Raw genomic sequence first — 71727 nt, forward strand, 5'->3', positions numbered from 1 at the left:
GCAGAAATCACAGCCCCCTGGCAGAGCTTCCCAGTCCAGGAAGCAAGAAACTGGTGAAATCCCATCTGTCTGAAGAGCTGTGGGAGCTGCATCTTTGGAGGTGCCAAACAGGAAAATCAAAGAATCTGTGGCCACCAGAACCCTTTTCCCTTACAAGAAGTGTCAGCATAACGCTCTGGCATCCAGAAATTATCAAAAACGGGCAAAACCTCCTTCAGTTCAATTCCCCCAGATGCAACAGGTCCCCGTCCTCCATGTGCTTTTCCTTTTTATCCCCAGAGAGAGGAGTGGGAGTGGCAAACTGAAAAAACCTAAATTTAAACCACTTCAAATGTATGAAGCAGAACTTTTTCCTGGTGACTGCCAGCACACATCAATCATTGCTTGTCACTCCAACCCAACAGCACAGCCACAGCCGCTTCTTGTTGCTGCACTCAATCCTTGTGGGTCCCTTCCAATTCCAGATATTCCATCATCCACCAAACTAAAGTCACCTCACAGCAACTTTCAGGAAATTTATGGCACTTCCCCCCGGTTTTCTATGGTAAGGGACGTAGCAAATTTAAATTATTTAACCCACATCTGTTTAATCAGAGATGGCTCCTGAAAGCTTCGTTAACTTGAAATGCCATTGCAGCTTTTGGCTGGTTTTTCCCACTCTCCCACTCACAGTATGCCAGGGAGAACAACATCCTCCCACTCTTGGAGGGACACGGCACAGGACCTGCCACACGCTCATTCCACACAGAGCGATGAGTCTGGCAGAGGGTTTGTGAGACAGCTTTGGGCTGGGGTTGTTTGCTGCAAACATGGACTGGAGAGCCCAGAAAATGGGCTGAGCACCCAGAGTGCGGCATCCACAGGCTTGGGATTTTACAGAACATCCCCAGATTTGGGGATGCTACTTTAAGATATGTGATGGATATGCAGGAAACAACTTTCTTCAGCTCTGTTATGGAATTGCTTGATTTTTACCCATGAAAGCACTTTCTCATTAGAACAACTTCTGTGTATTTAAAAATAGGAGACTGGAGAAATGTAGCTCCCTTCTAAAGAAGAGCCCCCATGGATTAGGAAAAACAGAGATGTTGGAGAGTTTCTCCACAGAAGAGGAAGCTGAAACCCTGGGACCCTCAGCCTGTACTGCCCATCCCTGCTTGGCAGATCTCTGATCTCCCCCCACAATTCCCCTCATTGTTGTTGTTGTTATTATCCCCTCATTGTTGTTGTTGTTATTATCCCAGAATGGTTTGGGCTGGAAGGGACCTTAAAGCCCACCCAGTTCCACCCCTGCCAGGGGCAGGGACACCTTCCACTGTCCCAGGCTGCTCCAAGCCCCAGTGTCCAGCCTGGCCTTGGGCACTGCCAGGGATGAGACACCCCCAGAACGTTAAATCCAGATTTCAGCATCAATAAAACATGAAAGCTTTTAATTTCCAGTGCATTCCACAAGTCAGTGTTCAGGCCACTGGGGGTTTTCCTCAGTCTCACTCCTTCATATTAACACTCCCAGGGAGGCAGTTACACCACCAAAATGTCATTTCTAACAAGTTTATGTTATATGGGAATCCTAAACGACCTTGATCAGGCGCCTGCCCGATCCCAACCTGCTAAAAAGCTCTTCTGGCACGAGCTGCAGGTTATTCATCTTTTATCCAGGTGCATGCACACAGCCCTGAGTCATGCACCACGAACAGATGGGAAGTATCTTATATTTATGACCTGCCATCTTTTTTTTCTTTTTTCCCCTAGAAATTAATTTTTCATTAAATCACTTCAAAAAATCTTTGAATTCACTGAATAACTTCATTCAAGGAGATAACCTAGGATGGGCAGGTTTTAACAAAACTGTTTGTGCTTAATCAATTAAGCAAATTGACCCCCTGGATTTTGGACAAAACACCCAGGGCAGGTGTGGCATTATCCCTTCTGGTTAAATCAGTGTTCCTTGTCTCTGGGAATTCCCAAGATATAATAACCATGAGTGTTAATTAAAAACAGGTAGAGGTGTCACAGGGAAGGTGTGACAGCAAAAAGGGGACAACCCCAGGAGTGGGACCTGGGCCTCTGCACCCCGAGAGATTTGCCAATTATAGATGATACACAGAGAACAACTTTGTAGTGGGTGTTTTGTCAAAAGATTTACAGGTTTGGAGTGGCTCAGGTGTTTAATTGCAAGGAAAGTGCACTTGATGGGAACTTCAGCTGCCTGGGAAGAGTTGGGAGCTGAGCAGGAGCCCCAAAGGCTCACAACAGAGTGCTGGGAGAAACCTCTTGTATTATATTATCATGTGTATAATAATGAATATAGAATATAAAAATATATAAATAAGTGCCACTGGATGTGAACTGGGAATAACTGGGAGCAGAGTCCCCAGCCGCTCACAACAGACTGCTGGAAGAAATCCCCCTGCATTACATTATCATCCTCATACTATTATATTTACTAATTAATATTGGATATATTCACATATAACTAATGTGTAACAATACAGGTAACATTTTCGCTTGGCTTATTGTTTCATCTAGTACATCAATAAAACAACTCTTAAAAGAACCAACCAAAACATCTATTTCTGAAACTCTTAGGAATTAGTGCAAAGGAGCTGGGTTTGGCCCAGTCCCAGCCTGGCACTTGTGGGAACAGAGAGGGGTGCCACCGTCAGGGTGGTGCCACTGTCAGGGACTGGTGCCACTGTCAGGGACTGGTGACACTGTTAGGGACTGGTGCCACTGTCAGGGACTGGTGACACTGTTAGGGACTGGTGCCACTGTCAGGGTGGTGCCACTGTCAGGGACTGGTGCCACTGTTAGGGACTGGTGCCACTGTCAGGGTGGTGCCACTGTTAGGGACTGGTTCCACTGTCAGGGTGGTGCCACTGTCAGGGTGGTGACACTGTCAGGGACTGGTGCCACTGTTAGGGTGGTGCCACTGTCAGGGTGGTGCCACTGTCAGGGACTGGTGCCACTGTTAGGGACTGGTCCCACTGTCAGGGACTGGTGCCACTGTTAGGGACTGGTGCCACTGTCAGGGACTGGTGCCACTGTTAGGGACTGGTGCCACTGTCAAGGTGGTGCCACTGTCAGGGTGGTGCCACTGTTAGGGTGGTGCCACTGTCAGGGACTGGTGCCACTGTCAGGGACTGGTGACACTCAGGGACTGGTGCCACTGTCAAGGTGGTGCCACTGCCAGGGACTGGTGCCACTGTCAAGGTGGTGCCACTGCCAGGGCTGGCCTGGATGCAGCAGCAGCCCCAGCCCCTGCTCCCACTCCCAACCCCCCAGGGGATGAGCCAAGCCCACTCCTGCTGTTCCAAATGCTAAACTGAGCTTTTCCAAGCCCTGTAAAAATAACCACCCACAGCCAAGGCGCTGCCGAAGCCCATTATTTCTACAGCAAAGCCAGGCAAGTGAAGGAACGGCCAGACTGAAATAGCTGCTTCCACTCGGGCTCAGCAAAGACATTTTAATTGCAGGGCCACACACGGCTCCTTCCCCCTCGTTAGTTCTCGTTCCGCGAGGGAGATGAAAGGGGGGAATTAGGGATGTGCAGGCAACCTGAATCCTGACATTTCGAGAGGCAGTGAACTTCTCAGGTCAGAACACGCTCCATGCACGCGTGGGGTGGATAAAACAGGCGCAGATGACACGTGAGGACAGGCCTGGGGACAGCGGACAGCACATCTGGATATCCCGGGTACAGGAAAACCCCAAACTGAGCCTGTGACAAAACATCTCGGATGTTTTAGCTCCACAGATATGCGCAGAAAGGGGCCGGAGGAAACAATGTAGCCCTAAATGTTTTCCCTGTTGGCTTCCCACCCTCGTGGGAGCCCTGTTATTTATATGCATGAATGATTTATTCCTCTATTACCAGTTACCTCCTTTGATTAAATATATTAGTGCCTTTTAAGTTATTTCAAGGCTACAATCATTTTAAAATTAAATGATCCTTTGAGTACCCTTTGGGAGCTGAATGCTAAACTGACAGTTCCATAATGCAAAAAAAATGGTGGTTGTGCTCATTTTATTTAATTAAACTCTACTCTTGATCAAGCAAACCAAATGGGACCATATTAACCCTGTTTTTTACTTCTAGAAAAGGAATAAAATAAAAACCAGAGATTCTGTTGTTGTGGTCAGATGTTGTCTTTATTCAGCTGACAGCTTAAACTGTCGTGTCAGGCAGCTGTAATTTCATTCAACTTCACCAAAGGTCCCCAAAAGAACATTTCTGGGTTTTACCCCGCTGCTGATCGATTACGTCCAAGTAGGAAACATTTGAAAAATTTTTCTCCCTTCAAGCTTTGCAAAAGATCTGAATTTAAATGGCACTTGTAAGGCTCTTTGGAGCCCAAGTACAACAGCAGCCCGGCTTTTGAAGAGCACACAAAAATACTTCTGGCCTGAAAGAAAGGAGTGAAGTGACAAAAAGAGGAAGATAAAAGCAATTCCAAGTCCCAAACCCACAGAATCCCCTCAGTCTTGGCCTATTCTTTAGAACTAAACCTCATTTTGCAAATCAAAGGACCAGCTGCTAAACTTGCCTTAAAAAAGAGGTAGGTCCTGAATGCAGGGCTGAGAGAGTCCAGGGGACGCCGGCGCTGCCATCAATCAGCCCCTCAGGTCCTCCTGCTCCCACCAGGAGTCTCCCCATCCCTGGACCCCCAGTCCCGGGGCTCCAATGCCCAGGGATGCTCTCCCATCACTGGATCAGTGCCTGGAAAACAAAGCTCCCGCGAGGAGGCTTCACCCTCGGGAGGTGGCTCGGTTCCAGTCAGGGCTGCACAAATGTTGTACCAAAAAAAGCCAAATGTCACCATTTAGAGACAGCAGTCGGTATCCTCACATACAGAATTAGATGTTCCCGGGAAAGGGACTAAACAAAGGAAAAAAAAAAATTCTCTTTAGACAAAACTTTTAAAAATCCCGAATTTCACCCAGAAGCCTTCGAAGTCGATTAAAAACAATCCTCAAAACATTCCCAGCTTTCACTAGTGCTTAACAACGTGTTTCCCTCTGTGAAAAGACACTTCAGATTGGATTTGCAGTTCTGCCTCGATGTTTTATTTCCCTTTGTGATCGAAGTGATCGCTGCTTTGTAAGATTTATCCTGGGCAATTAATATATCAAGCAGAGAATCGCACGAGGGATTTCCCCAAAGAGATTTTGGCAGCTCCGGGTTGCACTGGGAGCTCCTGCCCGTAGATCTCAGCCCTCTGGAAGTTATTAAACAGCACAAGGATGTCACAAAAGTAAAGTCACTCAGTTAAAAAGAACACGGCACTTTATGCACCCAAGTACGTTCCACCTGATAAAAATCTCGGCTCTCCAGCCCCAAACAACAGGTGTTGGGTGATAAAAGTCAAGACAAAAGTGCTAAAGCCTCTCACATACTTTCCCCAATTTCTACAGCAACAGAGCTGTGACAGAGGGCTCCTGACTGCTCAATTTGATGGCCAGGCAGACTTATAAAAGCTGAGTTTCCTAGGGGAAGACATAATGAAATCAATGCACTCATGAATATGGATGCCGGGCCGGGGCCATCTGTTCGCCACCAACATCTTTTCTTAAAACAAGTTTCAAATATTTCGCCAGAGAGTCTCGTATCTCTATTTCCATGGATAAAATTAGACCTTGGATTTTCAGCACCTCCGGTCATTAAGTGCTATTGTTATGGAAATGTGGGTTTTTTTCCTCCACTGATAATCAAAAGATTGAGTGATAAAACAGTCTGACAAAGTTCAGGTGGAGATTTCATCGGTCTGTGGAGGAGCTTCACAATATTGACAGTCAGGGCACGCCGTGTGTAATGTAAATATAACTTCTCTGTCCTCCCCCCGGGGAGCAAGAGCCTGGGATGTCCTGCCCTCATTTGTATCCTACACCCATCTGATTTCCTTTCGCTTTCAGGGAAAACATCAGAAGGCATTTTTATTCCGCATTCATGAGGCTGGTGCTGATTTCACGTGGGGAGCGGGCACGGGTGGAGGAGCTGCTGTTCCCGGGCTCTGCAGGGCGATGGGAGAGATCCAGGAGCTCCCGGGGTTTGCCAGGAAAGCCAGGTGGATCCTGAGCTGTGTCTGCATTCCCAAATCCTGCTCCCTCTCCCGGTGCCACGCTGTGGGGAAGCTGGGCCTGACCCAGGCAGGGCTGATCCAGCCCCAGGTGGGAATCAGAGAGCTCCTGAGTGGCAGAAGCCAAGATGTGGGAATAGAAAACCCAAACCACTGTGGGCATAGACACTCCAAACCCGGCAGAAGAGACAACTGACAGGTGATTTTATCACCACACAGATATTTTAAGGGCAGGTGCCAAGAGGAGGGGGCCAGACTCCCAGTGGTGCCCAGTGAAAAACACAAGTGGCAACGGGCACAGTGACACATGGGAAGTTCCAGCTGAATATGAAGAAAAATTCTCTGCTTTGTGGGTGGCAGAGCCCTGGAACAGGTGCCCAGATTGTGGAGTGTCCTTCCCTGGGGATACCCAAACCCACCTGGACTGATGCTGTGTGACCTGCCCTGGGTGAACCTGCTGGAGCAGGGATTGGACTCGGGGACCTCCCGAGATCCCTTCCAACCCCAGCCAGCCTGGGATTCTGGGAGTCACAAACTGTGTGGCAGCAGGAGCAGAGCTGAAGTCTCTCCTAGGAACGATCTGTCTAAAGCAGGTTGCTATCAATTACTGTGTTCAGTGTTAATTAATCAGCAGCTCTTGGTTACTCAGAGCAACCATGAAGCTGAGACAGCCCAGATGAACAGAATTCCAACTCCTCCCAAAGAAATGAGTCTAAGAATACACTCACAGGGAAGAGACTCAAAGAAATGAGTCTAAGAACACACAGGGAAGAGACTCAAAGAAATGAGTCTAAGAACACACTCACAGGGAAGAGAACTGGCTCAGAGTTCTGCTGCTGGGGTCCCACCAGCCTGGCCAAGGTCAGCACCTGCTCCAGCCCCACGGGCTCCAGCAGTCCCACATCTTGATGGCACACTTGGCTCCAAACCAGAGCAGACACATGAGGTGTCCCGTGGTGAACACTGGGGGAAAAAAAAAAAAAAACAAAACAAGAAGAAATAAATTAATTTACATTTTGAATGTTTCAATCTTACAATATTCCTCTCCATTTCAGCCTATTGATAGTATTTATGTGGCTGTTAAAAAAAAAAACAAACACCAAAACCCAAAAACTAAATGAAAAGATATGGGAGTAAAAGCACCAAAATTGAATATTATCCAGATAGGCAGGATTTTCTAAATAAACCTCAAAAGATCAATACTTGCCCAAACCTTTTGCTTTCATTGAAGTGAGGTTTTGGTCAAAAAAATGCCCCAAGTGCCTGCTGGGATCACCCAGGGACACTCAGCCCAGCCACGCTCCCACCTGGGGATGGAGAACAGCCTGGGCTCATGGCTGGGGCTCACTTCCCAAATTAATTCCTGCAGCTGATCCTAAGCATGGACAGCCTGGGCAGGTTATACCATAACAGCTTTTCCATTTGCATCCAAATTTGGGGCATTATGCTCAACCTGCTCATCCACTTCCACTCAAAGGTGCAGCTTGCTCAATTTGCATAATAACTATCTCCAGCTAATTATCCCCATTTGTTCATGGAAGCAGCCACTTTCTGTAGGGCTTAAAATTACCATAAACTGTGCACAAGATCAAGAAAACACCGATTTATCTTATTAACAGTGAAGGAGTTTGTGTGTTAATTAGCAGGGGATTACTCTGGAAATGCATTCAGATGTTCTAAGGATCAGCTCACCTGACATGAGCCCTGAGCACCTCTCAGGATCTGCAGCTCAGAGCTGATGCAGAGGAGATTTAGAAGCTCTAAGAGCAATGAGTGAGGCCAAAGAAGCACCCAGGGAGTCACCATCCTGGGAATTCCTGTTTGGAAAACAGCCACACAGTGTGGGCACTGCAAAAGTGCAGACACCTCTGGGAAGTTATTTAAATGGGAGAGCTGCAGAAAAGAGAGATAAAAGTGCTTACAGCAGTGTGTAGGTGAGCTCAGCAAGCTCCTGTGCACAAAAAAACAGGCAGTAAAATCTGTTTTCTGCATTTTTTGGATGAAATTTTGGGCCATTTTTTAATAAAGGCGCAAAACTGAGGTCCTGTCTCCTAGAGAGCTTCAGTGCCTCGCTGATATTCTCACTACTCTGCTTAGTAAGCAGCTGCTACAGCCTCCCCCTTGCAGCAGCTGTCAGAGCACTTCCCATAATATTCATGGATGCTCCATGTTTTCCAGCAGCAGGTGGTACCATTTCTGTATCTGCAAACGATCAGCATTCAAATCCAGATTTTTCTCCTTAATAGCTACTACACAGCTACAAAGTGTTATCTTTCCTACACATATTTTTAATACTCCCAGTAAAAGCTGAAGTGGGGACTTGTATTTAAGGAAAAGATGTTCCCATGAAACTTTAAGTGAGAATTTCACACTGGGAAAAGATTAGAATAATACAGACTCTCAAGTATAGAGCCATTTACTCTCAATTTTTCCTATGCCCCAGAAATAGCCTCCTTAATTTTCACTCTGGGGTTCCCAGAGGCACCCATGTGGATGCTGGGAATTGGACAAACTCCTCACACAGCTTGGAAACTTCCAGCCAAAGGAACTCAGAGGATATGAAGAACAAAAGGGAAGCAGATTGCACTGAACAGTTTTCCTTTTAAAGACCCCAAACCCTTTAAAAAGCACTGCAATGTGAAACCCAAACCAAAATAATTATTTGCTGCCTTTCCATCAAAGCCAATGTTAACATTTAATGGAAATGGGCAGTTTTCAAGCCAACACTCACGTGCTGCACTGAATTTCCACAGAAAACAGGTCCTCTATCCATCTCCTTAAAAATCCATGGAATTTGAACACAACCCCTTCCCTAGGAAAGCCATGAGACACAGAATGTGGTTCCCATAAACTGCATGGCCATAAATCTTTATTTCCTGGTGGCACAATGGATTTCATAAGACAATGGATTTAACAACTCCTTTTTTGCCAACCAGTTCCCTAATTTCTCACGAAACCCTTTCTGGGTTTAAGGCATGTCTTAAGGAACTAATTTTCCGTAGTGATCCTGAAAAGAGCTGGAGTGTAATTGCCAGGGAATTAATGGAGCCATTGTGCATATTTTTGTTCTTCATTTCCCCAAGAACAATGCAAACCTTCCAGAGAGATAATGAAGAATATCAAAGGCATCTTTTACATCAGGTGAGGCTCTCATCGCACACCAACCCCGTGCAGATAAAAATTAAATGGCAGAACCTTTATCAGCTGCTCTCCACAATTGTTTTCCACGTCAGTAAAGGAGCAAGTCAGAAATAAATAACAACACACAATGGCCAGAGGTGTTGCTGCTTTTCAGCAGTCTGCTGGAATTACTGGCCTGGCTGTATCTGAGGGCACAACACTGAGAATTATTCCTTCCCTGTCCATTGCAGGGGGTTGGAACCAGAATTCCAGAATCATTTAGGTTGGAAAACACCTTCAAGGCCATCGAGTCCCAGCTGTGCCCGATGCCCACTGTGTCCCCAGCCCAGAGCACTGAGTGCCACCTCCAGCCCTTCCTTGGGCACCTCCAGGGATGGGCACTCCAAACCTCCCTGGGCAGCCCCTTCCAGTGAAGAAATTCCTCATGTCCAACCTGAGCCTCCCCTGGCACAGCTTGAGGCCCTTTTCTCTTGTCCTGAGAGACCTGATGACTTTTGAGTCCCCTCCAGTGGGAACCATTCTGTGGTTCTGTTCACCTCCCACCTCCCTCTCCTTTCATCCCCAGCTTCCTGGAAATGGTGTCCGCTCATTCCATCCCTGCAGCACATCCTGCCCAGGCACAGACACTGCCACCATTATCATCAGTCATGATTTTCTGCTGAGGGCTCCCAAAACCACACCCCTGACAGCAACACACCCCTGCAGAGGCTCTGTTACCTTCACCACAGACCTGCTCAAACACCAGCGAGCCAAGTACAGCACCAGCTCTTTGCTTTTCATGCACAAAAGTGGCTTTTTGAAATGCAAACCAGGTCTCCATCCCATCCTCCTTGGGCAGAGTGTGTCACAGGGAGAGATGCTCACCCAGCCTGGTTTGGGGGTGACAGATGAGGTGATGCAGATTAGAAAATCCAACTATTTTCCACAAATGCACTTTCTGCAGAGAAGGCTTTCAGGCACAAGGTTGATTTTGATCTTAAAGACTAAAGAAACATCAAAGGGAAATACCTGTGGGTATACAGCAGTGCTCCTGGAACAAGCAGGGGCTCATGAATACCAACTGGTGAATATTCAGGATAAATATTGTACCCCTGTGTGCAGGTTACACTGAGAGCTCCCCTGAGCCCTGCCCTGCTGCCCCTGCAGCCCCAGGGACACCTGTGACCTCCTGTCCTTGGGTTTCAGCAGAGCTCAGGCTGCACCTGAGGTTCTGCAACCAGGTCTTGTCCCATCCCAGGGCTTCCCCCTGTGCCCACCTGGGATTTTACTGCTGAGTCCAGGATGCCCTGGGCTGCAGATGGGATTTTAGGTGGCGATGGTTTGTAAGGGCAGCACTGGGGATGTGGGACTGTGGGCAAAAGCAAGATACAGCAAAACTGATCATGAACCCAGGCTGAAACCAAAAGGACAATCATCAAAAATGGCAAATTTCCCTCACTTTCTCAGCAAAACTTGCAGAAAAAGCAAAGCTGAAAGCTGATTTTAAAGCACAGGGCTTTACACGGCTTCCCAGTAAGGATCTCCCACAGCAGACAAAATTCATTTTGATTTATCCTCTGCACTGTTGTTTTTAGCTGCAGCTAAAAACATGGGGTGTATGGTTTCTTCTAAAACTCTGCTGTTTCAGGCTAGCACTCAGCAGCTCTGAACAGCTCTTTGCAGTTGCCTTTACAGACCAGCATCATTTCTAATCTCACCCTGGGAAAACACTTGTAAATCTGCTCAATGACTCAAATTTGCAGCTTTCTCCCACTCAGTTTGCTGGATCACTGTCTCAAACAGTTTCTCTGCCCAGTCAGATTTTCAAAGCAAGTTTATAAAACGAGCATCTGTTGATAATCTAGTAAGTCTGGAAAGAAAATATTTCTATCTTCCACACAATGCTGGGAAAACCTTGAAACTTGTAAACAAGCAGGGGATGTGACAGCAGCAATTGGTCTCTGTTAACAGCAAAAATACAAAGGAAGGGAAATACAAGTGGAAAAAGTGTATCTGTGCATATTTAATATGGTTTTTGTAGCCAGGCACTTTCGTGACGTTTGACTCAGTGTTGTAATTAAAATGTTCTGTAACGGTGGTAATTACCCCATCAGGTAAGGCACAATGGATGGCAGCACAAACCTACAATAAAATTATCATTTCCAAGTTGCATTTCAATTTTTGTCCATCTTAAGCACCTCCCTCGTGCCTGGGAACAGGGATTTTTAACAGGGTCCAACATGTGACAGCGCAGCCCCAGCCTGGAATAGTGGGCTTTTTGTTATCTTTGCTTTTCCTTCTTGAAAAACTGCAGCCTTTTGAAGAAAACTAATTCTAATAGATCAAGTGATGAAATTTAATCAAATTAAACCCCACTGAGCACACCTTGATGGTGCAGAGAGTGGCCAGAGTGAGGTGAGAGGCAAAAGGTGCTCCCAGTCCTCCCACACCACAGAGCATCTCTGCCTTCAGGAGCACAAAAACTCTGGAAACTTCTGGAAACCGACCCAGAACGTCCCAAATGTCACAAAAATGACAAAGCCTCTTCCCTTTGCAAATGGTTTTGAGGCACACTGACCTTGGGGTGCTAAAATTTCCTTTTTGGGTGTTCAGACCTATATTAAACCAAAGTAACATACAGCATACGATTATTCCAGCAATTCTGAGAATTCTGGGGTTTGGAGCCTTTGCAAAGCATTCTGAGTGCTGCAGGAAGATGAATTATCTCCCATTTCTTGCATCAAACCCTGATGTCATGTCTGGAGAAACACTAAACCCTGTCAATTCTTTCCATCTTCCCAGGTTCCATCAGTCCTTTGCAAGCTCGTCCAGCAAGCAAATAACCCCTTTCACTTTGGAAAGGGGCAATAAAGATGATGGATGCTTTTTGGAGTTTATTCTTGCTGTGTCCATAAACATTCCCCTAATAGCTCATCACAGCTGACGAGGAGCTTGGCGGAGCCAACTGCTGTTGACTGAAAATATCTCTCAATTTTTTTCCCCAAGCTTGCTGTACAGAAGGAATTATTTATATTTGAATAGCACTCTCCTGTGATCAGGAAATATCTATATATTTGCCATAGTTAACGCAGGCCCCCACCACGCAGGCACTGTTAATGAGCTTTTATTAAGAAATCCTATTTTAGTCCCTTTCACTCCAGTCCCTCACTCCAGGGGGCCCAAGAGAGGCCCGAGATATTTATCTGGCAAACTTTGTTTTCCCCTACACAATAATAATTAAATCACTGAACCAAATTCAAGGCAAGAGCTGAGGAATCACTCCCGTGATTTTCTTTTTTACCCCCAGGATGCTCCCAAAGGCAGAAGAGAATCGCAGAGTGGTTTGGGTTGGAAAGGACTTTAAAGGTCATCCAGTTCCAGGCAGGGACACCTTCCACCATCCCAGGTTGCTCAGCTCTGAGTTCCTGCTCCCCTTGCTAAAGATCATTGGAATGACGCCCAATGGTTTTAACAAAGCTGCTTTTGAATAATTATTTTTTTGTTATTATTGTATTTTTTTAAATGTTAATTGTTATCTTTCTACCCTTAAAGAAAATCACACTGAAGAAAATGAGACACACCCAAATGTTGATGTTTGAGGGACACTCTGGAGGAAGAAATAAGTGCAGCCTTTTAAAATACCATAATTTATAGTGATACCTGCATTTCTGGGAGCGAAGCAAAGGTGAAAAACAGCAGCAGGACACTGAAAAACCTCTTTGAGCAACTTCCACCACAACCTGTACCTTCAGAGGGAACAGACAACAGCACAGCCTGATAAAAATGGGATCTCCCAGCTCTGCCCACTGGAATATGGAACAGGACACAGTCAGGGACCCGCCATCCCTCCTGCCCCACTCCCTCAGTGCTCCCTGGCCTTGATAGGGGACAAAATGTGCCTTTCTTGGCCATAAGTAATAATAATGTATTTAATACCTGGCACTCCCAATTTTCTCCAGCCTTTAACTATTCCTTGCCTTGCTCTGGAAGCAGGCTGAGGTAAGTAATGTGCAAGGCAAGCACACTGCTGTCACTTAGCAACCTGAAACGGGGCTTGGAACAAAGATCTTTATTTCTGGAACCATTTAATAGCGGTGCCTGAGCTGGGCTGAGGTTTTGGGGATGGCACAACCCCAGCCCCTCTTGCTGCTGCTGCTCCTCTCCAGGGCTGTCACTGTCCCTGCAGCTTTTCACCCTCACCTACACCTCCTAAACTTTATGGCAAAGAGCGTGAAGAAAATTAATAAAAGGAGGACAATTGGCATTATTTTGCGACTGTTTCAGCCAGTTGACTCCAGTGTGGCCCAAGCAGAGAGCTAAAGCAGAGAACAGCTCGCTTTATGCCCATACAGACACATCCCATGAGCTGCTCTGCCTTTACAGGCTACCTTGGAATCTCCTCCTCTCTCTGCCCTCATGGCAGTGCCCAAGGACAGGGCAAGCAGACCCCGCTGAGCACTCGGAGTGGAGGAGCCCGAGCCCAGCGCGAGGCTGCCCCGGGCAGCCCTGGCACCAGCTGTGCAGGTCCCTCCTGACCTGTCAGGCTCCTCAGCCACATCCAAAGCCCTGGGTGAAAACTGGAAATGCTCAGCACTAAATCACTGAGAGGCATGAGTGCCACCTGCCTTGGGGGACAGGGGTCCTTCCATGACCCTGCAGCGAGGCAGGAATGCCAGGCCCATCCTCCTCACCAGGTGGGAGAGCCAAGAGCCTCTGCTGATTGCACTGGATCTTCCTCTTGCCTCAGCCAGGACATGCTTAATTACTGCCAGCTTTAATTAGTGTCCCAGTCTCCCAAAGGACTTTAATTCTCTCAGATTTCACATCTCATCCCTACTCCTTCCCTGCTGCTGTGGCTGCAGCAGCTCCCGGACACCTCTGGGCTGGAGCAGAACTGAGAATTCACATCAAGTGAATGAACCTGGCTAAACTGGAAATTTGGGGGTGCTGCCTGCTCCCCACCATGGCTGAAACCTGCTTTAATGGGCAATTTAAAAGCAAGCACCCACCAGAAATTTGTCATTTATCGTGTGCTAGAAACAAATGCTGCTGCCCACTGCTCACCCTTGTCTGCTTGAATCCTCCTCATATACACGAGGGGAACTAACTTAGGTATATCCCCTGTAAACCGAAATATCTTGGTAAAAAATTAACATAGGCAGGAGAGTAAAAAATACAGAGAGAAAAATGGAAAAGGGAACTAAAGAATCCACAGCCGTTATAATGCCTAAAAAGCCAGATTTGCCTTCTGAATGCTGTTTTTTAAGGAAACACTCAGGATGACTTTTACCTCTTAAATCCCATTAACCAAACTGAGCAATTCAAAAAGCAATGACAGAATGTAAAATAAATTCTATAATATGGCAGAGCAACCCTGTGAGCCCTAACTACAAAGTGCTGCCTCTAATCAAAGCCTAATATCCTAATTCAAACTATTGTTACTATTATTACTATTATTATTGCTATGTTTCTCCTGCTGTCTTGGCAAAAACCATTTCTGCTTATGTATTTTTAACGTTTTCTTTTAAGGACAACCAAAAATGCCATATGTGATCAATGATTTATAAAAATTGAGCCTGAGTTTGTATTTAAAACCCTGTCACTGGGAAGCATCAGTTCACTGCATTTTACTAAATCACAATGAGGATGAATTTTAAGGTGAAGTTTTCCCACACAAATATCCAGATACACTTCATGGGGAGTGAAAAAAATTATGGTTGGCCTGATTTTATAATGAAACAGATTCAGTTATGAGCTACCCAAAACACAGAGCTCTGACAGCAGTGTACAGGCTTTATATGCAAGTCGAGTTAATCCTCTAAGTAGACTTCCAATTCCTGCAGGAGACGGGAATCAGGTGGCATTTGAGTTCATATGAGAGATCTGGAACTGTCTGGCTTCACTGTGAATAAAGGCAGGGAGTTTTAGGGTGAGACAGCAGAAGTGCATCGACCACCTCACTGCTGAATCCCACTGCGACACAAGGCCAGCAGCTTTGGTGATGGCCAAATCCTGCCAGCGCTGTCCTGGGAACAAGCAGGATTTCACCAGCCAGGATGGTAAAACCTGCCTGGTTTTGCCTTCACAGAACCAGTTCCCAGCCCGTCTGTTAGTGAGCCTCTGAAACCATGAGGCAGCCCAATGGAGAATGACCCTTCTTGGATGATTTCCACCATGGGCCTGTCAAGGTTTTAGCTTTGCCTGCAGTGGGACTGGAACTGGAAATTGTCCTTGTTAAACTTGGGATTCAGACAGTTTCAATTTGAAAGCCAAACAGGAAAAAGGTTCTGAGTGAAGTGCTTGGAGCAGAACCTGGAAAGAGGCACCAGAGCACGACAAGGCAACCACCAACCAAAGCTGGAGCACGGCCCAAACGAGCAAAGTTATTGTCAGAAACATTAACAAGCCATGTCCAAATGCCATTTTCTTTATGCAATCACAATTTATTAGTGGGGTTTTACACATCAGATGGGCAGAGATTGTGCCACCCTTGGAGGTGCAGTGCTGTGCCACACGTCTGGGTGACCGAGCACAAGGAGAGCTTTCCTTGGAATCAGCATTGATCACACAACGGAGCAGTTTTAAATGCACAGCAGGAAGCACTTTCCCTTACAGCAACATTAGTCAGGCCATGTGCAAGTTGTCTTCAGTGAGATTTTCATTAAATAAGATGCAAGCCTTTTGGAAATCAATAGGAGCCCTTCCATTGACTTTGGTGGGCGTCATACGAGGCTCGTGCTGCTGCCGCACCGAAACTGAGGGAAATGGACTCTCATCAAGCCAATTTAAATTGCTTAAATTAATTTGCCACACCTTAACTATGAATATCTGCAAAGAACTCTACTCCTTCCTGTCCTCTTTAAACCCTGTACGCATTTTCCTCGGTTAAAATGTGTAAAACCCTTGACAGGCTCAGCCAAATCCCAAGCTGGCAACACCCTACAGGTTCACCCATGGTCTCCTGGCACCACTGTTCAAAAACTCCCTGAACATAATGTCTGAAAGAAATCACAGGTCAAAAATTAGACAGCTTACAATTTATCCTTACCTCCTATTCACTTTTGCCCTTCAAAAGAACTCAGCCCTAGGGAGCTGACAAATAAAGATAAATTACCCCTCTGCAGCGTTCTCTCTAACTAAGCCATTGTAGTGATTAAATGAACCTTAGAAGCCAAATTCAGCTTTGATAGCTGAAATTGGGGGGAATTTTTTGCCTTTTTACAAACACAAAGCTTGCAGCTTCCTGGGAGGAAGGGCTGAATTCAAGAAATTTCCTGGGTTAGCATTTTGGGGCAGTTATGTGTTCATCTTAACGGGCTCGGTGACGTGTGGTAGGTGCTGAGGTAATTTATGGACACATCTCTAAATGTCATTATGTGGAATCATATCTGGCAGTGTCCAAGGCCAGGTTGGACAGGGCTTGGAACAACCTGGGATAGTGGGAGATGTCCCTGACCACAGGAGGGGGTGAAATGGGATGGGGTTTGGGTTTCTTCCAACCCCAACCATTTTGGGATTCTTTGATCTATAAAAGCCCATTGAGGCCTCCCCCTCTCCAAGGCAAAGCCTCTTCCAGGGATGGGACCTGTCACAGCAGAAAGGACACCAACACAGCATGGCATTGATTCCTCTTCCTCATTGCTCAAAAAGAAAACCTGAAGAACAACTGAAGACACAAAAAAAAAAAAGAGAGTTCAAAGGAAAACTGAAAAATGCCCAAGCCAGTTTAGCAGGAAGACCAAGAGATGGCTTGATTATATGGGCTTGATTATTTTTAGGGGAAAAAAACCTCACTGGAGGGTTCTCCAGTCTCACATTGGAAGTTGCAAGGGCAGTAAATGTCTGGATGCTGGAAGAATTCAAATGAGAATGTCCAAGTGAACTCAATCAGCACAGACAACACCAAGCTGAGCAGCAGTGACTCCACCATCACCGGTGTGTTGGAATCAAGCCTGGATACCTCTAATTTTGGACCTGTCATTTCTCGACAAGAAATGCATTTCTATTCACAGGTATCTAAAATGAAAGCAGGAGAAGGCAGTATGCAATTATACACACCTAATACATGTATTATATACATATATTATATTGCATACATACAACAGACAATATTATACAGAATATAGAGGAAAGAATAAAAAAAATTCTACACCTGTGTGCTTCATTTAGAAGGAATTGCAGTGAAATGTAGTAAAACAAGGGGGGTTCTTGTCCTCCAGAAAACCTGAATTTTATCTGAGCAGAGCAAAATAGATGCTGCACTTACAGTTTGAGGTTTGATACAAGACAAGTCTCACTATCCTCCTTTTTAGTCTGAATTCTGTTGTGCTCAAGAGATCAAGATGCATAGAGAAAAATATATTAAAAAAGAGGATATTAACCCACACACACTTTTGCCCCTTCCAATAACTCTAAGAACTCATTAGGTGAGCTCTGCTGCACTGGTAATTAGGTTCAGAGTTGGTGTCACTGTTGTAATGGGTTATTGATTGCTGAAGTTCTCAAAGAACTTCATGGTTCTGGGAGTTTGGGAAAAAAAAACCCAAACCCCATGAAATGAGTGCTAGCCTTGCTAAATTTGATTTTCATTACATATTACAAGTCTTGTTACACTTCCCAACCCAAAGCTTTCATTTTTCCCCAGCAACAGTTTTATTTTAAGCTTTCCTTCCCCAGACATCTCTGTTGGCCATTTGGGCTGGGGATTAGATTTTTCACCTGTCCCAGGATTATTGGGAAGAGCTATTTTTTATTTTCTCAGGGTTTTTTAAGAGACAGCACATGCCTGGGGAAGCAAAAATAGGCTGTGGGATGGTGTCAGTTGCCAGAGCCCCAGTGGTGTTCTGCACACTGAGACCACCCTGTTTATACCATGTCTGTAGATGTGATCTATAAATATGTCCATATATATCTGTGTGTACATATACATATATATGTTTATATATGTCCCCAGAAGCCACATCTACACGACTTTTAAATCCCTCCAGGGATGGGGATTCTACCCCTGCCATGGGCAGCCCCTCCCAATAACCCTTTCAGTGAAGGAATTTCCCCAATATCCACCCTGAGCCTCCCCTGGCCCAGCCTGAGGCCGTTCCCTCTCCTCCTGTCCCTGTTCCCTGGGAGCAGAGCCCGACCCCCCCGGCTGCCCCCTCCTGTCAGGGACTTGTGCAGAGCCACAAGGTCCCCCCGGAGCCTCCTTTGCTCCAGGCTGAGCCCCTTTCCCAGCTCCCTCAGGAGTTCTCCAGCCCCTTCCCAGCTCCATTCCCTTCCCTGGCCATGCTCCAGACCCTCAGGGTCCTTCCCATGAGGGGCCCAAACCTAATCCCAGGATTAAAGGTGTGCCCTCAGTGCCCAGCACAGGGGGAATCTCCCAATTTCCCACCAACCCAACCCTTGCCATTGCTCCTGAAAGCAAATGCCCATCCCAGGGACCTCCTGCACCAGGAATGGGCCTGTGGGCCGCTCCAGAGTGCCCATCAATCTCTGCCCACCACAGTGCACAGGCTTTACTGCAGATTGCACCGGTGCCAAGTGATCCCTACATTTAATTAATGCATTATAAATTGCCAGGTAATTGTTCTGTGCATTTTCCAGCTCACAGCTCTGTCACTGTTGAAACCCTGTGAGAGCTTGATCCAGACATGAAGAGGGGAAGATGACGCCACAGTGCCCTTCAGGCCTGGAAGAAGATGCTGCAAGATGCAGTAATCAATTAAATGCTGAAGGAAGACTGGAATAATCACAATTACAGGGAACAGAATCCCCAACAAAACTGCAGAGCTGCTCCAGCAGCCTGCAATGGACACTTTTCATCCAGCATGGTGAGGAGAGAGACAGGAGCTGCTTGGGAAGGGAGAGGTTCCTCCGTGAGGGAAGGGATTGGCGTTCCCACTGCAACAATTCCAAACTGCTTCATTCTAATTGCATTCCAACAGCGATGCCAAAGCTGCTGCCAAGGCAGTAACAAGAGAAGGGCAGAGGCAGTTTGGGACCAGAACCTGCCCGGCCAGGAAGCGCCAGCCTCGGGCAGGGGGTAACTGTGCATTAAGCAAATTGCACTTTGTTATTCTGTTCTTTTTTATCAGCTTAATGGAAAAGCCAAAGGGCTCTTTGCTCTTTAACACTGCCGTGGCTAGTGCTGTGTTTTAAAATGCTATGTAATTAAATCAGGATGCACATTTAACCTCCCAGTCTGAGCTGGGCCCAAACTGGTGGGACACAGGCAGGTATGGTGTCCCAGCCATCCCAGTGGATCATTCCCTTCTCCCAGCCCTCCTGCAGCAGGAACCAGCAGGGCAGCACTGGGTGCTCGCTGGAATCCTGCAGAAACCTGAGCTGGAAGAAGGTTGAAGCCACATCAGCCTTTTGATTCTGTGATTGAGAACAGCAGCTCGGTGTGTCCACAGGGACAGGCAGCTCCTGGCCACAGCTGCCCTGCCCCAGGCTGAGGGGAAGACATGAACCATAAACCTGGTTCCAAGGCTTACCCCGGCAGATCTGCATGACCACAAAACCAGAATTTTCTTTTTAAAGCACAAGCTCATAACAACCAGGCTGTGCTTTCATAGCCAGGCCAGAAACAGGGCAATAAATCCTTCTCCTAGTTTGTTCCCTCCATTTTAAACTAAAAGAGGAGAATATTAGATGGGATATTGGGAAGAACTCCTCCCCTGTGAGGGTGGGGAGGCCCTGGCACAGGATGCCCAGAGCAGCTGGGGCTGCCCCTGGATCCCTGGCAGTGCCCAAGGCCAGGTTGGATGGGGCTTGGAGCAGACTGGGACAGTGGAAGGTGTCCCTGCCCATGGCAGGGGGTGGAATGAGATGATCTTTAAGGTCATTTCCAACCCAAACCACTCTGTGACTCTCCAAATATTTTATTCCAAACAAAAGATTTTATACATTTCCTGCAATGCTAAAAAGATCCTGAAGTCATGGATCTTCTCTAGAAACATCTACTTGCAAGAAGTCAGAACTCCCTTCTCTGAAGTTATCCAGGTAAGTATTTAAGAACTAAGATTTAAAACACTCATTTACATTTGTTAATTCAGGGTTGTTCAAACTATTATGAGAATTTCAAAGAGGAGTAAGAATTGAACAGCTTAAGAGCATCCTTCGAAAACAGAGATATTACTTGCCTGCAGAATTTTCTTCCCCTAATCAGCCCACACAGAAGAGTTGTCATTTCTATCTAGTTCACTAGCAGATATGCTTTCATTATTAAATATTAAATCAGAGAGAACAGAGATTCAATTCAAAAACATATAGTTCAATCTGCCAAATTGCTACTTCCATGAGTTATATTGTGAACATATTTTGATAAAAAGGGGGTTATTTAAAGATGCAACCAAGTCTGGTGATAAATGAGACCCTGTTTCAGTTCATGCCTGCAAGTTTTAACTCCATAAATATAAATCTACATGGTGCCTTTTCCTTTTCTCTTTTAACTCTTTCTTGTTTTTATTTTTGCCTTCTAGATAGATGTTTGCAATAAGAGACAGTGTTTATTGTACTTAGAAATTTTAATATAAAAACCACAGAGGAAGCAGCTATCTGGAGGAACAGAGCAACACAGAAAAAAAGAAATTATTGTAAATCTGTTACTAAGTAGGACTAAGCAAATAACTCATTGTGAATAACTCACTCAAGAAACGGAGCCTCTTTCTATGCTCACAATCTAATTATAAACAATTTACTAACAAGCTGTGATTTCCTTGTTTTCCTGTCTGTTATTTGACTTAGCTCAGTAACTTCATTCTTGTAAAAGCAACAGCTCCAGCATCGGACTGGGAGAGTCTTCCAAGGAAACCAACGTTTCGTGGTTTAATTTGAGCAGCAAACCCCAGTGTTACTGCCCAAATCCCACCCCTCCTGCTGAGACAGGGGCTTGGAGCAGCCTGGGACAGTGGGAGGTGTCCCTGCCATGGCAGGGGTGGCACTGGATGGGCTTTAAGGTCCCTTCCCACCCGAACCAGTCTGGGATTATCGAATTCCAAGTGCCCAGCCAGATGTGGCACAGCCCAACACAAACCATCCAGTCCTTGTGCACAGGGCACCTTGCTGGGCAAAAATAGGGAATGTGGGGAGCCTGAGCCCAACAGTCCCATAGGATTGGTGCTGACAGGGCTGGGCACCCCACAGGGCACCCGCAGGGCCTGGCTGGAGGGAAACTGCACCTGCTTTTCTGCAGGATTTACAGTTCTCTCCATGAAACTAATAACCCTCACCCCAATAAAAGGGCATTTAACTTTTGGTTTTACGGGGACTTTTTATGTGCGTTATTGCAATCCAATTTAATTCACTCCCTGCTAGTTGAACTGGCACTCATTTCGGGCTGAAGTGATAACACATAATAGCCCCTTTCAACTGAATTGCTGAATAAAAGTCCAAATCAGGCCCTGTTAGAGCAGCTTTCCCTCTGGATGGTGCTCCATGGCCAAAGGAGAGCATCCCCACTCAGCCCTCAGCAACGTCAGTAAACTCCAAATTGGGAGGTTCATTTCACAAGTTCATCACCAGAATGAAAATGTCCATTTCTCGTAATATTTAACTGCCATCACCACCCTGTGACTTCCAGCTACACTGAACACAAAAACTGAAGTTGCAAACATCTTCTCTTAATTGGCCAATGCGCTGATCATTTAATTTTAACTCCAGTGCAGAAGTTAAAAGAGGCATCTCTAATGATTCCAGTTTATGTCAATAAACTGCATCAAAACAGTCTACCCAGGAAACCCATAAATCTCTACTATGGGTCCATTTGCTATTATACAGAAAAAAATGACATGTTAATAAAACATTTATGGCAAAAGGAATTAATTCTGCTTTAATTCCACATTTACCAAAATTTCTGGTTTCCAAAGCTCCAACTCAAGAGTACAGGAGCATTTAATTCTGCTTTGCAGAAAGGAAAGGAATGGGAAAAGTGTTGCAAGAATAAATCCAGTGGGGATGGAAGATGAGAAGTTATCAGGAACTGGCAGAGGGACAGGCACAGATCCTGGGAACATGAAGATGGGCTGCTGACAGAGCTCATGCTCCCAACGCACAGGAGGTGTGCTCTGCTCTCTTCCCTGCTGCTACTTTGCTCCTTAGCAATCACCAAATTAACACTGTCTAAAAAAGAGAACTTCTACTTAAAAAGCCAACCCCAAAATTATTAGTAATGATTAATCCTATTGCAATAGCAGCAATGCCATATTCCAATATCCTTCTACCTCTGTGCCCCCAACCCCTCTCTTCTTCCTCAACCTTGGCAGAGCCCTGACCTGCAGCAGCCTCTGCCCCCTTTTTAAAGGGAAGTGTTCCCTGTGGGAAGACTCCATCCAGGACAGAACCTCTGACAGATGTGGATCCATTAACAATCCCTGGAATTACACTGAAAATTCATGTGACAGCTCTCAGTAATCCACAACTGGGATTGCCTGGGCAGCTGGATAAAGGCACATTAAGCACTCCAGGCCCTTCCCCTGCCTCACATATCATAATTCCCATTGCCCTGTGCTCATTTCCGTGGAGCAGCCGATCCTTATCCTCACACACAGCTTCATCCTCCTTAAGGAGCTCAGTCTGTCCTCACTCCCTGTCTGGGGAGCACGGATCAGTGAGGGTTGGGATTGTTCAGCCTGAAGAAGAGAAGGATCCAGGGAGAGCTCAGAGCCCCTTCCAGTGCCCAAAGGGGCTCCAAGAGAGCTGGAGAGGGACTGGGGGCAAGGGATGGAGGGCCAGGACACAGGGAATGGCTTCCCACAGATGGGATATTGGCATGCAAAACAGTCCAACCCGGCTTTCCAATTCAGGTGCAAACACCTCTGGAGAAGAAAGGGAATGCAGACACCTTGTAATAAGGGAAAAAAGCCTCCCCACAACCCCACTGACAGCAGAGGCTGCACTTGCTCTGCTCACCCATGGAATGGGCTGGATCCTGCTCCCAGACTGCAGATCACTTGTGGCAGAGCACAAAGAAGAGGCTGCATCTCATGCCTGAGAGTCCTTCAGCTGCTTCCCTGACAGACCCAAATAGATAGAAACATATCAGCTGCAAAGCTGATGAATAGCCCCACACATGTGCAGGAAAAGCTGGAAAACTCTTGACTTAACGATGCCACAGGTCAAAAACAAGCACTATTTAACGTGCCTGCTTTGAGACCATTTCTCAGTAAAGCATTAAGTTATCACATAAAACCCACAAGCAAAGAGGATTTGCAAAGATCATAAAATGGAATATTCCTGACCTGAGCCATTATTCGATTTTCTGTGTTAGTAAGGAGAGCCCCTGAGTGCGCAGCCATAAAAAAAAAGAGTGGAAGTCAGCAAACAGTCGAGAGCTGCGGAGAAAAAAAGAAAAACAGTCAATAAAAATATTCACTGGGGTCACAGGGATGGTAGAAAAAGCCTTTGAGCGAGCTCCCTGCACCTGTAAGCAGCTTCTTGAGGAGGGAGCTGTGGAGGAAGCGCCATATGGAGGGAATCCAGTCAGGAAAAGCCGGCGCCATCGGAAGCAAAGCTGGGTAAACACCATCATATGCTGGGAGTTCAGCTAAGGTAAGGCAGGCTTAGAGGTCAACCTGGAGGGCACAAATTGGGGGCTGTAAATGATGCTGGGAGATCACAGCAAGGGGAGATTTGGAGAAGCCTGTGGGAGTTAATCTGCTGCAGATGGCTCGGGTGCTGCAGCGCTGGAGGAGCTCCGGAGCTGAACCGCTGGCAGCATCTCTGGAGTGGGATCCCGGTGGGAAGCTCACCTGGAAGCAGCCAGCACCTGGAACAGGGCTCAACACGGCCCTGCAGTCATTGGGAAAATCATCTGGCATCCAGGGAAAAACCCAGCCAAGCAGCAGCAGGCCTGCCAGGGTACTGCTACTCGCTTTACGCTTCTCTGGCTGTTGGCAAATTAACCAGATTGGGCTCATTCTTAGCAGATTAAACTTTATTTGCTGTTTTCCTTCCAGCCCCCCCTCCCCTCCCTGCAGGGCTTGTGTTTTTGCAGAACTGGGACTGCCCAGTGATGGGAACATCAGCACCCAGATCTCAAAGGGATGCAACACCACTGACACCCATCCCAGAGCCTCTGCCTGCACAGACCAAAGCATTCCCATTTTTCCCAGTCACAGCTGAAAACTGTGTGCACATCCAGAAACTGCTAAATATTTATCCTGAGCCTGCAGTATTCCACCATACAAACAGTGCCCAGAGCTGCACTGGGCAGCCAAAGGTAAACAGCCAGGCTAAGCACAGGGAAAAGGAGGTTTTTTATTTCAATTTCTTCACTTTAAGTATTTCAGCTGCATTCCCAGTGCCCGAGATGTAGATCTCCGTGGGTATTGACATTAGCTCTTGTTTGCAGAGCTAGTAGCAAAGGGCAGCAGATCTGCTCTGGAAGCACTGGGAGCAGCTCACAGGATCTAAGCAGTTACAAAGCAGCAGAAAATAGGAAAAAGATGTAGAAAACATAATCGAGATATTGGGAATTCAAACAAGTCAGCACAGTCTGGGAGAGAGTAAAAAGACTTTAAAAAAATCTTAATGGGAGAAAAATTAAGTAATGGTCACTTAATTCCTTAACATCAACATTTCCAGCTTTAATTAGGATCCAGGGAAATCAAATGTTAGAAGCCCATCTGCTTCCAGGCTCCAGAAAGATGAAAACCTTCAAAAATGCCATAAAAAGAGAAACTCCCAGGCTGGCAGCATTTTATTGAGTTCCTCCCCATAGATTTCAGCAGATGCCACTACTGCAAGGATAAAGTGGGTCTGAAAACTCACTGTGCAGGAAGTTGGGTTAACTTGTTTAACAATTTAACACATCAGGGAAGAGGGATAATTTATTAGAGATGGCATCCCTGCTCTCCATAAACACAGCACTGGAATGATGGTGGTGCCACAGGGACACCCTGCTGGGAGCAGGAGCTGTTTAATCACAGAGTTATCCTAAAACGGAGCATTTCCATCCCTGGAAGTGTTCAAAGCCAGGCTGGAGCAGCCTGGGACAGTGGAAGGTGTCCCCACCCATGGCAGGGGGTGGAACTGGATGGGCTTTAAAGGTCCTTTCCAACCCAAACCCTTCTGGGATTCTGTGAAAAACACACATTTAAAGCTTTTTGCAGTGGAAGAAAGAAGTTTCAAAGCACTACCTGGCTATGCCCCAGAGGCTGATCCCCACCTTTTCCTGAAACCAAATTTAATTAAATTCTGAAATCCTGAGACTGAAGCTAATCCTGTGTTTTGCTAAGTCCCAAGATACGATTTTCAAAGGATGCAGCACCGGGAATATATTTCTTCTTTTTTTTCTTATTAATTCTATTTTAATTCATTACTTTCACATGAAAAGAATGAGAAACCACCCACTTTCATTCAATATTATACCTTTTTCCATATTTCACTGTTTAAACACTCCCAGCAGTGTGTTGTGATTGAAAAGGAAGTGAAATGTCAGTTTTAGCCAATCTTGTGTTCAATCTACCACAGAAAGCCTGGCCTCATTTGTGTGAGATGGAAGCTCAGCCTGCAATTCCAGGCATTTATCCCGAGCATTTCACAGCTGCCCTGTGTCTCTCCACAGCCCCACACACACCAGCCCAGCACTCCCAGAGCAGCAGCTGGATCAGCCACTGGAAAACACTGAATGTTACACCTTGCTGCTGGTTTATGGGCTCTGTGGGAATCACCTGGGTTGACTCTTTTTCCTTATGGAATTCAAAGTGGTTTGGGTTGGAAGGGACTCTTAAAGACCCTCACATGGCACCTCCTGGCACAGGCCAGGCCAGCCAGTGACCATTCCAGCATCCCATCTGCCCCCTGTGGAATACAGGCTGCCTCTGGTGGGGACAGTCATCTGTAGAGCTAAATACTGCTGCAAATATTAACAGTTCTGCTCCAAGGATGAGGCTCTTGGCTTCTCTTCTCCAAGGAAAACCCTGGGAAGAAGGCAGATCCAGGAACAGTGTCCTCAGGAACCCTGGCAAACACCCACAGCACACACAGGCCAAAGGAGAGGGTGGCAGCAGTGCCAAACTTCCCATCAGGAATGCACATCCTGTTAACTTTTCTCCCAATATGCTGCACTTGCTGAAGATTTATTGGAATTCTACATTTTCTCCAGAGCAGCCATTCTTCAACTGGCACTCCGAAAAAATTACAGGAAAATTTAAGGTGACTTAGAGCTCCACATGACTTATGCTTTCATATTTCCCTTCAAACACCAGAAAAATCACCTTTCCCAAGGCTGAAAGCCTCTGTGCTCAGCAAACACCCTGCTGAGAGAGGCTGGTGCTTCCCAGGGAATTCCCAGAGGCAGGCATGGATCGTCCCAGGCACCCAGGGCTGTGCCAGGGCTAAGGAGCACTTGCCATCAGGGCAAGGCTTGTTCAGTTAAACACCACACTTGGATTGGCTGTAGGGATGATTTGTTAAAAATCAGATTCTTCAGTCCCAGTTCCTAACTATTGATGTGTTCCCTGACTCTGCTCCCTAACAGCTGAGTTAGCCACACTCCACAGAGCATCCTGGAGGAAACTGCTAAGTTTGAACTTCCTGCTTCCTCATATATCAGAGGGAGTTTTTCTCTGTTTTTTTCTTTTTAAACTGGATTTAATTAAATATTGAGTAAAGTGCCACCGCCATCCATCGTGTGCTTTCGAAGGAGAAGTTCAGGGATGCACAATTATTTTGTTCGCTGAGACAAGGAAGAGTCAATATTTAATGTGCCATGAAGGATTTATAAAGAATATATCTTGCAGGAGAAACAAATACGAGGAGACATCTTTATCTCTCTGGGTTGATTCAGTGTCCATCTTTGCAGATTTCAACTTCTTTAATTATGTAGAGAGAACAGAAGGAGCTGAAGGAACGTCAAGGCTCTGGATGAAAATGTTGTGCCAGGACAAATTCCAAACTCCAAAACTGTCACACGGACCATGAAGGAAGTGAAGGAGTTAAGGCAGAGGAATTGTGACAAATTGGGTGTGAACCCTGTGGTTAAATGATAACATCACAGGAGAATGGGAAAGGAAGGGTTGGGTTTCTCAGTGCAAGGGAAATTCAATCTGCTCAGAACCATGACCAGAATGGAGGTTAACAAGTACTATTTAATTATATATAGAGATATTAAAAGTGTTTTTATAATAAAACACATATATATGTTATTATATATTATATAATAATTATATTTGTATAATATAATATATATTATATTTTACAACAAAATATAATAAACCAGCTGTGTGGTTATATAGGGGGAATTAAGGTAAATCTGTAACTCACTCAAGGGGCTCTAAATACATCCCAGGTTGGGAGAGGACAATTTGAGAGATTTACAGCAGAGCCTTGTGAGGGAGTTCTGCTGCAGGTTCTCCACTCACCTCTTGTGATTACACAATAAACTCCAAGATTAAAGAGCAGTTCCATGGGTGCTAAGGAATCATGCTCACCTTCACATTTCTCCTGATTTTCCCTCCCTTTGAACACACAGAAATAAATGAGAAGAAATACCCTTTACACTTTTAGCCCGTTTCTCAGGGGTTTGGCAGTGCTGGAAAACCTTTCTGGGAATCTGACCAAAATTCCTGACCAAAAAGTCTTTGTCCATCAAAAAATTCCCCATAACCAGATCAGTAGGATCTGCTCTGGATGGAGAGCAAACAGTTCTGCTCTGATGAGAGAGCTGAATCAGCATCATTAAACTGTCAGGAGAAACCCTCTATGCTAATAAATACATTGCAATTGCAAGGCTCAAAACTGCAAATCAAGAGTACCTGGTGCCCAAGGGGACACGTGGAAGTGGGACAGACTCAAGGCCAAAAACATTCTTTCCAGCTGACCACGTGCTGGAATAAACCTGCAATGTCCAGGAGGAGCAGCCAGAACACAGCACATAAGGAAAATCATGGAATGGTTTGGACTGGGAGGAACATTCAAGCCCCTCCAGTGCCACCCCTGCCATGGGCAGGGACACCTTCCACTGTCCCAGGCTGCTCCAAGCCCCAGTGTCCAGCCTGGCCTTGGGCACTGCCAGGGATCCAGGGGCAGCCCCAGCTGCTCTGGGCACCCTGTGCCAGGGCCTGCCCACCCTCCCAGGGAAGAATCTTTTTCTAACATCTCACCTAAACCTGAAGCCATTCCCTGTGTCCTGTCCCTCCATCCCTTGTCCCAAGTTCTTCTCCAGCTTTCCTGGAGCCCCTTTAGGGACTGGAAAGAGCTCTAAAGTCTCCCCAGAGCTTTCTCTTTTTAAATATTATTATTATTATTGCTGTGAGAAAAAAATCAGCCCAGCTCTGAGCCTTGTCATGGCATGGAAAGGCATTTGCAGGGCATTACCCAGAGCTGCATCCTCACAGAGGCAGGAGGGCTGATGGGGCTGCATTCTGCTCTCCATTCTCATTGTCTATTAAAAAACTGGATTTTTCTTTTTTTTTTTTTTGACTAAGCCTAGAAACACAGAACCTCCAGCATGGCACAGTAATAGCTTTGACTCTGTCTTTATATAGGTCACATTGGGAGGCAGGCACGCTCCGCTCCGTATGCCAGGGAAAAATAGCACTTTTTGACACACTACAACAACTTCTGAGGGGAAGAATGGCAGAGCAGCCCCTCCTCCCCGCTCCCATCAGCCTGAGGCACCGATCCCAGAGCAGCTGCCAGAGGGAAACCCCATTTCTTGAGAGCAACACTTCTTTCTTGTACTATTTATGGAGGTAACCACCTCCGAGAGGCAGCTTTGTAAAAGCGTAACCAAACCCACCAGCTGAGCACAGGAACCACTCACCAGCCTACAGAATAGGCTTGAGCTGCATTTGATTCCTGCTCCTTCCCCTCAACCACTCAAAATAATCCAAGTTCTCTGTTGCCCACGGAGAGAGGGTCAGGAAGGTGTTGCAGGGGTGTGTGACGGGGGCCCAGGTGCTTTGTGAGTGGGAACCCCACGTTTTCCCAGGATAACACATGAGCATTCCTGCTAATGAGAAGGCAGGACACCACCCAGGGCTGGGCACATTCACACCCCTCCAGTGCCCTGCTAAATTAGGGATCCCAGTTATACACTGCTCACTGAATTTTAAATGTCCTTTTTTCTGCCAAGTAGTTTAAACTCATTTAAAGGAACCTTCTTATGAGTGCAGAAATCAAATGTGATCTGCTCAGCCTCCAGTCACACCAGGGGAAAGCTATTTCAGGTGACTCTATACTTGGGTATACCTCGAGTTTAGATGATCACAACCTTACCCTTCACTTGGTGAAGCCTGGATGAGATAATGAAACCCAGACTCAGAACAAACCAAATCTCCCCCAAAATGCTCCGAAGCCCAGCACAGCAAGCATGAGTTTCACAGTGCTCAGGACAAAACTGCAGTCACCAGAATTCCACTTATATATGTATTAAAAATTAATGTAACACCTACAGACCAGTCCTGGCTCTGCTATCTCAGACATTTCAAATCATTCCATGGGACTTCCTGCAGGCAGCTCGTGGCTTTTGGGAGGGAAAAGTGGGAAAAGAGCTGACACTTCCAGGGATGTGTCCTCCCAGCCTCTCTGGGAAGCTGTTCCAATCCTCCATGCTTCTCCTGTTTCGGCCACACTGTGCTCCAATGACATTTTAAGAGCAGCACAGCACCACAGTGATTTATTGCCCAAGACTTCACTAATGGTTAAACTTCTTATAAGCCATAATATGGCAGATCCCGAGCCCCAGTGAAATTATCAGCTCCAAAAGCAATGACTAAGCTTGTGAATAATTTAGACACGGAAAATCAATCAATTCTGTCCCACGTAATCACGCTCAGACCTCAGCTGGCAGCACCAGGACCTGTTCATTGCTGCTCCAAGTCACCCATCACTGGAGCCCCAGCAGCCAAAAGCAGTTCATTAATTTTCCTGGCATTTACTAGATACTTTCTAGAGCAGACCTGGAGCACTACCACAGGAGAACATTCTTGGACCTCCCAAAAACCATACAGACTTGGGTTTTTAATGATCCCTTGCCTTGCATTTTATATCAGCAGGGTTGCAGGCTCCAGGATTCCACTGCCTCTGGCATTCCTGGTTCCCAAAGAGGGGAGGAAGCCCTGCTCCCTCTGAGGAGCTTTCAGCCTGGAAGCTTTTCACGTTCCCTGTGGTTCTGTGCAGCACCCAGCTGAGTGGGAACATTTCAGTTCTCGGTTTTCACTGGCAGCAGGTCCTGGGGAGGGGGTGCCCTGTCACCAAGCACTCATGCACAGGGAGGAGCCAGCTGGACCACACACAAATAAACCCTAAAAAGGGTTTCTGTCGCGCTGCACTCCTGGCTGGCATAAGAGACTTGCCCATGAAAGGAAAGCTGGACAAAGGAAGCACAAGGGGCCTCAGCAAATCGCTCAAAGTCTCACTGGGAGACTGGAGAAGAGCTGCAAGCCAAGCCCAGCTCAGCACCCAGGAGCAGCCCTTGCTCTGCTCCTCCTGGCCCCAGGAGCAAGCCTTGGACCATCCAAGACATCTGTCCCTGTCTCCAGTTACCATCCAAGGGATTTCAAGGCATGGGAACTCGCATTGCCCAGACCAAACTATGTCTCCTGCTGGGCACAGGGAAGGAAGGACACAAAACTCAACAAAAATGTAGCTTTTTAGGCTGAAACCATAATGTCTGAGCATTCCCTGAGTGCTCTAGGGAAAAGCAGAGCTATCTGAACTACACAGGGCTGTCGGTCGGAGGAGATTCCTCTGCTCCCAGCCTGCACCTCAGCACTGCTGATAAGGGATCTATTTCCATATCGTGGGAGAATATCAATATCTGTCCTTCACCAAAAAAAAAAAAAAAAGTGAATGATAACTCTTTGCCTGATGCCTGCATGATGAATTGGCGACCAAAAAGCCCTTTGAGAAGAAGGATTGGCCTCAAGTGGGCCATTAATATCAGAGCATTGCAGCTGTATCAAATGTTACAATATTTAAATGAATACAATATTTTTCTACTTAACCAAAATGATTCTGTTCACACAAAGCACAGATGAGGCTGCACAGAAATTCTTAGGGACAGCCCAGCCAGGCAAGGCACAACCCCTCTGCTCCCCAGGGCAGGGGGGACACACAGAGCAGAGCACACGTACCTGCAACACAGGGCATTCCTCTGAAATTCCACTTGGGCTCTTAAAGCCCCTTCAAAGAGTTATTAAAGCAGAAAATTGTAATGATCTGACAGTGTTACAGCACAATAACCCTTCATTTGCATGAAATCCTCAGTAATAACGTACTTATCTTCCAGCATATAAATGCACAGGTCCCTATAAAGTTCTGCATGGCAGCACAAGTTTGATAACACTGGGTTATCTACGGCTCCTTGACACCCACTGGAGGGAGGGGTGGGAGCTCTATGGATGTCTGGAGCACATTATTAATAGCACAACAATTCAGAAGCTGCAAGGAGCACAGCAGATTCCCTGTAGCTATTTTTAATGTCTTTCTAGGCATCCCCCTCACTGCCAGCAAAAAGACAAACTTGTTTTACTTATTATCAGCAAGATCCCTCCGTGAAATCACAGCGACCTTCACTGCTCCAAGCCTTACCTGAAGTGCACCAGCAGCTCCCTGCTCCTCAGAGGCAGCACCCAGCACCCCACAAGAAGGACAAAGGGCTCCAGGGTGCCCCTCAAGTGCATCAGCACTCGGCCAGAGCCAGCAAATGACAAAACCAAGCCCCTCCAACACCCAGGTGCATCTGAGGAGGAAGAAATAATCTCTGGGGTTATATCCCCCAGCTGGGTGTCTGCCCTGCCCAGCAGCTCCAGCTGGGAGGGTGCAGGCAGGGCTGTCCCTGGGGCTCAGCCTGGGCAGCTCTCAGCGTTTGCTCTATCCCAGCCAGGTGAGAGCAATAAAGAATCCACCCAGCCCTCAGATCTTTTGGGCTAAAAAAACCCCAGACTGCAATCAGAGCCCCTGGGAGGAACCTCCCAGCAGCATCAATGCAGGTGCCAGCAGGAGCAGTTTTACAAATTGCATTTAAACACACCTAGGCTTGTTATAATCTAAAGATGCAGTGGGAACAGCCAGGAATAAGTTAATTTTCACAGACACATGGCCACTGAAACCCCCTGAGGATCCTGCATGTCTGACTCACTCAGGGATGCCACTGCATTCCAGGCAGCCACTGCCACGTCCTTGCTGCACCTGAGCTGTTCCCACGTGCATCCCAAGGAGAGGCAGGGGCAGGAAGATGATGCCAACAGCTCAGCTGAGGGATGCTCGCCCTGCAGAGCTGCTCACAGAGAATCAGACACATTCCAGAACAAACCCAGAACCTCTCTGCTGTGCACTGGCTGCAGTGCCAGCTGCCAGGTGGGACATTGCCCAGTGTTGGGGACAAAAATAGACAATGTGCAGTGTCACTGACCACCACGTGGGCATCTCCCCTGTCCAGTGCTGAGGAACCCTTGGTGACTCCCAGTCTGAGGGGGCTCTGGGGGCAGGAGGTGGGGCTGGTTCTCCAGGAACATGGACTCTGCCTGTGCTGAGGAGCACGAGCTGGGCCAGGCTTCCAATAAAGAGCTGGGATTTCATTCCAGGCTGAACAGGACCCCCTGAACACACAGCGCATTACACAGAACTGCCTCCACTCAGCAGCGCCTTTCCCCAGGCTGGGGATGTGTGCAGGTGGGGCAGAGTGTCCGTGGGGATTCCAGGGAGCTCCTGGGTGATGTTCACATCCCTGCTGCTCTCACTCCTGATGGAGAAGGGCTCAATGATACGTTACAGAACCACAGCTTGGAATACTCTGAAGCATCAAATATCCCATTCTGAACTGCACAGCAAGAGCTGTGAGCCTTTATTTATTCTCTAAGAAGGAGGAGTTACTAATGGCCTGGCAATCTTTAAATCCTTTTGTTTAAAGGACAGAGTATCAGAGACGTTTTCTGCTCTCCAATAACCACGGTTATTAACCACCACATAAAGGCCAGTGATATAAAATACACAATTTCCCACGATGTTTTCCTTTGAAGCAGAACTCAGGATGTGAACTCAGCTCTGCTCCGCCGCTGCCAGAGGAGGGTAGATTTTAATTAAGTGCATCACTTGATGAAAGGCAGGATGCAAAACAACCTTGAGCAAATGTTGCAGTCCTTGGGCAGGCTGGGACACCCTGTTGGGGTGGAGGCCAGAGCAATGCCTGAACAGAAATTAGAATGCAGGTTTTAGATCCTCAAATAAGAATATAAGAAAAGTTCTTCTGGATTAGCCCAGTGGCCCAGCCAGCAGCCTGTCCTGCCTTTGAGAGTGGCAACAGGAGGGGTTATTAAAGACACCACAAGAGCCAGAGCCATTATAGAGAATCACAGAATCATTTAGGTTCAGAAATCCATCCACAACCATCGAGTCCAACCATCCCCCAGCACAGCCAAGGCCACCCCTCACCCATGTCACCCAAGGAATGGGGACACTGCCACTTCCTGACACACAAACCAACTCTCCAGATCATTAAACCATCAATGCACACCCCCCACAAAAAAAAAAAAAAAAAAAAAAAAAAAAAAAAAAAAAAAAAGTGAGAGAATTTTACTTTGAATCAACCCAAACTGGCTTGGGATAAAACAAATGAAGGAAAGTTAGAGCTTGCTGGGTAAAAAACCCCATTTACTTTATAAGATGCTTTCAAAGCGTGACCCCCCACAGCCAGCCTGCCTGTGCCTCACCCCAGGCACTGTCCCTGTCATGGGTTTTCATGGTTGGTTCCACGTGAAAGGGAATGGATATGCCACATTTGATATTCCTGAAGACACAGATATTCAAGGGAAAATTGTAAAAATGTATTGTAACTCAGCAAAGAGACCCAGGGTCAAGGAAGCAACGCAAGAATGAAATAAAATAGAGCAAGAATTAAATTAGTGCAAGCAATTTCTCCATCTCAAGAACTGATGTAATGACAAAATCATAGGCATGCACCAGTATTACACAGAAGTTAAGACTGATAATACATCTTCATCTTTAATTTCTCTTAGATTTACTCATCTAAATGAGCAAATGCTTGGAATTTGGCCCAGATCAGGATTTCAAGCCAAGAAAACCTCAGGCTGTGGAGATCAGGGGCTCTCAGCTGTGCCTTTTGCATCCTGCAGGAGATGTGGGGATTGAGAAAGATGTGAAACCCTCCCCCAAAATTCCTTCTACTCTTCATTCTCAGACTTCTTCCACTTCCTCCCTCTTTGTTCTCCTCTTCCCCATTTCCCACACCCAAGTGCCTCTCCTCAAACCAACGCCAAGCCTGGCATGACTGAGGCCCTGAGGATGAGGAGCCATGGGGAGGTGGCAGAGGGATGTTCCTGGTGGGGATTTGGGGCTTGGCTTAGGGCTCCAGTCAGAGAGGGCAATAGGGGCAGGGTTATCACCCAGCCAGCCAGAGCTCCTGGGCTTGGGATGCCTTCCAGGAGGAGAAAAGTTATAGGGTGAACTCTATAGAGAAAACAGACTTAAAATTAGGTTTGGGGTTTCAAGAAGAAGAGTGGATGATCTTGTTTTATTGGGTAATATCTGAAAGCCTGCAGGGCTGGAGGGTTAAAATACGTGCTGCTCCTTGCCTTGACAAATGGTTCATATTTCCTTCAGAGCTGAGTGTCTGCCAACAGCTCCTGTACCACAGGGTTAAACTTCAAAACACAGAGCAGGAAAAATGGGTTTCTGGTGGTTCCTTGAAGACCTATAAAACATAGGCCAAAATCCACCCATGAATCAAGTTCTTGAGCACTTTGTTCCTCTGAAAATTCATCTAATATCTGCACAAACCTGGGCTTGAACACAGCCGAGGGAGCCATTGCTATCTTTTGATAACTAATGATAAGCCTTTTATCCCCAGCAGGGATTGAGAGGATCAAGAGTAAAATGGGTTTCTGACGCTGCTGATTTGAACCCTAACCTGTTACCTGACCCCAGCCCCGAGTAGAGCCCAGTGATTTACAGCTTGCAACACTCAGGATAAGCCTTTGGAGAGATGGGGTTTAATCTTAACTGAAGGGTTTCATGGTCTGCCATGAAAGCAGCTCCTAAGCCTGGAGCTGTGATGGCCATACTGTCCCTTGGAGTCACCCCACGGGACTGACACAGCCCACAGGGACATCAGCCCTCGTCCTGCATCGCTGAACCCACACCCAGCCCCTCCGAGCTGCAGATCCCCGCCCAGCAGAACTTTATCCCTCAGTGGTCAGTGGGTCCAGTCCTCACCTTGTCCCACAGCCCTGCCAGGGGTCCCTGGGAGCTCGATGTCCACCCCTTCCATCTGCTCCTCCCCCAGCTCCTCCTGGTACCTCCCCTGCCTGCTGCCACCACTGCCCAGTGAGCCCCGTGTGACACACGCTGACCCAAGACCTTCCTCCCTGGGACTCCCCAGCCCCCTCAGCCCAGCTCTGTGGTCCCCCTGGCCCCCATTTTGAACCCCAACTCCCACTGACCAAAGCTATGCTCCCCTGGCCCACAGCTGTGTCAGAACCAGCTACCAGCGACTGCTGCCTCTGCAGACATTCCCAAATTAATCCCTGTGGCCCCAACACTAAACATCACCCACCTGTATGTGATTGTTCCTAAATGAAATGCATCCAAACTGACAGAGCACTCTTCAACAAATGCCTTCCCTGCCTTTGTGGTATTTTTATAACCTGCATCTCAAGTGCCTTTCTAGTGCATCATCCCATATATAATGAAGAAATACCAGACACGGATATAACACTGGAACAGATGCTCCTACCACCCAAATGAATAATTTCAACATTAATTCAAAAATCTTGAGAGCAGGATGCCAACATGCAGAGGATTATCAGCCAAGGGAAGAGAAATTTAATGTATGCAGGTAAAGGCAAATTTGTTTTTCATGAGCACCACATACTGAACTGAGCTGCTATAGGTCAAACCTATAGCAGGTGTTTCTTGCAAGAGGCAAGGTGGAGGTTTTCTCTCAGGCTTACATTTTGATATCCAAAGCTAATTCCTTTAAATGCCATTAGTTTTGGTGCCCTAACCAAATTAATCCCAGTTCACATTCAGTAATCAAACCTTTTCAATCAGATGCTGGGAGCTAAAAGGTAATCAAGTGCCATAACTGACTTGACTCGGGGGTTTGAAGCCATGAAGGATGGAGCCCTTCTGGAGCCAGTCTGGTGCCTGACCGAGGAGCTCCCCCGGCTGTTCCCGAAATCTCCCAGCCAACACGTCTGGGAAGCCCAGGACTGATCCCCTTCCAGCAGGCTGCTTCTGCCTCACTCAGATTTCTGAGAAGATTATCACACTCAGATTTCTCTGAAGTCATCTCCTTTTCATTCCCCAGATCAGATAAAAAGCCCAGACAGGAATCCAGGGAACGGATGTAGTGCTTCCAAAGGATGCAGATTTTCCTCTCCTTATCACCCTTTCCCAGCCAAGTACACAACTATCATTAACTGCCCATTGTCCCAACACAAAGTCAGAGGAAGAATTCCTGTCAGGTGCTTCAGTGGGCTCATGTTAGATCCAGGGAGAAAGGATTTCATTGACCCAAAGGGATGGATTTGGGTGTTATCCGTGTTGTCTCAGCCAAAGGCTCAGCCTTTCCGTTGCCATCCCAGCTGCTTCCTCTCAATGCCAGGCAAGTTTCTTCATCCCAGTAATCTGTGGAATGATCCAAGCTCCAGGGAGGCACAAGGACACTCCCTGCCCTTGGTGTTTGATGGGGATCAGAATTGCAAAAGTGCTTTTGATTATTGGCTGCTGTCAATCAATGACAGCCCCAATTATAACGACAGCAAAGAGAGCACGTGGCCACCAATAAATTTACAAGGATTGATTTTCACATACCAGCACAGCAGTAATACAGACTCCCATTCAAGGAGACCTTATTAACCAGCCAGGCTATGCAGCAGTAAAACAAGAAATTGCACTGAACAGGAATGTAATCCCCATGGACCTTCTCCTTCCCCACAAAATTCTAGTTCAACATCGATTTTTTATGTTGAACAAACACATCATGAGGCTCAAGTGAGATAGGTGGATTCATCTTGAGCCTTTTTCTGCTAAAAAAATGTCTAGGAACAAAGTGAGAAAGCCCTGTAATTACTGATCCAGGATTCATTTCATTCATTTGCAATGCAGCTCCCTCCTGACCTTCCTCCAACGCCAGCGTTCACACACACCCCACAGTATCAGCTTGGGTTGCTCCACCTCCAGTGGGGCAGCGAGTTTCAGGGTACTGGAATGAACTGGAACTTGAGAACCTGCAGTTTTTATTCCTGGTGTTACCTGGTTTTGCTCAGTACCTCTTGCCTCCCACCTCTCCTCACCATCACAGCATCACCACAGGGAACAGCTCTTGGTACGGGGGAGAGGGAGCTGCATGAAAAGAAGGGCCCTGGTTTCTATCCACAAAATCCTGGGCAAAAGCCGGAACACCACGTTTGTCAGCAGTTTTGCACCATTCTGCTGCAGCACTGAGCTGGAACCTCACAGGTACTGTTGGGGCAGGGAGGATGAGCCACCTCACTGGTTCTCAGTAACAACAAAGTGCACTCAGGTCCCACTTACTGCTCAGCTCCTGTTTGGCTTTAAAACTGCCAAAATATCAGTGGTTACTGAGGAAGAAGATGGGGAGGGTGAGGCCCAAGGAGCCACATTCTCCCAGCACTGCAGCTCCAGCTGCTGCACATCTTCCAGCACAGACTGATTGCAGGTCCCGAGGCTTTTGTTATTGTTTCATACTCCAGAGAGTAAATTCATCAGGAAAACGAAAAGCAGCAAACCCTAGAAAGCACCAGACATTTCTAACCTGAGTGACAAACGCTGAGCACTGGGGAGGACTGGAACACAACCAGTGAGAACAGGGACAAAACACAGACGAGCTGGTGGCCCTGGAGCAGCCTCAGGGTCCCAGAAGGGTCATCTTGCTGGATCTGAAATTGGATGGGTTTCAAAGCATGTTTACCTAATTCTCAGTTCCAATTACTGCAAATTCTAGAGTAGGCAAAGCCTTGTTATTATTCCTGCCCAAACACACCCCCAGCTCACTGAGACACTGTGCTGCCAGTTGAACCAACAAACCCAGCTGGGGAGGAAGCACTGCCAGGACGTGGCTCCCGCTCTCCCAGCCACATTCCCACCACTGACCGAGGTAGGAATGATCCCATGCTGCCCAGAACAGCCCCAGCAGAGCCCCTTTCTGCAGGCTCTGGGGGTGTTTGTGGGCACAGTCAGGGCTTTTTGCCCCTCTCAAGGAGCTGCAGAATTGAGCCAGGCCAGGGATCCATCAGCCCTCACCAGCACAGCATTCCTCTGTACCAGAGGCTTTATTTTAAGTAGAGCAATCCTTTCTTTTGTCACTGAAGTGGAGTTTTAAAATGTCTCTCTTGTAAATGTGCCAAAAATAAGAGCATAATTTATTCATTTCCTCTATGTGCATTTTGTTCCTGGTTATCTTTCCAACTCCTTGACTGCTGTGAAAAGTTAAAAAAGGGAAGAAAAGGAAAAAAGCACCTCTAAAGGTTAAAACTTTGAGCCAATTTCAACTTCAACATACATTAGAGCAGTGTATTTTTCATTCATTCCTCCTGGTGACATTTCAAGCTTTGTTACAAATCAATCAGCATTTCCAAAAGCATTTGGAGAAGCAGGAAACTATAGTAGCTACAAATCCTACAACCTCTATTATTCTTGCTATTTCACTCCTTTGGATGAAAAACATTTCAAAGGCTATTTTAAAAGAAGCAAAGATCTGTCTGAAGTTTCAGGACAGACAAAAGATTTCTGTACAATGTTTCAACAGCAGAATAAACTTTAGCAATATACACAGAATTTATTTCATCATGAATTTGGTCAAGCATTCAAAAGGATGGAGCCTGGAAGAGAGGGAAGAGATACAAATAACACAACTCTGTATGATGTGGAAATGCTGGGAAATAGGGAACGTACCTAAAAGTCATAAAAGACAGATTTAAGGTGGAGGTTCTAGAAGCTTCCTTCAGCATGGTACTTATCACCCAAGGTCACAGAATCATTAAGGATGGAAAAGACCTTCAAGATCATCAAGTCCAACCTTCACAGCACATCTCAGAGTGCTGCATCTACTTTTTGAACACTTCCAGGGAGGTGACTCCACCACTGCCCTGGGCAGCCCACTCTGACATTCAACCACTCTTTCAGTAAAGAATTTTTTCCTGATATCCAGCCTGAACCTCTGTAGTGCAGCTTTCAAAACCAATTTATTCTAGTGCCCCAGGAAGGAGCACCTCAGCTCCTGACAGCAATGCTGACAGCCCAGTGGTGTTGTGCCAGGGGTGTCCCCTGGAACTCAAACGCATCAGTTTTACCTCCCCAGTGCCAGCAGCAGCAGCAGTGCAGGTGTCCTGCGGGATGGGACACACGGGCTGCCCTCGGCCTGAAGCTGAAGAGAGCAGCGGTCACTTGGCTGTCCCTGCTTGCTGCAGGAGCACCTTGTGCCATGAGGGGCCAGCACAGCCCCGTGTCCTGACCCTCGTCACCCTGGGCAGCCCCACAGCCACCCCTTCCCTGCTCCCCTGCCCTCCCCATCCCACACTGCTGCAGTCCCAGCAGGAGCAAACACTGCAGCCTGGTGGAGGCTGAGCCCCAGGGCCAGGCAGGAAGCAGTGCAGATAAATGGTTATCTCCATTTGCACAGCCTGGCTGCCCGGGGTTTTAATCAGGGAGTAATTGCTCCTGTTTGTTTGGGAAACTCGAAGGGATCAACCATCAGTCAGGCTCAGAGAGGAAACTGTTCCTGGGAGAGGACAAGGAGGAGCAAGAAGCCCTCAAACCTGCACACTGCCAGCCTGGCAAAGCTCTTGCTGCCACATACCCAGCATATGCCCACTTTGTACCCACCCAGGCTGATCCCAGGTGGGCAGAGCAAACCCAGCAGCCTTGGAGAATGGGCACAGCCCTCCCCAAATGACACATCTCCTGACTTGCCCCAGCTCAAGGCAAGCAGAAAGCAGCTGGAATCACACTGTGCCCAGCCTGGGCAGCGGTGCAGGGGGAGGAGGACAGAGGTGCCACATGATGGATCACCTCCAGCTCGCAGCTTGTCACTCCTGGTTACCATCATTCCAAAGGAGGAGGAAAATCTGGGCTTCTGAGTGACATTATTCTCTATCTGGAGTCTGGGAAGCACCACAGAGGAGGCTGGGAAGAGTCTTTTCCATGAGTGATAAGCAACCCCTCCTCACTTCCCATTTGCTGCCACGCTTCCCAAGCCAGGCTGGGATAAAGCTCCCCTCAGCCCCCAGATGGAGATGGATAACGAAGCTTAAAGTGACACGAGGTCACACAAAGCAGTGCTTTGAGCTGGAAAATGGGAATGCTGTGCATTATTGTACAAGGGCCCCCAGCCCTGTGGCAGCTCCTTCAGCCACTGCTGCAGGATGGTTTTCAAACACTCCCTCCGGAGGGAATGCACACAGATATTGCTGTGGAAATCAAAAAAGGGAAGTTCTGCTTCCAGCATTCTGTGACCTGTCCAGATGGATGCTCTCATGCCCCAGGCTGTCTTTTCCTCTTATCCAAACTCAAATGAGAAAGAAATTCCACTCTGCTCCTCATGACTCAACAGGAGGGTCTCCCTGACCCTTTTGGCTCTTTAGTCTCAGTGTAAATCATTTAAAATCAATTCTCACTCCATTTTCCTTTGCAGAATTCATCCATGCAGGAATGAATAGAGCAGAACTTGCCATCAAACTTTGTTCAATCACACTCTGGCAAATTTAAATTCAATCCCCTTTTGCTGATACCTTTGCCTGTGATTCTTTAGGCGACACAAGTCACTCATCTGTGACACAAGGTATGGGCACAGCTGAAGCAGCTCCACGAGCAGCAGTGGATGAAATAATAATAATTCATGGTTGGGAGATAAGCAAGAAATGAATCCCCATTTGAAAACCCTGCACAGATGCCTCTAGCAGGTTCCTGCTTGTCTTTATGGTTTCATCGCAGCTATTTCTGTTCCAGGATGTTATATTTGTAATATTTTTTTTATTATGTAGGAAACAGCTTATTTGATCAATTTGCCCTATTTTTCTGTACATGAATTTAGTGGGAGGTTAATCATTTCCCTGGGTTTACTAGAAATTACCTGCCAGATATAATTGCAGTAAATAAAACTTACTCTGGAGCTCAGGCTTGTGTGGTTCAAAACAAATGCCTGCAATTACTGCATTTGTGGAGCATGAGCTCAGGAGAGCAGGAACACGGGGAAGAAAATTAGTCTGGGGTCTTAAAAGGCACCTAAGGACTGCAAGTGCATGTTCCCTGGCAGCTGGTCAGCAAATCCCTACGGACGTTCTGCTAAATGCTGCCTTGCTGTGCTGGAGAGGCAGCAGTGGCTGTGCTGTGCAGAGGGCAGTGGCCTGTGCCTGCTCCCTGCACATCCCAGGCTGCTGGGGGAGCAGGGATGTGACTCCAGAAAGTGCTCAGCAGTTGCTCAATGCCCCTTGATCCTTCCCCCCCGCAGCACAGTTCTGATATTTTCCTTACATTTACTCTTTTCTGTCATAGTTTGAGCTGCCTTCGACACGTTGTTAAATCAGCTGCCCTCTCCTGCAGCTGCAGTGCCTTTGCCACCTGTTGACGGCTCTGTCTCACGCAGACACGTCTGAAAAATATTCGGGTTGTGCATCAACCCTGTGTGTGACCTGCAGGGAGGGCTGGGGGCAGGGGCTCAGGGCACCCCTGGCACCCAGAAATCCGAGGAACAAGCTGCATTTGTGCTTCCAGCCTTTGCTGTCCCTCGGGACCCTGAGATCAGCTCCGATGTGTGGGGGCAGGAGTGGATAATAAGGAATTTTTGCTTATTAAGAAAAAGATTTATTTTGGAAACATGCCCCTGCATTTCTCTCAACACTGCACAGTAAAATGCACACATAAGGAGGGCAATTTCCTACAAGTCTGCAATTAAAAAAAAAAAATATCCCCTTTAGAGCTATTCCTAATAAATACTGCTTTTAGATGCTGAGCAGAATGACTGGAAAATACTCCGTGTTCTTTACTGGCTTCCTGAAGCAAAAGCCTCAAAATCTATCCCCCAGCAAGAGCCATCTCTGAGGTTACATATCCCTGCACTCCCCTTGCAATAATCCCTTTTACATTAAAAAATAATGAGCTTCATCTCATTTGCAGATTCTTACAAGCACCGAATCCTGTGGTCACTTGGCAATAGGAACGCACATCTCATAAATAGTAAATGAAAACAGAGCTCTCTTACCTTCCCCCAGAAGCAGGGCTGAAAGCTGGGCAGTCCCACAGGGAAACAGATTCCTTTCAGGAGGCTCTCATTCCAGAATGGCTGAAATTCCTGCCCAGGGAGGCTTGTTTGGGGGAAGACAGAGGATTCTGCTGGACATTTAAAATGCTTGTTTCACTATTCCCATCTTGATAAACCTCTCCATAAATGCAATTCTTTCTTGTAGTGGAGAAGTGCCAGAGCTCCTGGTAAAACCCAAATCAGTCATTTTTATGGGGAACCTGCACAAATGCCTGTTTCACCAAAGAGGAAATTTGGGAAGCATCTACAGCTAAGCAGAACAGAGCAGCTCGCTGAAATGAGTGCCTAAAGGCAGCTGCAACCAGAGAAATGAGATCTATAATACAAGGCTTTGCCAAAAAAATAGACTTCTCTGTTTTCCCCCTTTCTTCCTAATATACTTGTGCACTTTCTTTTGTAATAAAACCTCCCCAGAACAGGCAGTCCCTCATTATGGATGTGTGTGTTGTGCCAAAGCTGTGGTCCAGCAGTGAGGTTACTGCAATAATGTGCTCAAGACATCAAGAATAAACCTTTTTTTTTTTTTTTTCTTTTTAATAAATCCATAAGTCTAAAGAAAGGCCTTTAAAATTTACTAGATTTGAAACCAACTCAATTTTATAGGAGCAGGGTCTATAGGAGCTGCTCTTGCAGCCATCTTATCATTCCTTAGCAAGGGATAATGCTCTGTTAAGTTCTAGTAAATGCTTTAAAATACACAGGAGACTCAGCCTTTTCACTGATATTTTACCATTCTGTTGGGTTTCACCTTGGCCTGTGCTCTGGCATTCCTCATGTACAACCAGGTCTCCTGTTGGCTTCCTTGCATGGATTTCCAGGTCAAAAGCAGAGGGGTTTGATGTAGGATTTTGACAAGCACCTGATGTGTGGGTACTCAGTGACCCTCCTGGGATGATGGACAGTCACCCCCATGGCCCAGCACATAAAGACAGAGGGTCCTTGGCCAGCAGCCTCCTCTGGCCTTGCAGTTTGCATGTGGAAGCCACAGGCAGCCAGGCCAGCGGGAAGCAGCTCTGCCCAGCCACCCCATGAGCATCAACAGCACAAGGCCACAGTTCCACACGAGACATAAAAACCCTTTAAATGTATTTTGATAACTCCCAGGGTTGGGTGATCAACCTGGCCTGGATTAGTAGCTCAAAATCTTTGGGTTCAGTTCCCAGCCCGACCACAAACTTCTGATCTGAAGTTGGCCAAATACATGCTCTGCTCTGGAGCTCTTTGTTCTCCATAAACCAGGTGCCCAGAGAAGCTGCTCCATCCCTGAAGTGTCCCAGGCCAGGTTGGATGGGGCTTGGAGCAATCTGGGATAGTGGAAGGTGTCCCTGCCCATGGCAGGGGGTGGAATGAGACGGCTTTTAAGGGTCCTCCCAACCCAAACCATTCCGTGATCCAATATCGCAGCCCTGCCACAAATGGGGATGGTGGGATGCTGAAATGCAACATAACAGTCACTGATGGACTGTAAAATGTCTCTATCCCTTTGAAGAAAAAAATAAAAACCTAAATACAGCTCTGAGCAGTGCAGGAGCTGGAGGGGCTGTAGGAAGCCGTGGATGGCTGGGGGCAGAGGGGGATCCGGGGCTGTTGGAGCAGGCGGGGCCTCCGAGGGCTCCTCTGCTCTGGGACTCAGCATGGCAGCTCCTCAGCTCTGCTCTCTGCATTCCTCCCTGGAACATTATCTGAAAGCAGCACATTCCCTTTGATTGACTTCACCGTATGGAAAAATATCTTCTAAGAGTCACAGCTGCTTTTATAGAATACTTGTATTTATTTAGTAAAATAATTGGAAATCTGCTTGTTGGTTGGGTACAAAGTCATTTCCTAAGGCCCATGTTTTTAAAGTGGGATGAGAACAGCTCCAGAACCTGTCAGTCTCTCACAGTTTCTACTGTATGTCAGGGGCAGCACAAAAATGAACCATTGTTTTAAATTATTATGGCTGAAAGAACCCATATTTTTGTTGTCAAAATCTCAAACTGACTCTGCCATGATGCTCCATATGTTCTCTTGCCATAGATTAAAAGATCAGACAAATTCTAATTTATCCAGTTGGGGTTGTGTCCCTACAGCTGCCCTTTTGGAAGAGCCATGCTCCAGCCTGGGAGCTGCTCTGGCAAAGCTGCCAGGGAAGCACACAGAGCAAGGGAAGAGAGGAAGAAGCAGCTCAAAGGCTTTGTCCTCCATGGTCAATAACACAGAGAAGAGGTTGTGCACATGTTAATTAGCTCCAATTTGCAGCCTGAACTGTAGAAACAGCAGTTTAATAACCTTGGCTGGTAAAAGAGGAGAGGTAGGAGCAGGGGGAAGGATGCAGGGAATGCTGGAGTGGGTGTGCAAGGACCAGCCTGTCCCGCTCCAGGTGGGTGCCACTTGAGCAAAGCTCAGGCCCTGCTGCACTTCTGCTGCCTGGACAATAAATCCTCTGATTCCAACAGGAACTGAGTTATGCTCAGCATGTCAGAAGAGCCCATCAATCCAATCTCCTCCCTGGGAGAGCAGGAGAATCACAGGAGCACAAAATCCCAGAACGGTTCGTTTGGAAGGGACCTTAAAGCTCATCCCATTCCACGCCCTGCCATGGGCAGGGACACCTCCCACTGTCCCAGGCTGCTCCAAGCCCCAATGTCCAGCCTGGCCTTGGGCACTGCCAGGGATCCAGGGGCAGCCCCAGCTGCTGTGGGCAACCAGAGAGAAACACACAATTTCTTATCTTCCTCATTAAACATTCGATAATCCAAAGGATTGGGGGTGCCCCTAATGGCACCCTAAGGCAATGAGGTGCAGCTGGGCGTTGGGCAGAGGCTCTGTCCTTGCTCCACACCAGCCAGGCAGGATGAGCTGGAGTCGCTGCCATTCCCTTTGGGAGGAAACTGTTGCTGTTGCTGCTCACGCGAATCTCACACACACAGCACTGCACTTACTGCCGAGTGCATCTTCAAACATTCCCTCTCAAAACACACATGTAAGGAAGAGAAAACTCCTACAAATCACCCATTTCCCTGAACACGAGGAGCATGGTGGTGTCTCGCTGTCACCGCCGCTGCCGGGAGCCCTCCTCGAGCTCTACAATGCAGCCATCCTCACCCTTGCAGTACAAACAGTCCCCACCAGTGCCCTGCCCAGCCAACTTCAGGGCTCCCAGACCTTCCAGCCAGAGAGGATGTAGCTCAGCTGATTAAATTTGTACTCCAGCCAGGAGGAGGCTTTAATGTGGAGATCACGGAAGCAATCATGCACCTGAACATTTCCAGATGCCCTCGGGACATTCCGGCTCCATCCTACTGTCTAAGCAGGTTTTCAGTGTTTATGCAGGGAAAAAATAACGCAAGGAAAAGAAAAAATCAAAGGTGTGAGATCAGGTGTTGGACACCTGAAGCACACAACTCAATTTTATACCACCACTCACGTGGTGCCGGCTCTTCACATAAACTACTCCAGGTCAACTTTTCTGGGTGATTTTAACTATCACGGAGAACAGTTTGGGTTGGACCTTTCAGACCATCTCATTTCAACCCCCTGCCATGAGCAGGGACATCTTCCACTGACTAATTAAATGATTATTCACTGATATCAAGACACCACATCCAACAAGGTTTGTATGATCAGCTGAGTATTGATAATTTATTTGTGTTTATATAGGACACTCAGCACTAACATTGACATTTCTAATGTGTTTGGAGCATTACACAAACAGAGGGATTTTTGCCTGCTTAGCATTACATATTATGCATCTGTCCTACACTGTGCCAGCTTTCCTGCCGCTGGATTTTCACAGTGGTAGGAAATAACAGGGATAAAGGGATTAAAAAGCAATGATTTTCAGTAAAGCCTTATAGGACATGTCGGCTATGATCTCAGCTTACTTGTCTTCTCTACACCAGTAAAACACTCTCATAGTAGACAGATTTATGGCTTAAATGCAGACAAGTGTGTAAAATAAATATTTTGCTTATAGCTTCTACACACTTTCAAACATTCCCTGTGATTATAATGGCTTCTGAAGTCTCTTTCGAATGGGGTGATTTGCAGTTCAGAAGTTAAAATCAGGGCCCTCCTTTGGCCTCAGTGCCAGCTAAAGGTCATGACTGAAGTGTGGTGTTTAGCAATTCCAAATAATTGTATCCAGACTTCAAACATGCCACGCTTTGTCACAGCTGCCACAGAAGGTCAAACTGAATTTAAATTCTGTTTATCTTTGTATTAATAGAGCTACAGTTCAGGCTATGCCATGTAAAATACAGTTCTCAGAGCAGTGGCTGTGCTTCCTCCCAGGGAGAAACACCACAGGGACTGTGGGGACTGAGGGACTACAACCATAACAGACAAGAGAGGGAAATTCAAAGCCTGTGAAGCCTCATTTCACAGAGGAGGAGCAGTTTCACAGCTCAGCCAAGGCCGTGCCCGTGTGTGTGACAGACCCAACAACTGAATCGACACCTCCTGAATCATAACTCCAGAGGGAAAACTCCAGGTCACTCCTGTGACAGCTCCCTCTGTGCTCATCCCAGCCCAGGGCTCCCATGAGCTCCAGGAACTGCCACCCACCCATACACACGGGGGACAAGCTTACAATTAAGATTATTTCTGCTAAAACAGATTATCACTGTACCTGCTACAAAAGAGTCCTGCCCAGCCCCCCAGCACAAACACCAATATATTCATTTATACAGATAAGTCTCCAAATTCCCATTGTATCCATTGGCCATGAGCATAAGATTTTTGTTGCAGATCACTGATTCCTTGAGTAAAATGGACTTGCAGCAGCCTCTGATCTTTCTCTACATGTGGGAAGGACAAAGCAACTGCTTTACCTGCTTCACCTTCGTGCTACTTTTTCCTGAGCACAGACCTTTGTCTCAGAGATAGATGGGAGGCAATAAAGGATGGGGTTGGTGTGTTTGGTTTTTTAAACATGTCACATGACTGCAATTATGCAGTCAAGATATTAAATATGTAAGTTTACCTAATGCAAAGGAATTTCATCTATTTCATACCAAATCAGGAAAAAATCCTCAAACCATAATCACTGAGATGCGAAATCCAATGTTAATGCACAGAAATACCGAGCTAAAAAGATCTTAGTTTGTCCAAGGAACACCCCATTGGGGATTTCTCTCTGCAGAGCAGATCTGTAGAGCTACAGATGTCAGCTCAATTCCTCATCAGGTCCAGGAGCTTCCAAGTTAATTTCACACTAAGAAGGTTTCAACAAACCAGGCACAGGAAAAATTCACTTCAAATGAAATATTCAATTCTTTGACATGGTCAAAATATTCAGAGTGGAGAGCTAGTGGGGGAGAAAAGGTGGCCAGGAGCTGGTTTTTGGGCTGGGCACATGGGAAGCAGCAGCTGAAGGGGTGGGAAGGAAGGAAGAACTCTATGCTGCCTGGAGAAGCTCCTTCACATCCTGGCCATAAGGAATTGCAAATCCAGCTCTTAAAACCCGAGTTAAGCCCGCAGCTGTGAGAGCTGCCCTGTCTGTGCAGCACCGCTGCTCCAGGATGGCTGGGAGCAGCAGGGGTGTGACTGGAGACAGGGCATCACTTCTGGTATCAGGAGATGCAAAGAAATGTTTCCATGGGTGTTCATCCATTAGCACATGACAGGACTGGGGTGGACAGGAGTGTCACGCTCCGTGTGTTACCACATTTACTCTTGCAATAAAAACAAATTGTGTGCTCGCAATGAAACTCCTCAATTGTCTTTAAGGAGCTTTGGCTTTCTAAGAAGCTTTGGGGGGTTCCTTGCAAAGTGATGAAAGGAGATTAGAGTCCCTCCTCATGAAACATTCACACGACAGATCATTTGGGGAAAGATACATCAACCACAAGGAAAAGCTTCCCAATTAATAATACATAAGAGATGTAAGATGGAATAGTGTGTGAAATGACTGACCTGCTTTAGAAACACTGCTGGGTGGCATTTTAGCTCCTTGTTATAGAATTCCCTGCATAAATCCATCCAGCTGTTCCCATCTCCCTCCATGTTGTCGCTAACAGGAAGGGTGAACCACAACAGCCTTTGCTACTGAAGAGCTGGAAAACACATGCAATTCCAGGGAGTGATCCGGGGGGCAGGATCTTCCCAGGACAAAACAAAGCCCCAAATCCCTGGGTCTGTAGCAGCCCTGTGGTTGCTGCTCACACCCAGATGTTTGTGCAGTCCATGCTCACGTGATCACAGCCACACTGCTGCACCTGCAATCACTCACAGCAGTTGTGCATGCAATTATTATCCCGCATGCATAATTGGGAGTGCATTATGCAAATAGCTAGTTATTGAGGTAATTGGTCATTGGCTTACACAGTTACTCGTGGGTAATTTGTGCTGTGCTGGTACCTTTCTGAATAAATCCAGCACATTCAGGCAATTCAGTGTCCACCTCCAAAACCTGAGTGAAGAGAAACCTCACCAGGTTCACCTGGCTGACAAAAAGTGTCATCCACGCTAAGAAACTGCTAGCACAACATACAAACTGCAGAACCTCTTCCTCTGCTAAACTCACACATCAGTCTTCAGCAGGAATCATACACCTCCAAAAATTCTGACTGTTCCAAACTGTGCCCACAGACTTATTCCAATCTCCCATCCCTCAGGACCTGCTGCTGTTGGGACCGAGCAAGATTTTCACCTGCCCAGGAGCAAGAATCTTTTATGGTGCCCCTTCTGCCTGTCAGTCCCACTTGCTGCCACTTTGCAGTTTGTATTTCTGTATAGAGAGGCACGCCAGAATCCCGCAGCACAGTTCAGGGAAATGGATTATGCACACACTCAGGACGTTAAGCAGCTTAATGGCAGGATGTCTGCTCCAGAGAGAAAAGGCACGGACGTGCGTGACAGGTCACCCAGGGCTCTATTGTTTTATTATTATCCAACCTAAGTTATTTAGACCCTCTTAAAGGTTTAAAGGCCTGCTCCCCAAAATGCCAGGCACTGGACCGATCCAAACCTGGTCTCTGTCCCAGAGCTGCAAACAGGTCCAGGGAAGGAACAGGAGGAGTGGGCACAGGAACAGCAGCAAATGTCACACTCCTTTCACAGCACTTTTGGAGACAGAGATGAACCAGGAAAGCAGCTGAATGCAAAGACAATGGAGGAATAAGGGGATGAAGCCAGAGGGCACAAGAGGCGAGAAGATGAGAACAAAGAGGCAATCGAAAAGCCCAAACAGTGGGAAATCTCATTTTCCTGGTAACTTCTCTTTTAAGGCCGCTTGAGCAGGAATGTTTTGGAAGAGTACTCAGTTCTGCCGGACGGGAAAGTATTGGCAGAGGTTGTAGCTCAAGCAGTTCCTGAAAGATGACACAGAGAGGAAAATCCACTGCCCGTCCGCCCCAGTGCAAACCTTCCCCTTGCACCAGGAGGTCCTGCAGCAGCTCCTCCGGAGCTGTTGGTACCTCACAGCCCGGGGGAGAAACCCCGGCCAAGCCATCAACTCATTTGGCTCCTTCCTGCACTAAAACACTCATTTGCAGCCTGTAGGAATGAAAGATGTTTTAACTCCCATCTCAACATTATTCTCATTCCTGGTGTTTTGATGTTGTGAAAACTGCCTAGAAATGAAGACACCAGCTTAAGGTTGTAAAATTTTAATGCTTACTGTATTTCTCCTCCTTTTTGTTTGCAGGGAGCTTTTAGGTCCATCAGGTTTATGCCTTTCAAGGATAGATCTACGCTGCTAAGAAAGTGAAAATAAATTCCCTACCCCGAAACAAAGAACTGAAGCCATCCAAAACATTGTGGGTTTTCCAAAATGCATCTGCCATTGCATTATTTCCACATCAGGAATAAGTGATAGATGGGAAAGGAACATCCAGACAGATGAGACCAGCCCCTGTGAAAGGAAAAGTGTCTTTTTGGACGACATTGATGAGTTCCTTCTGAAAATTCAATTTCCTTATGTATGAAAAACTTCACTTTTACTGTTACCCAAGTGACCTTCTGGGCTCTCAGAAAAAAATTCATTGCCTCGGGAAGAAATCTGAAGCATTAACTGCAAACCATATTTTCTACATATTTAACTTATTGTTAACACCTATTAAAATTGTTAAATCAATCTTTAAAATAATTTCCTGATAAGGTACCACTTCAGGACATGCCTGGAGGAGGTGCTGAGCTCTGCCTGTCATGGACAGCAGGGCCTTTTCACCCAGGTTGTGCTCAGCAAACTCTGCCCACAGATTGCAACGCTTTGTGCAGAGCAGGAGAATGATGAATATCCCATGTACTTTTGGGGTTCTGTCAATAAAAGCATCACAGGTCCTTGCTGAGGAACACAGAATTTCCATGATCTTAATAAAGGGCACAGGGATGAGGCAGCATAGCACCATCCTGCCACAGGTTTCCTTTCCGTTCCTGAAGTGAATAATAAAAAAAATCAGGAAATAAAGATCTTAGGGCATGAAGAAAAGCTGATTTTTATATCACTGCCACAGCTTCAGCCACAAACTCCTTGTCTAACACAGACTAAAACTGTACCTAAGATCCGACATGAGGATTCAGCCAGGGCACCCTGGGAACTTGGCCAGAGAAGTGGGTAGAGCCCAAGGTTGGGAGAAGAACTGGTGGAAAATGTGTAAGTCAATAACTCCAAACTAAGATAACTGGAAATAGAGACAAGACAGAAAACCAGGAAAGAATAGGAAGCAGAACATATCAGAGGGCTTACACAGACAGCTTTAAATTCTTGAATTTTAGGCTTAAATGACTCTTATGGTTCACAGAACCATGGAATATCCTGAGTGGGGAGGGACCCACAGGAATCATCCAGTCCAACTCCTGGCCCTGCACAGACACCCCAACACTCCCACCCTGGGCATCCCTGGCAGCGCTGTCCAAACGCTCCTGGAGCTCTGGCAGCCTCGGGGCTGTGCCCATTCCCTGGGGAGCCTGGGCAGTGCCCAGCAGCCTCTGGGGGTGTGAGTCCCCGTCTGCTTGGCTCGAGGTTTGCCTCTCTACAGAGCACAGAAACCCAAACGTTTGAACCCCAGCAGGCCACAGCACTTTGTCATCACACCGTCGTGCCACTCTGAATGAAGTTTGAAAAAATTTAGAACCAGGATTCAAAGGGCGGGTGGGAAGTTACTCAGCAGGTCCACGCTCTTCCTTAGACGCAGGTTATGTATCGGCGTGGTGACATTGCTCACGCCAGCCCCAGTGACTTGCAGAGTGTGTGCCGGGGACGTGCGTGCCACTGGAGGGGGCTGTCAACTTTAGTGCCTAAGGATGGACGGGTTGTTAACCCTGAAGCCAAACCATGGAAGATACCGTTAACCCTGGAGCCAAAGGATGGAAGGCGATGTTCACTCCGGGTACGAAGGCTAGAAGGAAAGGGTTGTTAGCCCTGGATCCGAAGGATGGGAGGAAGGGGTGTTAACCCTGGATGCGAAGGATGGAGGGAAGGGTTGTTAACCCTGGATCGGAACGCTGGGAGGAGGGATGTTCACCCTGGATGCGAAGGAAGGGAAGGATGCTCGCCCTGGATGCGGACGATGCCCGCGGCAGCCCCGGAGCGCACCGAGGCCGGGGGCGGGGCCGGGGCGGGGCCGGGGGCGGGGCCTGGTCTGGCCCCGCCCCCCGCAGCCGGTGCCGCCGCGCGGGGCAGCCAATGGGAGCGCGGCCCGTCAGCTGACCCGCGGCGCCTTCCCAGGTGCGCGCCGGCGGCGGCTCAGAGCGGGCGGCACCGCGCACCGCGCACCGGCACCGTCGCTCCCGCTGTCCTGGGGGCGGGCAGCAGGCACGGAGGGACCGATCCGTCCGTCCGTCGCTCCCGGCATCCCGGCGCGGTTGGGACCGCGGCGGCAGCGGCGGATGTGCAGCCCCGGGGGACAACCGCGGCAGTGCCCGGCCGGCGGTGAGTGCGTCCGCCAGGCTCGGGGGAGGGAGCAGAGGCTGCGGGAGCGCCGCGGGTGCAAGGGCTCCGCTGCGGGGGTGTGCGGTGCGGCCCGCGGAGAGAGCAAAGTTTGCGGTGGCGGACGCGCCCCCCGTGCCCCCCCGGGGCTGCCGGGGGAGTCCCCCCGGGCTGCGGGGTTTCGGTGGCTCCGCACCGCGCCGGGACCGCCCCGGGGCTGCGGCCGCCTCGCACCTCCGGGGCTGCGGGGTTTCGGCTGCAGCATCGCTCTCCTCCTGCTCCTCCCTCTCGGGTGCTCCGCTGTTCCCGGGGCCGGTTTGCGGTAAATCGGGGATTCTGGGGGGGAATCGCTGCACCGGGGTGCCGGCGGTGGGCGCGGGGCCGGCGGTGCGGCAGCGCTGCCCGCGTCCCCTATTTGCATGCGAATGGGAGCGGATCCCGGCAGATGTCCTGCCTCATCCATTCACCCGGAGGAATGCGAGGAGACAAGGAGCCTTCAGTGTGACAATGGCCCTTCAGAGAGCGGCATAAAGGCGCAGTGTGAGCGGGGCCGCGGCTCCGCCGCCCTCCTCCCGCGGCCGCGGCTTTGTGCGCGGGGCGCTGCGGGCGGAGCGGCCGCTCCGCACCCGGGGGGCTGCGGGACCGGCCACGGCAGAGCGCAGGGCAGGCGAGGGATGCTCCGCCGGGTCCCTGCTGCAGCGCACCTGCGCTTTGGTGGGGGCTCTTTTGGGAGTCTGTTGCCTAAAAGGTGCGGGGAGAAGCGCGGGGCAGCGGCAGCCCTTTACCCCGGCTCTGGGGGTGCCCCGGCCCCCGGGGCTGGCGGCCGCGGGCGGACAAAGGGACCGGCCCCGCTGCCGCCCCTTTGTCGCCCCTGTCAAAGAGCCCTTTGAGCGCGGGGCCGGCCCCCGTTCCCTGTGAGAGGAGGGACAGGAGCGAGGCGCATTGTGCCGGCGGCTCAGCCCTGCCGGGGCCGCACAACAGATGTTCGCCTGCGATTTTCGCCCTCCCCCAAGTGATTCTCTCCCCCAGTGCGCATTTCCCACCAGGCGATAGAAGGAAAAGTAACAGAATTAAACTCAAAGTAGGCGATAGTGTTGTCCAAAGGTGAGAGATCACACACAGGGTGCTTCTATTCTCGTTCTGGAGCTGTGCGACAGCTCCCAAGTAATGAATCCCTTCAATAAAAACTAGTTTGGGAACCTTTAAGTCTTTTCCTTACAGACTTAAAGGGTCCCTATAAAAGGAACCTAGTATTTCTGAACAAGATCATGAACCTGTTCTGGCCCATATCTCAGATGTACACACAGGGAGATCACAGAGCTTCGAATAACCGAAGGCACACCCAGCATCAGCCCCACTGTTGTGCAAGGGATCCTACCAAACTGATCCTCCCAAAGTCTTGCAAGTCAGAATTTAAATTAATTTAAAAGACAGACACACTGAGAGGGACACAAACCAGCGCACGAAGCTTCCCAGATGGGAGCAGGATGGTTCTGCCTGGTCAGCCCATGGGCTCCCAGCCCTGGGCACAGCCCCTGATGTCCCTGTCCCCCTGCTCTGCAGCCTCTGTAGTGCCACTGCTCCGGGACAAGAGCTCCAGTTTAACTTTTACCTCACGTGTTGAGAGTTATCTGCACAACGTTTTATGTAGTCTATATAAAATTATCTCTCCCAGTAGGCATTTTGGACTTTAATAGACCAGTTACTGTGATGACCATAAAGTCTTTTCCATTTACCTAGAACAGACACGATAACACTCCTGATCATTGAAGGAAATAGGATTTTGCATTAAGTTGGACAATTATAAAAGGATAACAACTTTTCATGCGAACTGTGAAGGACCTTTTTTTACTGCCATAAATAATGCTGAGCCCATCCAAATTCAGGCTGAAAAAAGAAACTTCTGTTCAGTCTGACTGACCAGGGGTCAAACAACCTCATAGGGAACAGAGCCCCGGCACAGGGTGCCCAGAGCAGCTGTGGCTGCCCCTGGATCCCTGGCAGTGCCCAAGGCCAGGCTGGACATTGGGGCTTGGAGCAGCCTGGGACAGTGGGAGGTGTCCCTGCCATGGCAGGGGGTGGCACTGGATGGGCTTTAAGGTCCCTCCCAATCCAAACCAGTCTGGGATTCCATGATTCTCTGTGTGTATTTGTTTCCAGCTCGTGGAGCAAATGGGATCATTTCAACAAGCAGTGGTTAAAGCTCTCATGCTCATCACCATCTCCTCCATCCCCCTCGTGCCGGGTGCTCGGAGCCCGGCTCGTTGCCGCGAGCGGAGGAGGGGATGCCGCAGCCTTTGTTTCACTCCGATACAGAAGCGTGGCACTGCAGAAGGCAGGGAAAACTTTTCCTAATCGGCCGTGCTGGATTCCTGCTGCATCCGGCTGCCGGCTGGCTGCTGCTGCTGCCAAGGAGGGCGGCAGATCCCCGCTCCGTGGCTTTTTTTGTAGGGACACTTAAAGCACCTTGCATGAATCATAACAGCGGTCAAGTATTGCTGCTACTGCAGCTTGCGTAGCTTGATACTCACTGGAAAGGGGATTTATTTGCATTATTGGATCTGCAGATTTCTTTTTGTTGTTGTTAGGGATGATATAGATTCATCCAGATTTAAACAATATTTTTAAGTCATTTTTTAAATTTCTTGTGTGAATTTTTTGAAGCTCTTCCTTCTGTTAATGAGATCAATGAGTAAAAAAGGGCTTTGTTCACAAAGCTCTGAACCACATTATTTCTGCCTCTTTTGAAGCTGCTCCTTCCCCAGGTGAGTGGCTTGCCTGGTCCCAGGTCAGGTTTTGTGTCAGGCTCAGACAAGGATCAGGCATCAGAAAAAAAGGCCCCAAACAAACAAAACCCAAGGAAAAGAGTTAAGTGATGTTTATAGAAGAGCTCTGGTTGTACAGTATTTATTTTAGTTTATTTTTCAACCAGCAAAGTAGCAAGATGCTGAAAATATTTACAGAGGAGCCAAAATTTTCCAAAATAAAAATCCCTCTGTCTTCCTGTGCACTTTGTCACCACGGAGGTGCCTGTTCTTTGAAGCCCTGATTAATATAGATGAGTTGTAATTTTCTGACCAAGCCATCCTAGTTCACATATATTATTCCATTGGCAGACATGTGGTCCCCACAGCTGTCCCCTCATTTGTGTATGAAATGGAAACACTGGTGGCATTTGTAGGTTACCATAGTTACATGAACAATACACGTGTGAGGCTTCATCCTGCCAAGCTCCAGATTTTTTCCTGGCAGACATTTTGTAGACACAGAACTGAAGAAAATCTATGTAAAGTTTTTGGAAGCACATAAATCCAGCCCTCCTCCTCTCTGTTTGTATAAGGCTCATGGACAGGGAGCCTGCATTTCAGCCTCACCACGGCTGATTCCTGCATCCCCTCCCAGCTGGAGCTGCCATCCTGGAGACCCACGTTGCTCCCAGGAATCAAGAATTCCAGGCTATGCTCCAGAGCAGTTAAGTCATTAACAGGGTCAGGACTTAAACACATCTTTCTCAAAAATAATTTGTGAGTTCTACACAAAAGGGGACTTTGGAGCTGGGATGGTTTTTCTGCCAACTGTGTTAGGAGGGTTGGCAGTGCTTGGGGGGCTCCTGGGAGAGTGCAGAGGTGGGAAGCAGCCAGAGCCCCATACCAGGACAGAAATCCAAGGAAACCCACTACAAATAATTCCCATGCTCTATTTTGTCTCTGCAATTAACATGTGGAAAGAAAGATGGGCAAGAGCAAAGAAAATCATAGAGCTGGTTTTGTTGGTTTGTAATTAATTATTAAATAATGGTGTTTCTCTAAGATTTGGAGGGCTTAAGTTCTGCACAGAGAATTCACAGGACTACTTTGATAAGAAACAGCCGCTGCAGATGTGCTTGAGTTACGCAAAGACATTTCCAGTCTTGTTCTTTTCCTGTAGCTGAGTAATTAAGTCCTTCACTAATGGGCTCCATAAGGTTGGGAGTTGAACATGCCTCCATGGAGGGCTGAGAGCTCCCCAGCCGAAAGTTCTTCTGAGCCCCCCTCTCTTATTCTTTGCTGCTTCAAACCCTGCAACTTTATTCAAATTTTGTTTTGCTCTTCAGATGTCGTCTTTCCTTTTTGTGCGTATGGCACTGAAGAAAAATACTGGATTGGCCTATTTTGGATTGGCCTAATTCTCCCCCTGGTGAAGGCAGGACAAGTCTGTGGCATCAGTGAGACAAGAATTAGTCTCTGCTCTTAACTTCTCCTGCAAAATATTTTTATAACTTCACCTTCTATTTCATAAGACCCTACTTTGGTGATACAAGCCAGTGTTTTCTTGACTTTCCATCTGGCTGAATTATTGAAAGAGCAGGACCTGGTTTTTACCTGGAGCACAGCTTCTAAAGATCGAGTACTTGCAGTGGAGTATTGCCTTTTTCTTCCCTTTTTAACTAACAGAACAACAAGGCAAAGCAAGTTTAAGTAACGGGCCTGAAATATTTAACAGGGTGCTGTAGTGAGAATGCACAGCAGTTATAAAAGTGCCATGGAGAAGCAGCTCTTTCCCTTATTTTATTTGGTACAGCAGCCTTACTACATAATTTTCTCTCCTGAGGTGCTGTCCTTTAGTCCTCAGTGGTCACACAGGGCAGTATTTTCCCTGACCAATTCCCAACTCAAAGCAGTTTAACACTGAGGCAAACCTTACTTGGAGGTTTTAGTTAGAAATTTTAGAGGTTGTCAGCCAGCATCTCGTTTCCAGGTGTTTAATTTAACTAACTGGTAATTCCAGCAATTTGGGCATCTGTCAGCTTGGATTAGAGCAGGAGAACCAAGGGCTTTTGGAAGCCAAGGCCCCCTGAAGGTACCTGGCAGGGTTTGCCTGGCTGGTTCCTCAGCTCCCACCAGCGCTGGGGAAGTGCAGCCCCTGCCCTGCTCCTGTGGAAGGGCTGTTCTGGGCCTGGAAGGGAGCAAAACCCCAGGCAGGTGTCAGGGTGGGGGGTCTCTTCACACTCCAGAGGCACCCATAGCTCGTTCCCCACTGTGGTGCTGGGAGCCATCGCTGTCCCAGTGCAGCCCTGTGCCCTGGGGACCACCAGAGAGGAGTCCCACAGGGCCCCTGGGTGGATGGGCACATCCCACCTCTGAGATCAGCTGAGAGTCACTGGCTTCACCCCAAAGGGGCTGATTTGTGGCAAGCAGGAGGTGTCCAAGTCCAGCATGGGACAGAAAAGCAGCAGGGCTGAGCCTGGGATGGGGGATGTTGCAGGGATGTGTCTGGTACCTGTTTGACCTTCCTTGTGCATGGATTGGGTCTCACCTGCAGAAACACCCAGCTCTGCTTCCATACACACATTTCAGTACCCCACACCTTACAAGGTGGTGCTGAGACCAAAACCAGATTCCTCCATGCTCAACAAACACTTTCCAAGCTGGACAAGCTCCACCTGTGGCAATGGAGATAACGCAGATCTCCAGCCCTGCCACTGCCACCTTCTGCCCTTCACTGGAGTATTCCACCTGAGGTCACTGCTCCTTATTTTATCCTGTTATAAAGAGAACACTCGTGCTCTGGAGAAGCCATGGGGCTGTTTGAGGTCATGGGAGATGTTCCCTGGGTTCCTCCTCCACACTGGAGGCTGACAGATCACATATTAAGGGACTTCTACAAAACACCTAAGAGTTTTTCAGAGAGAATCCCTGAGCTTGTCTAAGGTTTGGTAGAATAACATTTCACCTTTTTTTAATAAAATACCAATCAAAGCTTGGATTGTCCTTTTGTAATTTGAAAATGTTTATCATTTATATAATGAATTCTTCATTTTCTGTTATTTCATGCATCATATCATTTATTTGATTAAGCAAGTCCAAAACTATCTAATAAATTCATACCTTGCTAATGTGCTGCATACAATTACTGGGATGCAGATGAGCTACTGATTGGCCTTGTTAAATTTTTCAATTACAAATGATCCATCATTCTAACAGAAATAGAGTAAATATTGATAGTTCCAGAGAGCCACCAGTGACATGTAAATGCCTTGAAAAATAACTTATCTTAGCCATAGGTGAACAAGCAGTTGCAGAAATGAAGTTTTTTAATTGCTGCTTGAAAACAGGTCTTCAGAATGGGTTCATTGTAGTAAAAGGCACCAAGTAAAACCAGGTCAGTGCTTTTTCTAAGTTCATTGAGAAATCTGCTTTCCTTTCTCTTTCTGCCCCCTTTAAGTGCAATGAGTCTGGTGTATAGAAAAGAAACATTACTGTGCCCAAATGAATCATTGTAATTAGGTAAAGATTTTATCTATAAAGCATCGATAACTTAAAATTTTGACAGGAAAAACTTCCTTTCTGCAATAGGCAGCAATTTTAGTACCTCCACAGATGAAAAAAGCCATCCATGGAAAACCTGGGACATGGCCATGACCAGACTGAGGACTGAAGCTCAAGGAACAGTTTTTAAGCCTCTTCCTAAACACACAATACATTCAACAGGATGTATTTTCTCTCCTTCTTAATCTCATGAACATCTCAAAGCAAGACTGTTTTCTGCAGGAAACAAACTATCAGGGTTCAGGTGATACTTGAGATCAAAAGAAATTGTTAAATCCAGGCTGTGAAGGTTTCCACCACTCTCAGCTGACTGAGCTTTCCTGTTCTGATCCCGTGGCAATGCTACCTAAATGACTTTGGAACAAAATAATGGTGCAGAACATGTATTTCATGTAGCAGAAGTGCAGAAAGACTTGGAAAAGGGGGGGGTCACAGGATACAGCAGTGGAACTGGAGAGAAAAGAGCCTTTTCCTTAAGTCACAGTAAAGCCTTGGTTCAGAGCAGTTCCAAATCTGTGGCCACTTACTGGAATTAGTTCTATCCTTTCCCGGCTTGGTTGAGTTCCAGATCTTTGTCTTGGTGCTAACAGCCTTTCTATGAGATCTCAGCACCTCCCATGCTAAATCCATTTATTTTGTTAGTGGTATGCTCACAATCTTTCCTATCAGATCTTCTGTATCAGCCAACTCAATAGATGGGTCTATTAACATTCAAATATATATAGCTCAGAAACAGAGAATTGGGTTTTGTAAGCATAAAACTCAGGGAAAAAATCAATAAAAGTCTGTTTTATTCTAAGGGCTGAAGTCTGTGTCAGCACACTACATGTACAAACTGTAGGTATAGATCTCGGCTAATAGTAAAATACAGTTTAATACTTAATCACTAATAATTGAAAAGCTAACACATACTACAGCCACAGGAAACAGAATTATCAAAACAGGGTGTAACAAGGACCAGAAAAAGAACTTTTTTCTTGATTGAAGAAAAGCAATTGAAGCTCCATGCACATATAATTTTTAATAACAAGCCTCATGCATTCCCTACAGCCAGCACCATTGTGTTGATTTATAAATACCTACAGAGCTCCTGACTCATTCTGGTTTGGATTTATCAGGCACCGTTTCCAGCACAGGGTTTTTTGGCATCCTGTGTTGTAGTAACAACCACGTACACGCTGGGGTCTTTCCCAACTGTGGGGGATCCTGAGTGACTCACAAAACTGGAGTTTGATCTAGAACTGTGTAGGAAGCAAAATAATCACACTGCCAGAAGCCAGTCAGCAAAAAGGGAGGAAAAGGATTTTCTGTTACTTCAGGAAAATCCTGTGGAGTTCTGACATCCCTGTTTCTCCTGGTTAAAAATATTCCTTGTGTGCTCCTCCTTTCGTTATTAACACTTTGCTTCTACTGGCCAAGCTCCTTGGCTCTCCGAGTGGTCAAGAAACAAAAAGGGAATCCCACTCCAAAATCCAACCCAATCTACCTTCATGCCCCTTTTCCTCTTTCACTTTTTTTTTTAATTTTTACTTGAACTGGGCTGATTTTGATCAATAGTAAGAAGCAGAGATTTTCTGAGCTGTTCCATATGAAATCCTTGGGAGGGAGGTGCCCCTGTGGGTCACAAGATGCTCAGATCCTTCCACAGGGTTCTGAGATCCCAAATATGCCATGACTCAATCCATTTCTACTCTTTAAATATGGTGAGACGCCAAAGCAGAATTTCTCTAGCATTGGTTCTCTTTCATTCATCAGCCAGCAGATACACGACATGCAAAAAATACTTGGAATAGGTCTTCCCAAATTAGTTATGCTCTGGAAATTTTAGATACTGTACTTAAACCAATTGGGTTTCAATTCTCCCTTGCATTTAAAATGCCCAGAGGGCTGGGGATGGGTTAGGGCATGTCCAGGGGGAAAGGAAAGCACATCCCAGAGGTTTGTCCTCCATAACCTGAAAGGAGCTGTCCTGCAGGTCAGGCAGAAGGGAAAAGCTGCAGGGAAGGTCTCAGGAAATTGGATCGTAACCTGGCAGTGGAATGGGTTGACTCTCAGAAATGCTGATCTAATGAAGTAACTTTTTCTGGTGATTGTGTGGAATGAAGACAATGGTCACAGATCGGATTCTTCTCCATCAAATGGAATCAAAGCTTTGCCTTCACATTGAACCCTTGTAGCAGGACATGAAAACGAGTCCTGGACAGCAGAACAGCCCCTATTGTCCCAAGATTAAACTCATTCATGAAGAGAAATGTAGCAAGAAAGCTGATAAAAATGTGTGTTCCTAACATAAGAATATTCCTGCTGCACAAACATCTCACCTTTCAGGTTTCAAGACTATGAAGTGCTTTATGAGGTTTTTTCTTTCCTAAAGCAAACAGCCTCTATAATTTGACAACCCACTGTTTGGCAAGCCCCTCTTATTCCTGATGTTTCTAATATGACTGGTTAATGGTAATCTGTGAGACATTTTCCATCAGTTGCCAGAAGCTGGGTTGCAATTCTATGATGGATTTGTTGGGCCATCAATACCCAGTGGCTGCTCCCTGCAGGGGATCCAGCCCCTTGCACTGCAGAGCAGTCTATGAATGAAAACCATTTTTCCCTCTTCTGCAAATTTACTTCAATATTTTAATGAAAAATATGTATCGGATGCGAGTCTTAAGAATAAGCCCAAATAAATTACAAATTTCCAAGCTGTAATATGCTGTTTCTGCAGTGCAGACGTTATGAATAGGATGCTCTTTGCAGTTCTTTGGTGGAGATAAGAGTAGTATTTTTCAAAAGAACACAGATAAAGCATGCTAAGGTTGTCTTGAGATGCAGCAAATCACCTTCTCACCAGAGCTTTCTCCAAAATTAAACACAGACTTTATTTTGATGGAATGTGTGTACAGACGAGAAGAAAAAGTAGGCATTATTTGAAGGGAAAAAGAGCCCCAAACCTTAAATATTGTAAATCCCTGAGGATGTGTTTTGAGGCTTTATACCATTATTAGATGTCCTACAGGCCCTTGTTTTGGTATTTCCTTTTAATACCAAGCTCCCACGTTCAGATTTTTTCAAGCTCTTTCAACTGTCATCATTTTCAGCTTGATTTTTCTGTATTTTCCACAATTCAAACCTGTAAATAGCTTATTTCCTGATGACACTGGAGACTTTAAAAACCTCACTATAAAAGGCTTACTTGATTCCTCAATGTTTTTCTAAATACACAAGATTGCACTTGTAAATTTAATTCCTGGGAATGGAGCCCATTCCGTGAGTTGGCTGGAAATGCCCTGGTTATTAAACTCCAAGTCCTCTTTCTCTAAGATGTACAAGGTCACTGCTGCTCTTGACTGGAGCAAGCCTGACTTTAGTAACCTGGTTTTAGACCAGGTTTAGTGTTGAGCTTACTGCTGTGATTTAGTGGGCACTCCTATTTCAGTGCGTCTCCCTCCTAAAGCCCGGCCAGAGGTGATGGCTCACCCGGGCACGGCCCCAATCCCTGTTTTATCCACAGAAAACAGGGGGATACAGAGCTGCAGAGGCCCTGTTGAAGGTCAGAGCAGAGCAGGGCATGTTTTACCTCCAACACACACACACAAAACCCTTTCCTAAACTCACCCAGCTGCCTTGAGCAGCCTGCAGTGATGCCAGCCTGAGCTCCCTGTGGCTGCCCTCACCTCCAGTGATGCTTCCAGCACCCACGGAGCTCCAGCCCAGACCTTTTCCAGCCCAGCCTCCAGTGTCCCCTCTCCCAACAGGTTCTTCCCTCCACAGAGTCACAGAATGGATCAGGTTGGAAGGACCACAGTGGGGCATCTGGTACACCTCTCTGCTCCAGCAGGGCCAGCCCAGAGCACAAGGCACAGGACTGTGTCCAGATGGGTCTGGAATATCCCCAGGGAAGAGACTCCACACTCCCCCTGGACAACCTGTTCAGGGCTGGGCACTGCATGGGAAAGTTCTGCCTCATGTTCAGGTGGAACTTCCTGGGCATCAGTTCCTGCCTGTTCCTCTTGTCCCATTGCTGAGGGACAGAGCAGAGCCTGGAGCTGTACTGATCCCAGTCTAAATTCCATTTTCCAGTTCCACCTGAAGCTCCCCCAGTTCTCCTGCTTGGCACTAACCCTGCTCCAGGTCCCTGGGCACGGCTGCTGGGCTGTCCCACCTGCATTGCCCTGCTGAGCCACCTGATCCAGGCTGCAGCAGCCAGGACAGGTTTTCCCTGAGGGATGGCAGCGGTTTCCCACAGGATGGTGATGGGAATGCAGGAGCTTCGCGAGTCATTAGCAGAATGTTAGCACAACAGACAATTTTCCAACACACGGCTCCCACCTGGGAAAATGTTTCTTTGGAGAGAGGGGAGGGGAGGGATGGGAGATCAGCGTGTGCTTCTGGCTCACAGCAACTGCAGAATAAATTGCTTGTCTTAGCCTGGGGTAATTTCTTCGTGTATCTGATCCCTCCAGCTTTTACCTGGGCACACTCAGTGCAGGTGGCTGCCGACCAAAATCTGGGCTGATGCTATTGCAATATAAAAGAAATTCTGCAAGAATGAACCACGTTACTGTGGAGAGGGCAGATTTGCTGTGGCAGCACCACTGTTTCAAAATGCATCCAGATATCCATGTGCAAACAAGATTGTTGCTCTTTTCAGCGAATTTTAATAGTGACCATTAATACAGTTGTCAGGGAAGTGACAACACTTTGTTTTCCTATTACCAAGCAAAATTGTTTAATATCTCTTCTTTTTAGTTGGCAGGTTAACTATGAACACTTTTAATGAGCAGTTTATTTCATGCTTGTCCCTTCATATTCTCCTCTTACTGCAATGGAGGCTTAAATGGACTTTTTCTTCTGATCACCCAACCAACCAAATTCTTTAAAAGCCACCAGTAAGTCCATGGCTACCAGGGCACACCTCTTCGCACCCACCCCTCTCTCCGAGGGAAGCTGAAATGAGGGATCTTCTGCTCCATAACCAAACACCTGCCCTCATGATTTCTTGGGCCAAACAAATTCTCAGTATTAACCAGTTTTCAGAACTTAGCTAGGAAGGGAAGAGTTAGACTTCCCCATGGCATTTCCAGGATGAGAGACAGGAATGATGCTCCTGTTTCTGCCCTCAGGGAACAGGAACAAGCCAACACCCCAGCCAGCTGCTGTGGGTTTGCTGCTGACAGAAATGTGGTTTCTTACTGCACCGGGTACTGAGCGGTGCCACGGAAAATGCATTTCGTTACTCTGAGTAAAATAATTCCCTCCATATCTCTCACATAAAATTAGCCATTATTTCTGCTGATATCAAGTTACCAGCTGTTACAACTGCTGTTGTGGGTTGGAACACCAGAAAATATGAATTTAACAAATGAGAGGGAAGGCAGGGAATGCTAAAAGCTTTCCTTCACACCCTCAGGATCTGCAACACAAAACATTGCAGAGGTCTGTGGGATCAGTCCTGCCAGTGCTGGAAAGACTGGAAAGATGAGAATCCTGGGGCAAGGGGATGGCTTTTGGTGGCTGCTCTGCTGCCTCTGTAGCTTTGATCAGGGCCATGGATGGGGTTTTACACACCACAAGGAGCTAAAACCAAAGCCCATGACAGGCTGTTCCTCCTGCTGTGGCCCCTGTGCTGCCACTCACACCAGGACAGCACTGAAATGGGCTGGGGCATGTGAGGCTGCTCAGGATTCACTCTTTGATTACCCTGGAATTTAATTTCCAGCTTCATCCAAGCTGCCCTGGGCTGGGGGAGACTGGAGACAGCAATGTATGGGTTGTTTCTAAAGAGCATTTGCAGTTAAAGAAAATTAAATCCATTCACAGTAGAATAGCTACAGAAGAGAACGAGTCACTAAGAACTTGTAAAACCATCTATTTACAGTGGTCATAAACCCAGAACTCTGGTCAATAAACCCACAAATGCCTTCTTAGCAAGGATGAACAATAACTGTAACATGCAAGTAAGAGGATATAAATATTCAACAAAGAAGAGATCGAATTTGATTTTTTTTGCAACATCTAGACATGCTCCTACATATTTTAAAAGAACCTTTGAAGTCTTTTTCAGGCAGTTTGGTTTTTAAAGCATTACACGATTCATACAGCTCCATCAGGGCTAAATCAGGAGTAAAACAGTAGGGCCCTCAGCTTTATGAGGCACCAACTCCCTTCTCTTCATCCACTGAGAAGCTGCAGGAGAAATTCCACAGGCAGGAATGTTGGGAGCAGTGTTCCCTCTCTGGGCCAGGTGCAGAGCTGGAGCAGGGACATGTCCCTGTGTGAGGGGACAGCCCACGGGCACAGCAGCTCAGGGCACCTCCTGGACCTGCCCGGGACTGTGACCAGGGGGAGGCACTGCCTGCGTTACTCACTGCAAAATGCTGCCATCTGAAAATCTGCAATTAAATCAATTACACTTCGGATGCCATCAGTTCTCCTAGAACTGGCTGGTTTGGGTCAGCTACAAATGTGTTGCTGTGGAGGGAAGCATCCATCAGAGTCAGCACAGCTCAGGCTACGGCAGCCTCCTCATCACTCCATGCTAATGTGTTCCCTACTATTACGGTGCCATTAGGATTTATTTTTTAATACAATCTTAGTCAATTCTTCCATCAGTTGGAAGTCATTTGAGAAGGAATGTTGGTCCTACAGTTGGTTTTCCCCCCTCCAGCAGAGTCTGCTCAGCTCTCCTTCAAGTCTCAGATACCAGAGGCAAAATCTGACTCAACAGGGTCAAATGTATTCTGGGTCCCACTCCTCTTTCCCTTCCTCCAAAGCACAACCACAGAATAACAATATAAAAATAAGCAATAAAAATGCTGTTGGTTGTGTTCTACCTACAGCACTACATAATCTAAAATAAAACACAGTAATTTCATTATTTGATATGATCAGATTTGGAAGTAAGTGTTGTATAAATAGCATTCCTGTCACCACGATCCAGAGGAGTATTTTAAACTTCTTTTTAAAAGCTGTATTTAGTTTTGTTATTTTTTATAGTACCATCTTTTGTGGGCTGTGACTGGGTTGAGGCTTTGCTACGTTCTGATTGAAAAAGATTTGATTTCCTGCTTTCTGCTATTGCAGTTTTTAATCACTGTGTTCTCACAGATATCACAGAGTGGTTTGGGTTGGGAGGGACCTTAAAGCCCATCCAATTCCACCCCCTGCCACCTTCCACTATCCCAGGTTGCTCCAAGCCCTGTCCAGCCTGGCCTTGGACACTTTCAGGGGTGGGGAGTCCATACAGCACAACCTGATTATTTTAGTTACACAAAAACCCAAACCTTTTGTTTGAGAAGTCTCAACTGCACTCACCAGAGTGATTTTCCAATGAAGTGAGAATGAGAAAGATTTTACTATGAAATTTTCCTGGATTATGTGCTTAAAGCCCCACGATACACCGGATGTTCTGAGGTGCCTGGGCACAGCTGGGTTAATTTAAACACACTCTTGCATGAACAACTTCAGGCTAAGCTGATGCAAATGTGGGGCTTCCACAGCAATTTGGAATCGTGGTAAACAGTTCATACCATCACAGTGCAGTACAAACAGCTGAAATAAGGGCAGTACATTCATTTAATCAAATTTACTGTTATTGTTTGGTGCTGAGCTGGATTAAATCTAAGCTGTTATCTGGAACCGATTTGATTAACTTGGATGAATTTTGGCAAAGTTCACATGCATTTAGCTTCAAACTTCTAAACCAACAGCTTCCTGAGCCTTAATTCCACACGCCTGAAATCCGAGCCTTGGGGACAGGGATTGGGCATTGACACTCGTCTGAGACCTCGCTGTGCTCACCAGCACGTCCTCCACCCTCAGCATTCCCCAAGCCATTCAAACAACTCCTGCAGGTTAAACCTGAAAAGTATCCCAAAGTCTTATTTTCAGGTAATTCACTCAGAGAGATTTCTCATTTAGACCCCAAGTAGAGAGTTCCAAACCCTACATAATTTACCTATACCAGATTGGGATTTTTATAAGAGGTTGCTGTTAAAATAATGACTGTTTTCAGATATTTTCTTTCAAAGGTTGAAGAAACTAACTAATAATAGATGAACTGTATATGAGCTGAGCGTAACAGATATCCTAATCTGCTTTCAGGACCACATTCAGGCACTGATTTGCAGAAGATTCTGAAACACCGAGGAGCAGCAGAGAGTCTTCAGAGCATTTCTTAACTTCTCTGAACTCAGAAAATCATCTTTCACCTGTCTGGATGTCCAAGCCTTTCACCTTAAACATCAAGCTTTACATTTTCTGCCTGATAGGGGATCACCCTCTGTGGGGATTTTAGGGGGCTGGGGATCTGAACTCCCTCCCTGGCCAGCATGGCAAAGGTTAGAGTTGTTTTAACTGTGTGCCAGTTGGTGCTAGAATTGTTAATGAATTCATTAACTGAGTCTTCCATACAGAGCAACGAATGTCCACAGCTTTGTGTCTGTGAAATCAGGCCCTGGTTTACACCACAGTCAACGTACAGGGAAGCCACCACAGTTGACTGCAACGACCTCCGGTTAACAAAAATCCCCAGCAACCTCTCCAGTGACACTCAAGTCCTTCTGTTACAAAGCAACAACATTGCAAAGACCACAGACGAGCTCCAACAGCTCTTTAATTTAACAGAATTGGATTTTTCACAAAATAACTTCACAAGTATCAGAGATGTGGGGCTCTCCAATCTTACTCAGCTTACGACTTTGCACCTGGAGGAGAACCAGATCACAGAGATGACTGACTACTGCCTGCAAGACCTCTGCAATCTGCAGGAGCTCTACATAAATCACAACCAGATCAGCAGCATTTCTGCGAACGCATTCTCTGGCCTGAAAAATCTTCTGAGATTACACCTCAACTCCAACAAATTAAAAGTTATTGACAGCCGTTGGTTTGATTCTACTCCCAACTTAGAGATTCTCATGATTGGAGAAAACCCAGTGATTGGAATACTTGATATGAATTTCAAACCACTCTCAAACTTAAGGAGTCTAGTTTTGGCAGGTATGTACCTCACAGACATTCCTGGCAATGCCTTGGTAGGCTTGGATAGTCTTGAAAGTCTTTCCTTTTATGATAACAAATTGGTAAAAGTTCCTCAGCTTGCACTTGAGAAAGTTCCCAATTTAAAATTCCTGGATCTCAACAAAAATCCAATTCATAAAATTCAAGAAGGGGATTTTAAAAACATGCTCAGATTGAAAGAGCTGGGGATCAACAACATGGGAGAACTCGTGTCTGTCGATAGGTATGCGCTGGACAACCTGCCTGAACTCACAAAGCTGGAAGCCACCAACAACCCCAAGCTGTCTTACATCCATCGCCTGGCATTCCGCAACGTCCCTGCCCTGGAGAGCCTGATGCTCAACAACAACGCCTTGAATGCAGTCTACCAAAAGACAGTGGAATCCCTCCCAAACCTCCGTGAGATCAGCATCCACAGCAACCCGCTCAGGTGCGACTGCGTCATCCACTGGATCAACTCCAACAAAACCAACATCCGCTTCATGGAGCCTCTCTCCATGTTCTGTGCTATGCCTCCAGAATACCGGGGACAGCAGGTGAAGGAAGTGCTGATACAGGATTCAAACGAACAATGTCTTCCAATGATCTCACATGAGACCTTTCCCAATCACTTAAACCTGGACATCGGCATGACGGTGTTTTTAGATTGCCGGGCCATGGCAGAACCTGAGCCAGAAATCTACTGGGTCACTCCTCTGGGCAATAAAGTCACCGTGGAAAGCCTCTCTGACAAATACAAGCTGAGCAGTGAGGGCACCTTGGAAATCTCCAACATCCAGGTTGAGGACTCCGGGAGATACACCTGTGTCGCCCAAAACATAGAAGGGGCTGACACAAGGGTCGCTACCATCCGGGTGAACGGGACGCTCCTGGATGGCACCCAGGTTCTGAAGATCTACGTGAAACAAGCCGAATCCCATTCCATCCTGGTTTCTTGGAAAGTCAATTCCAATGTCATGACTTCCAATTTAAAATGGTCATCGGCCACAATGAAGATTGACAACCCTCACATCACCTACACCGCCAGGGTCCCAGTGGATGTCCACGAATACAACCTCACACATTTACAACCCTCTACAGATTATGAAGTGTGTCTGACAGTATCCAACATCCATCAGCAAACACAGAGATCCTGTGTCAACGTCACAACCAAAAATGCAGCTTTTGCGCTGGATATTTCCGACCAGGAAACCAGCACGGCCCTGGCAGCAGTGATGGGATCCATGTTTGCTGTCATCAGCCTCGCCTCTGTCTCTGTTTATATTGCAAAAAGGTTTAAGAGAAAAAACTACCACCACTCATTGAAAAAATATATGCAAAAGACCTCTTCAATCCCCCTGAACGAGCTCTACCCTCCACTTATTAATCTCTGGGAAGGTGACAGTGAAAAAGACAAGGATGGCTCTGCAGAGACCAAGCCGACCCAAGTCGACACATCCAGAAGCTATTACATGTGGTAACTCAGAGGATATTTTGCTTCTGGTAGTAAGGAGCACAAAGACTTTTTTGCTTTATTCTGCAAAAACGACGAGTTGAAGACTTTTGTATTTTTGACTTTGCTAGTCCGTGGCAGAGCGGTGAGGACAGGTGGATATTTCAGGATTTTTTAGTATAGCGTATCGCAATGGGTTGACACAAATGGCAGCTTCACCTAGCTTCCAATCTTCCATTTATTTTATTATTTTTCCTTTTTTGGGTTTGGTTGTTTTTTTGTTTGTTTCTTTTTTTATTCTTTTTTTTGTTACTGTGCTAAACTTAACTCTGTCCTAACTCCAGTGCTGAGGCTGGGTGAGCCCACGGTTCCAACACAGCCGGCCCCGTTCTCCCCAAGCCATCATAGGGGCAGGATCTCACCGAGCTGACCCTCAGTTTTGGACCTGCAGTGAACTAGGTTTGTGACCCTGGTCTGAGGACTCCACCCTGAGAAAAGGAGACCCTGAATGATATTAGTTGACTGTACTGTAATGTTGTATCAACTGATTTGAATGTTTTTGACTTTCAACAATGAGTTATCTTTTTTATTATTATTATTATTTTTGTAGTAGTTGAAGGCTTAGGTAAAGCTAACAGGCAATAGGAATATGTACATCCAATTTTTTAATGTAACAAACTAAATGTTAATTGTTCTCTTATTCTTTTTATTCTATTTAGTAGACACTTTTGAAGAATTACTAGAGTTTTGTTGTGTTTAAATCAACAACACACAGTGTTTAATGAAGGCAGAGCTATAATAAATTTAGTTTTGTTCTGTTTTTTTTTATTTTAGAAGTCACAATAATGTATTGGGTTTAGATGTCACTAGTTTGACTGGTGATCATGTTTTGACATAAAATATATCCAAAATGTTATATAAAAATATCATGGGGGGTTTTTCTTGATAAAATGAAGTTCCAGATTCAGGTTTTTTATACATTTATGTTAATAGCAGTGTTTTCTCTGCACTAGAGGCAAAATATGGAAAATAATTTTATGAGAAAAATGTCTTGGTGTGGCTTTTGGACTGAGAGTCACATGCAGAATCAAAACTTTCTGGCATAGGGTACACAGCAAAAAGAATTCACAGAGTGTGTAACAGGACTTTTTCCTTTTTGTATACTTTTCTGTTTATATTCTGAGCTAAGATAGAAATGAAGCTGACATTTAGCTGTCATTACCATCAGTTAGGACAAAAAAACCCAACTCAGTGCTATCAAACTGAAATAAACCTATTGAATCTTGGAATATACTTGAAAAAAAAAAAATGAATTGGATTAATGTTCCTTCAAAAGCAGAAATTAACCAAGACAGTCATGTTTGGTCCGATACTGAACTGTATTTTTTACAGGCTTAAATTTAATCCATATTCTGAGTATTTTCCTGAATTACTGTGGTAAAAGAGAGCAGCAGTGTTCTGTGTGCACTGGGTACAATATAAAGGCATCATTTACAGTTGAACCTACGGAAGCGTTGTCCGTTGTCTTTTCTGAATCCATGGAAGTTCTGCACACGAGTCACAAGCAGGGTGGGCTCTGGTGAATGCATGGTTACATCACACTAGACCCCTCAGCAACAAGCACAGCATTTTCTACTCTTTATGACCACTACCAATGTGCAATTTTTACAAATTTTTACACACCAAATAAGTTCTTGGTAAGTAAAAGTTAATTGTTCAAATAACAGATGTGCCTGGGGTTTGGGGCTGTGTGAAGTTTTTTAAAACTCATTGGCTTCTCAAATACATCCAAAACTTTACAGCCCAAAATTTACAGATAAACTTCAAACTTCTTTTTCCTTGTCTAAAAGTGAGACGTTACCAGCATCGTTTCATTAATCAGCTGCCTTGGTGCAAAAACTTGAGTCCATCCCTTGGACAACCCGCCCTGTTGGTCTTGTGTTTCCACATGAGGCTGAGTGAAGGTATTAATTATGCATTTCAATCAAGTCCTTATGCTGCTACACACAATCTTGCTATGTTCAGGAGAGCTCATACATTTTTAATCGTGTGACAATTAGATGTTGGGGGTTAGGCAAGTGTCCTTTGATCATGGAGAAGTAACAGGGTGAAAGCATTTCTTCAGCACCTTCTCCTGGATTTGTTTTTAATGTTAATGGGACATTTCCTCATGCTGCCTTCTCCAGAAGAGCTTCAGAGCAATAATTATCATCTCATCTATATTCTATTCTAACCTTAAAGCTGCAGGCACAATGAATTAAACCAAGATCTCTTCTGCAGCAAAGATTCACTCTACTTTAGCTGGAGAAAAGGACACTGAGGACGAGATTGGCCACAGAACGTTGGCTTCCAGCTTGCATGACATCATAAAATTGCCTTTGGAAAATAATTAACTGAACAGGTGTCAGAAGGGGCAAAGCAAGGCCCCTTTTCCATCATCTCCTCAGGTTCCTGCAGCACTTTTCCAGGATCACACAGCTCTACCCAAACCTCCCACCAAACTGGTGGAAGAGCACATCACTTTGGGTCCAAGGTGTTGGTTCCTCCGTGACCATAAGCTAACCTGTGCATGGGCTGCCCTCCAAAACAGCCATCCTGCTCTTCCTCCCTCTGTCCCCACCTCCCATCCTTGATTCCAAGCAATCTGGGGCTCTCTGCCTTCTGAGCACGCTTGTGTT

General features: G+C 46.7%; 1 protein-coding gene and 1 long non-coding RNA gene across 4 annotated transcripts; one reads left to right on the forward strand and one right to left on the reverse strand.

Annotated features, from left to right (window-relative positions):
- Positions 1-3850: 3850 nt before the first annotated feature.
- On the reverse strand, positions 3851-31773 carry LOC138117482 (uncharacterized). 3 transcript variants are annotated; one of them, XR_011154660.1, is made up of 5 exons: positions 31731-31773; positions 23614-23764; positions 23432-23524; positions 7770-7894; positions 3851-7040 (listed from the first exon to the last, which is right to left on the reverse strand). It is a non-coding gene; the product is annotated as an uncharacterized lncRNA (long non-coding RNA). The 3 variants fall into 3 exon arrangements; XR_011154659.1 differs by lacking the exon at positions 7770-7894 and having other exon boundaries at positions 3852-7040; XR_011154661.1 differs by lacking the exons at positions 7770-7894; positions 23614-23764 and having other exon boundaries at positions 3852-7040.
- Positions 31774-52129: 20356 nt separating this feature from the next.
- Positions 52130-70551, forward strand: LRRN1 (leucine rich repeat neuronal 1). The gene is made up of 2 exons (XM_069027834.1): positions 52130-52297; positions 66700-70551. The coding sequence occupies exon 2, from the start codon at positions 66927-66929 to the stop codon at positions 69075-69077; it is 2151 nt and encodes a 716-aa protein (XP_068883935.1). The 5' UTR covers positions 52130-52297; positions 66700-66926; the 3' UTR covers positions 69078-70551.
- Positions 70552-71727: the final 1176 nt, after the last annotated feature.

This window comes from Aphelocoma coerulescens, chromosome 12 (assembly GCF_041296385.1).
Source record: "Aphelocoma coerulescens isolate FSJ_1873_10779 chromosome 12, UR_Acoe_1.0, whole genome shotgun sequence".
In the NCBI taxonomy this organism is placed as follows: domain Eukaryota; kingdom Metazoa; phylum Chordata; class Aves; order Passeriformes; family Corvidae; genus Aphelocoma; species Aphelocoma coerulescens.

Bases quoted from the DNA above. Each gene is read 5' to 3' on its own strand.
- LRRN1 (XM_069027834.1), top strand. From the start codon at position 66,927: ATGGCAAAGGTTAGAGTTGTTTTAACTGTGTGCCAGTTGGTGCTAGAA.